This window comes from Malus domestica, chromosome 15, assembly GCF_042453785.1.
Source record: "Malus domestica chromosome 15, GDT2T_hap1".
NCBI lineage: Eukaryota > Viridiplantae > Streptophyta > Magnoliopsida > Rosales > Rosaceae > Malus > Malus domestica.
In genome coordinates this window covers 49,670,914-49,731,390 of record NC_091675.1, presented here as the reverse complement: position 1 = coordinate 49,731,390, position 60,477 = coordinate 49,670,914, and the positions used below count along the sequence as shown (strand labels likewise).

The 60,477-nt window shown below is 37.7% G+C and overlaps 5 protein-coding genes across 10 annotated transcripts; 3 read left to right on the top strand and 2 right to left on the bottom strand.

Annotated features, from left to right (window-relative positions):
• The first annotated feature begins 3,594 nt into the window (after window positions 1-3,594).
• LOC103416248 (probable beta-1,4-xylosyltransferase IRX9H) lies at window positions 3,595-6,935 on the top strand. The gene is made up of 4 exons (XM_008354504.4): window positions 3,595-4,841; window positions 5,750-5,999; window positions 6,097-6,313; window positions 6,553-6,935. Exons 1-3 carry the CDS (start codon window positions 3,940-3,942, stop codon window positions 6,268-6,270), a joined length of 1,326 nt encoding a protein of 441 aa, XP_008352726.2. The 5' UTR covers window positions 3,595-3,939; the 3' UTR covers window positions 6,271-6,313; window positions 6,553-6,935.
• Window positions 6,936-7,884: 949 nt separating this feature from the next.
• On the bottom strand, window positions 7,885-29,920 carry LOC103402034 (uncharacterized). 6 transcript variants are annotated; one of them, XM_008340786.4, is made up of 27 exons: window positions 29,400-29,920; window positions 28,632-28,791; window positions 28,074-28,166; window positions 27,252-27,354; window positions 26,889-27,060; window positions 22,376-22,550; window positions 20,751-20,879; window positions 19,917-20,483; window positions 19,187-19,822; window positions 17,957-18,025; window positions 17,081-17,194; window positions 16,759-17,004; window positions 15,524-15,571; window positions 15,200-15,346; window positions 14,499-14,651; window positions 14,327-14,389; window positions 12,568-12,678; window positions 12,328-12,411; window positions 12,184-12,231; window positions 10,798-10,872; window positions 10,398-10,493; window positions 9,529-9,609; window positions 9,382-9,453; window positions 9,226-9,270; window positions 9,037-9,120; window positions 8,837-8,940; window positions 7,885-8,430 (listed from the first exon to the last, which is right to left on the bottom strand). In XM_008340786.4, exons 1-27 carry the CDS (start codon window positions 29,603-29,605, stop codon window positions 8,313-8,315), a joined length of 3,999 nt encoding a protein of 1,332 aa, XP_008339008.2. In that variant the 5' UTR covers window positions 29,606-29,920; the 3' UTR covers window positions 7,885-8,312. The 6 variants fall into 6 exon arrangements, with proteins under 6 accessions (XP_008339008.2, XP_028949910.1, XP_008339007.1 ...); XM_029094077.2 differs by having other exon boundaries at window positions 26,889-27,054; window positions 29,400-29,780; XM_008340785.4 differs by lacking the exons at window positions 7,885-8,430; window positions 8,837-8,940; window positions 9,037-9,120; ... (17 more) ...; window positions 20,751-20,879; window positions 22,376-22,550 and adding exons at window positions 25,542-25,919; window positions 26,030-26,064 and having other exon boundaries at window positions 29,400-29,755.
• A 9,102-nt stretch (window positions 29,921-39,022) lies between these two features.
• On the top strand, window positions 39,023-40,750 carry LOC103402032 (ubiquitin-fold modifier-conjugating enzyme 1). The gene is made up of 3 exons (XM_029094705.2): window positions 39,023-39,492; window positions 39,595-39,656; window positions 40,404-40,750. Exons 1-3 carry the CDS (start codon window positions 39,160-39,162, stop codon window positions 40,531-40,533), a joined length of 525 nt encoding a protein of 174 aa, XP_028950538.1. The 5' UTR covers window positions 39,023-39,159; the 3' UTR covers window positions 40,534-40,750.
• A 5,649-nt stretch (window positions 40,751-46,399) lies between these two features.
• LOC103402080 (NAC domain-containing protein 41-like) lies at window positions 46,400-47,425 on the top strand. The gene has a single exon (XM_008340827.2). The coding sequence runs from the start codon at window positions 46,400-46,402 to the stop codon at window positions 47,423-47,425; it is 1,026 nt and encodes a 341-aa protein (XP_008339049.2).
• Window positions 47,426-56,334: 8,909 nt separating this feature from the next.
• On the bottom strand, window positions 56,335-57,771 carry LOC103402033 (protein PAL OF QUIRKY-like). Its single transcript, XM_008340782.4, has one exon. It carries the CDS (start codon window positions 57,769-57,771, stop codon window positions 56,335-56,337), a length of 1,437 nt encoding a protein of 478 aa, XP_008339004.3.
• Between the last annotated feature and the right edge of the window lie 2,706 nt (window positions 57,772-60,477).

Genomic DNA, 60,477 nt, shown 5'->3' with positions numbered 1-60,477 from the left:
TATTAGTGACATATTTAGTTTGTAAATTTAGTCTACTTAGCATTACTCTTTCCTAAAACTTCTTTTACATTTCCTAATACTCCCCTTAATTTCCCCGAGGGTTAGGTTAAGCCTATTTAAGCCTCATGATTGCTATTGTAATGATCAATTCAAAATTAGTCCATTATCCTTTTGGGTTTTCTCTCAACTCAATTGGACTCCAAAAAAACTTAGTTCTTTGAGGCCATACGTTTGTAACCTTACGCTCATGTTGCGTCAATATTTATGTTGTCAAATTACAAATCTAGATTAATTTTTTTTAAACAAGAATCAACTTAATTAATGATGGTGATCCACAAACATAAATATCTCTTATTACCGAAAAATGGGTGTATATTAGTATCTATACATATAAAAGGAAATGGCAAAAATGGTGAAACATTCATAATTCCAAAATTGCTCTCTCCCATTAAATTTTCAAATAAAAAAAAACAAAACCAACGTGGTTTGTAACAAACTTTATAATTTTTTGAGATATATTATTATTTTATTTTTTCTGTTTTTTGGTTTTTCAAATAAAAAATAAAAAGAGCTAATTGCCACATGCGTACACATGTGGCAAGAGGCTAGTCATTATTTACCAACAGGATCATTTTCGAATTCGTGAATCGTGTTCGTTCACCATACACATTGCAGTCAATTTTTCTCAGGTACTATTTATTTTTAATTTTTAATAAATAAATTTAAAATAAATTTTAACCGCACGATGTACTATAAACGGATCCTCGAGATCCTCACAAAGAGGATCCGGCGAGAATCATGATTCATTATTTAAATCAAAACGTCCAACAGATGAATCAATGCGAGTAAATCACACTATCAAGACCAAACCTTTTATTAAATTATACTAGCATTTGTCTACACACTTTGTATGTATGAACACATTTGTTTAGAAAATGAGAAGGATAGAGGGAGAGAGAGTGTGGGGGGGGAGAGTGGGAGGTTTTTTTTTTTTTTTTTTGGTTTTTTTTGTAATTTTAAATATTAGAGATATTTTAACATCACATGTTGGTGAGACTTTAATAAAAAACAGTAAAATTTGAACCTGTGAAATTACATTATTGCCAATCATTTTTTTGTGTAATAGAAGACTAAGTTGTCTTTTCACCCTCTTTTGGTTGACAAAGAGGGTTTTATTAATTAATAGAGATATGTAACAAAAGGAAATTCTTTCCACTAAATAGAATCTAATTTCCCTTCTTCAAGGAAAGAAAATCAAACTTGTAGATTTCCCCTTAACAAACAAAATTCGGTTAGGAGTATTAAATAGCACTGTTCTAAAAATCTCCGTCTAGCGCCGCTTAGGCCCCGCCTAAGCGTTAAGCGGCTGGCCACAGTCCCGATTAATGCTTAGGTGTTTGAAAATTAAGAAATTAGGCCTAGACCTGCTGAGGCACCTGCCTAGCCTGCCCAGACCCGCCTAGGTCGCAACTCACTTAGACAAAAAATAAATAACTTTCATTTGACATTTTATTTTATTTTCAATAGATTGTAAAAGACTTGTTGTAGACTTAAATGAACACACATTATATGCTTGTTCCCTATATTTCCAATATGTTCCAATACTTCATAATATATATGTCATTCTATTTTGTAGTTTATGATGAAATTGTTTATATTTTGAGTATAAACTGACACTTATTTACATGAAATATAATAGATTTACATAATCCGCCTAGGCCCCGCCTAGCTGCCTAGGCGCTAAGCTCCAACCCGCCGTCCGACTAGCGTCTAGCGTCTTTTAGAAACTTGTTAAATAGTCTTTATACCAAATATTCTGCAAATGAGATTAATTAATTATGAAAAAAGATCCTCATCAGATCCTTTTCTTGGCGATCCTAGGGATCTCGTGATCGTGACCGTTCATCGTATATCGTGCAATAAAAAATCATTTCAAAATTTAAAATTAAATATAAATAGTACCTAACAAAAATTGATCACACGATGTACGATGAACGATCACAATCGTGAGATTTCTAGGATCCTTTTCCATTAATTACAATGAATATGTTACTGTGACAACATTTTGATATAATTATTTAGAGTGATGCTTTTAATATTTTTTTCAAAAAGTATATTATATATATATATATATATATATATATATTTGGGATTAAATTGAAATACTAGTGTACCACCAATTGCTATGGGTAAATACCATCAAACGACAACAATTCAGGAAAGAGAAATTTTATTTGGACCTAGCTATCCTATCTCTACATCTAACTATAAAAAAAATTTCTACTAAAGTTTAAAGTTTGCCCTTAAATAAATAAGAAGTAAGCTTGCCAGAAACCCTTGTTGCATGAAACCCTTAGCGGCTCTCATTTATAATTTCAACGGAGAAAACTTCTTACCAATTCATTGGACATGAAACAAATTCCTACAATATGGGAAAAAAGCTTCCATGTCAGTGTCTATTTAGAAGAGATAGCAACAAGGGTTTCTAGCAATCTTACTTGTTAGTTTTAATAATTTATGCAAGTAGCCAACTCCCAGATGATGGTTCAAACAAGCAAACATATCAGCTGAAAACCGACGCTGAAATTATAAATGAGGGCTGATAAGGGTTTCTAGCAAGCTAACTCGTTGATGAACTAGAGAGAATATTTTGCTGTTATTTAGGTGGATTTTGCTAGAAATAATGGAGGAATGTACTGGTGTGCCAGTTTTGGAGTTATGGGGTGTAGAGATAAAAGGGATTGGATCTGCTCCGGAGCCTAGGGATCAATTCATTTGAGCCGTTGATTGGTGTGTAAAATAAATCAGAGCCGTTAGTTTTGTGTGGTGGACCAGGAAAATTAGTTAATGGGGATCGTTGGATTGAATTTGTGCAGCCTAGATGAATTGATTTCTAGGCTCTGAACAATAAGGTCCGGAGCAGATCCAATTCCGAGATAAAAAACACCAATGTTTAGTTTATTTTCTTTTCTTATTCTTATGTATATAAGGGTAAACTTGGAAATTACAAATGAGGGCTGATAAGGATTTCTAGCAAGCTGACTCGTTGATGAACTCGACAGAATATTTTCCTGTTATTTGGGTGGGTTTTGCCTGAAATAATGGAGGAATGCACTGGTGTGCCAATTTTAGAATTTTAGGGTGTAGAGATAAAAGGAATTAGATCCGCTCCGGACCTTAGAGTAAATATCCATATACATATATATATATATAGGAATTGCTTAAGGGGAGGGATCCCCATTTTTTCAAAAAAATGGGGACACGCTCCCCACCGTTGGATTTGAATTAAATGAAATCATGTGGTTGAGATTCTATGGCCTATGTTTTAATCTCAACCACACAATTTCATTAAAGTCAATCTAACGGTGGGGAGCGTGTCCCCATTTTTTTTGAAAAAATAGGGATCCCTCCCCTTAAGCTCCCTGTATATATATATATATATATATATATATATATATATATATATATATATATATATGGGATTAAATTGAAATACTAGTGTACCACCAATTGTTATGGGTAAATACCATGAAACCACAACAATGGCGGCCCAACGCGTCGCTTAAACTAAAAGAAATTGGGGTCCACTGTCCAGAACCTCTCTCTCACTACTGCTGCTGCTTCAAAAGTGCTCAACCAAAACCCAGCTCCTGTTTCTGCATAAAGTGCTTCTTCTCAAGTCCAAATTATTTCAGAATCCTCACATATGCACGATTGACATTCCGGTCCTCCCCCGCCCGCACACTCTCTCTGTCCACCGCATAAGATCCGATTACCATTTCTTGACAAAAGTCCGACCCGATTTTGCTTTCCCCAATTTTTGAACTTTTTTCTTCAATTTTTCGAGTGTCGAATCGTATTCTGTGGATTTTGGGGGCGGGATTACGATTTCGATCATGTCGTGGAAACCTTGAGGATTTTTTTATCGTAGATCGATCAATGGCGTCAATCCGGAGAACTCTATCGCCGGCCTTCCAAGACCGGCAGTACTTGAACGGAGGCGGCTCTCCATTTTCAGTGCCATCGCCGTCGCAGAAGCTTCTCTCCAGCTCCAGATACTCGCCGCCTTTTCCATCGGCGATTCTCGCCTTCTCCGTCTCCGTCCGGAGCTTCGTCGCGGGAGTTCTCTTTCACCGACCTAATCGCAAAGGTCAGCAATGGCGTCGAGGATTCTACAGGTGCTTGCTCTTCTTCTTCTTAGGGTTTTTACTCGGCCTATTGCCGTTCGGCCACGTTGACGACGACGAGATTCGAGGTCGGAGCTTCAATTTCGACATCAAGCCGCCGCACGTCAATGTCCAGCTCGACACCGACAACGCGGATCGCGCAGTGAAACGGATGAATGTGCAGTTCAACACCGACAACGCGGATCGCGCAGAGAAACGGAGGAATGTCCAGTTCGACACCGACAACGCGGATCGCACAGTGAAACGGAGGGAAGATCTCGTCGACGTGAGGCTCGGCGTCGTGGAGAGGAGGGTGGATTTGGTGCCGAGGAAGCTGCTGATTATTGTGACGCCGACGTACAACCGTGCACTGCAGGCCTACTTCTTAAACAGGTTGGGGCAGCTGCTGGGGCTTGTACCTCGGCCACTGCTTTGGATTATGGTGGAGACCAACGCTGCGTCGATGGAGACAGCGGAGATTTTGAGGAAGAGCGGCGTGATGTATAGGCATTTGGTGTGCGGCAACAATTCGACTACGGCCAAGGACCGGGGTGTTTATCAGAGAAACACTGCTTTGGAGCACATTGAGCGGCATAGGCTTGATGGCATTGTTTACTTTGCAGACGACGATAATATATACTCCCTCGACTTGTTTGATCGCTTGAGAGACATTAGGTATCTAATCTATCTTCGAAATTGGGCTTCATTTCAGTCACATTTTCTGTTGTTGGTGTTTGTTTTCGATTCATATGCTTGTTTTAGAATGATGGTTTTCTCGAGATTTCTGTTCTGAATGTGTCTCCTATTTCAATTTTAACAATTAGAGCTACTTGGTTCTGCTTGCATTTTAGATGCCATGTCTTCCTTGTTGATCCTCGGATTCAATTGTGCCCAAATATTTTCATACATTCAAAATCATAGCTTGGCAACTCTTTCACTTCACTAAACTGCATTTGGTTGGAATTCTCATTTGTTGATAGATTTACATAATCAAATGGCTTAGAATATTGTTCCCAGTTTAAATTTGGTTATTCTCGTCTTCAAGCGAAGATGTACGATTTGCCAGTATTACTCACTCTAGGTAGTGGAACATATACAGCTCACCAGTTTCAAGTACATTTGTCTGTTTGTTTGTCATCTGGTCGATCATAATGGCCACTTCTTTCATCCAAATTTCGGTCCCTTTTACTAAATTAAGTCGTTCAGCTGGAAAGATGTGAATGTAGTTTCATTTATCACACTAGTTTAATAGGCTCGTAGAGAAACCCCAGAAATTTCTGTCTTCGGACTATTCTGTCTAAGAGAGTGAATACCAATTACTTGATTACTTTTGTTTTGTCTATTTATGAAAGGGTCAAATATAGGTTTTCATGACCGCCATTTTGTTATTCTCCAAGTCTAAAAGTTGGCTTCTCTATGTGCTGTTGTGCCGTTGTGCTGTTGTGCTGTTGTGCTGTTGTGCTGTTATTGACTTGATGTGTCTGCAGAGTTTGATAATTGTGTACTTCTGTCATTATGGATTCCATGCTACCCTGCCTGCCCTTTGTTCTTTGTAGCTAATTTGTGTTTTATTTGTTTTGAAGCCGATTTGGAACTTGGCCTGTTGCTATGTTAGCTCAAAGCAAAAACAAGGCGATATTGGAAGGTCCAGTATGCAATCGGAGCCAAGTAGTCGGATGGCACACAAATGAGAAAAGCAAAAGACTTCGTAGGTTTCATGTTGATATGTCAGGGTTTGCATTTAATAGCACAGTATTATGGGATCCAAAGAGATGGCACCGCCCCACTTCTGCTCCAATTCGACAATTAGATACAGTGAAGGAGGGTTTCCAAGTACAGTCCATATCATCCGAAATTTTCCTGTACCTGTGATTGGCAATGTTTTATTGTATCTTCAAGCACTGACATTTCTCTCCCCCTTCATCTTCAGGAGACCACTTTTATAGAACAAGTTGTGGAAGATGAGAGTCAAATGGAAGGTACCCCAGCCGGCTGTTCAAAAGTAATGAACTGGCATCTTCATTTGGAAGCTCATAGTCTTGTTTATCCCAAAGGCTGGCAACTTGCGAACAACCTTGATGTTGTTCTCCCCATTGAACGATAGAACTCACTAGCCGTGCAGTTTTGATGCTTATAGCTTGAGAAAGGTATGAAATTATTCTCTGCATACAAGCACCATGAACTCTTGTATTTGAACTTTGTATGTTGAATAGATTGACCATTCCCTAGAGTTCTAAATCAAACTCAAATTAACTATAACTGTAACAAATTAAACCGTTTTGACCCTCTTTTTGGCAGTGGGCGTGTGGTTATATTTTACGACATAAAAACCTTTTACCCCAGTAGAGAAAACGATCTAACATATATATCCTTTGTTTTATGACAGTTCTTGACTTTCATGTTGGTGCTTCACCGCTCGCTGAACGGATCGTTGCTTGATTGTGGTACAATCGAAGCACCAACAAGCCTGAAAAAACTCAGCTGGTGATGGCAAACAAACCGAAGGTTCGTGGTTGTCGAATTGTGTTGTTCTCTGCCTGATATTCTTTTTACAGAAACGAAATTTTTGTTTGTTGTACATCTCCCGGGGTTTGGTGTCGTTTGATTGTTCTTTTAAATTGCTTAATGCTCGAACGGTTAGCACAGCTCACGCCGAAATAGGTGGGAGTTAGTTAGGTTTGTTACGGATCCCATGCTCCGTGATGTAGACCTCCTTGTATTGTACCCAAATTCCAATCAAGTAAAGCAAAATGGCGACTTATCCTGAAAGACACTGACATATTCAAATTCAACAACCGCTGCAGGCCATGTGCAATCTCCACACAAACAAATAGAAAGCACGTGCTCCTGATTTCTTTTTGGCTCTCTCTGATGCACGAACTTACAAGTAAAAAAGGTCGTATCCAGTGCACATGGCTCCCGTTTTACGCAGGGTCGTACCCAGTGCACAAGGCACGAACTTACAAGTAATCCCAAAATTTTCATTGCGAGTTGCATAATCCAAAACATGCAGCAAACGTGTTGTATGGTTGGGTGTTACTCACGTTGACCCATATCAACGTGCTAAGACGGATGATTCTGATAATTTTACTCAAGAAAGCCCTGGCTAGCTCTCTCTTCTTTGAGGCCTTGTCTGATACTGAGAAGTGCTTTTAAATAGCTGAAAACGTTTTTAGAGAAAATATTTTTGAATTCCAAAAATACTTGTAGTGCTTTCAAGTGGGGTTTTATGATTAACTTAAATTTTTACTAAAAATTGGTGACAAAAACATTTTTTAAACTACGTCTTCATCCATTGAAAAACACTTCTCAAAAGAGCTTTGGGTCTCTTAGATACTCGTATCTGCCTTCCAACATTTATTATTTTGCAAAAATACTAATTTGTTGTGAAGAGTGATGTGTTTTAATGAACCTCTTTCCTTTTTCATTTTTTATGTAATAATTAAAACTCGTGTTTTCGAGTAATATTTATGTGGCATGTAGATATAATGCTTGACATAGTAGATGTGCAAACTAGGTATACTTTGAGTGTCAGTACATGATAAGGTTGACAAACAGACAGCAACGACCAAGTTGTAGGTGCAAACATGTTTAATGTTAATGTTAGATCAAAACTAGGGTCGTTTTGTCTGATGATTTTCAGTCTTTCATCAAAACATGTTTAATGTTAGATAAAAAATGGAAGAAATAATTATAACTCTAGAGAAAGAAAGGAACGAAAACTCAAAAGAATATGAACTAACTAAAGCAAAAATACAACCATAATTTACAGGAGCCTATAATTTAATGACTCAAAATTTAAACCTGCCTGAGGATTAGGTTAAATGAACCAAAATTCAGAAGGATCAAATACAGACACATATTTCAAACTCCATTTTATGGCACAGAAATTCTTGTTTTTTCCGGTTCTTTCTTGCCTGAAATATTTCCCAAGAACTGATATTTCCATATGCAGCCGGACTGATTTTATCTTTAGGTTCCACCAATCGGCGATCAAATACCCCTAAGCAATCAGCCGCCATATACGTGGTCACTCTATATCTTCCTTCCCAACATTTGTGGATTTGTGGCTCTCAAATTATCAGATGTCCCAATTTGTACTGTACATAGCTGGTCACTTCTCAGTGTCCGAACGTTTTCTAATTATCACGTTGGAGTTGCTCCATGTACCGATGAGCTTGTGTCTGCAGGGTGAAAGGATGATGGCAAATGTGGTTGCTGTGAATGCATTTCATTTGCTAGACCAAGGACGGCAAGTGTTGGTCTGCCAAAACACATGTAGTGAGTTTAAATAGAAGATAAAAACTGCTATATATGTCGATTGTGGTAAAAACTGGAACAATATAGTCATGTTCAACAGAAAACGTAGAATGAAGGACACTCAACCACCTACAAAGTTATCGGAGAAATAAGACAATTGTGATGTCGTGTAAATTGCTGAATCATTTAAAGCAATTGTACTACATAGTCAAACAGAGATCACATTGCTTGTAGTCAAAGAATTTTACTTCCAAAAGTTTATAACACAAACGTGTTAGAGAAGGAGGTCGAGTGTGATTAAAAAAATCCGTAGACTGTTCTTTGAACTTCTATCTATAATTAGCCGCAAACATTGTAAATTAACCTCCATGAGATAAAGTTGATGGTCAACGAGATGCACAATAGTATACCTAGGGAGTGAAGCTTTTACACTAGGCTGGCTAGCATAGGTGGCAAGGGGACCTCTGAGGTTCGCATATTTGTTCAGAGCGCCTTCAAGTTGCGGGGGTGGTAACTGCAAGGAAATGAAATAGGAAGCAAGCTGTAAACTAAAATCACCAGTTGAAAGCAAGTGGGAAGTTCTCTATATAAATAGACAATGATGTGATACCTGTAACAATACAGGGAAAGAATGCGGCTGTGTCTGTGACGCACATTTCAAGAATCCAAACCACAGTTTTGGCATTCTCCACACCTGCAGTCAATACATAAGACCCCTAGCCATGTTAATAACCAATACTGACACGTCGACCTGAAAGAGTGCACAGCACCAAATAGCAGACGAAGAGGACACACGTACCTGTTTGCTGACAAGTTTGGAAAGTATTTCCATTACAAAATCAACCTGGATAGAACAAAAGCATGAAACCATATATGACATGAATAAGGAAACCGGGACACCGTTCGAAAAGAAAAGGGTAATAAGTGGAAAAGGAAAAGGAACGAGAGCAGCTACCAGTGAAGGAAAAGCATCTATTGCCTGAATAACTGTTCTCATAAAGAGAAGAGGAAGAGGAGTCTGGTCAACCTGAAAACAAAACCGTTGCTTGAAACAACTAAATACTATGTACTGGACAAAGATTTATGGAAAATACATACATACCATCTGATTCAGGGCCTTTGCCAAGACCTGCTGTGTAAAAACTGTGCGTTGCTCAAAACAGGCTGAGCAAGCATCCGTTATCTGCAAACAAGAGAAGCAGACAAAACTGTTAATAATGATACAAGGCACATGTTACAGAGAGAGCAACCATACGACCACCATACAAAGTGCACCATGTAAAGTGCATAAAGAAATTTAGGGGAGCCTTCATTGAGTTGTACAAATACACTAAGATCCATGCCACAATAGCAAGACCATTTATTATTGATGAGGGATGCACCTTGACAAGACAAAAAATCAAACCCAACAGGTGGATGCACCTTGCCAGGACAAATTGATTAGGGATGGGCCTTGGCAAAAGCAAGTCAAAATTAGTTGAACTTCAGTCAGAATTAGTTGCACCTTGACAAGTCAAAATTAGTTGCACCTTGCCAGGACAAACTGATCATCCCAATATGTTTCAGGGTTTAATCAGTCCGAGTTGTATTTCTTAGATAAGCATGTCCTCCTTGTATAAAGCAAAGATGATTAATAAGTAGAGTACAACACCAACGTAACTTTGGGCAGACCTATTTTGCATGCAGGAAACTTCAAAATGTTGAGATGGTTCTGGATTGCCCTATCTAATGCTAAATGTCCAAATTCCACTCAACACCCTTATTTGTCCACATTGATCAATACTTACAACGTCAAATTACTATAACCATTATATTATCTAAATTTTGGGCACATAACCACTTGTAAAATATTGGATAGAAGATAGGACGGGATGGCAATGCAGTGTGAGCATAATAAGCGGCAGTTCATAAATCAATACCATCTACTTGATAAGGCTTTGTATAAAAGAAATATATTCACTAAGTACATGCCTTCTTAAGTGGGAGTCCATCTTTCTCAGGGACAATACCATGGATGGAAACCAACACTTCTGCGGGTGTTAAAGCTGGGCCTGTATGAGCTGAGCCCTGCAATCGAAAGGATATAATCTTAGCAAATTATTGACTCAGGTTTTGTCAAACTTTGTGTCGTATATTTCTCCAATATGAAGTGTTTTTCTTTAAGACAATGGCAAACATATCGGTATTTTCGTTCATGGAACTTGTTGTCTAGGAGGTAAAAGAAAGGTTGAAAAAAAATGGAAATCGCAATATTTTTCTAGACTGATAAACGTTATTATTATTGACACGCATAGAGAGAGAGAGAGAGAGAGAGAGAGAGAGAGAGAGAGTAGCATTATTGTGAAAATCAGACAATGAAAAACGTATGTACCTGCAGTATGTGAGCAAGTGCTGTCTGGAACTTTTCCAATGGAAGAGCGACAAGCCGAGGGAATATAGGTAAAACCTGGGGCCATGAAATGGTTACATGGAAATAGAGAAAATCCATGTGAAACTAAAATCATAATAATTTCTACTTCGCATTAACAAAAATTAACACAAAATATGTGATACTGTTTCATGGGTATTACTTAATAAACCATGCAAACAAAATAACATATCTTTTCTCATGAACAAAAACACAATTGGAGTTCGTTTATTTTTGTTACTTGTTACAAGCAAGGACATGGTATAGTATAGTTTGTTATTAACACAACTAGGCCCGTAAGTGAAGCTCAAAAACTACCAAAAGTGACTCATTAAGTGCTCCACTCAAGTTGAAAAGTTTATAGATAAGCTAATTATGCTTCTAAGCTGCTCAACTGAACTTCTGCCCGGAGATATAAAACTTACATAGATATGGCCCACATCCTAAAAAAAGAAAGGGGAAGGGCCTTTGTTCAGCTATTGAAGCGTGCTCTCCCCAGAAGATTTTGCACAATTTAAGGCCTAAAAATTATGTTGATTTGACATTAGTCTCACTTGATTATAAACTCAATTTGACATTTGTGTCACTTGAGAATCGGTTGAGCTAGTGAGCAGCTTCCATCTTATATATTTAAATCCTAGGTACTTCATGATTGCCTACTGGTTTTGGGATGAACACTCCCAACTAGTACAGGAGAAGTCATCCATTCATGTGCAAGGCCAGATTCACTATTCGGTACTCCAAATCATCAACCTGAGTGATCCATTTTTTGGCCTCAGGGGGCCTACACTGGAGGGGTTATGTTGATGATATAAGTTTCACAGTGGGTATTCTTAACCTTGCTGCTGAACAATAAAATCCCACCTGGTGCCAATTTAACATGGTTTCATAAAGGGAGATCCTTAGTTCAAATTCCTGAGATTGCAATTCATTTTTACATTGAATCACACGGATTCGAATTTTCCAATGGTTGGGCCAAACTAGGCCTAGCAAGATTCTATAGACATGAATACAGAAAAAAATGGAAAGCTCTAGTGTGCACCCATTGTGTTTGCAACTAATACATCAATAAGACGTTATATTTAATTGTTAGATGAGATCAATGTCCACTGTGAATCATGTTTAAACATGTTAGCGAGCGTAATTTTGTAATTTAACTAAGTTAAAAGGTTATCCATCATGCTTTGGTTTCAATAACACAAGCATGCTATACTAAAAACACAAGCATGCTAGACTACAAAACAATTATTGCCGCCGTTATAACAGCTTAGATTTTAGGAACTAGTTTTAAACCAATATAACTTGACAAAATGGTACTAGAGAATGAGACGCAGAACCTATGAAACAAACCTCATTTTTAGAAAGTGCAGACAGCATTGGAATAAGAATTGTGACATCCTGCAGCCAATACTTATCCAACTCAGTTTTGAACATGGAAATAGCAAGAGATTTAAGTACAATTCAAAAGAAGAAGCTTTAGTTAATAGAAAAAACCTTTAATTTTGTTTCATACAAATGTTTAACAGTGGCTATCAGATCAGCTGAAGGCAATGTCTCTTGAGTCAATATTTGCAGCACCTTGTCATTTAGAAAATAAGTTAATAAACAAAATGATAAGTATCACCTATGTCCAAAAAATCTATGAATAAAGCAAAAGAAAATAACAAAATACAAAATACAAACAGTATTCAAGATTAGAAACACTAAAAATAAAACAGGAAATATGACACCCACCAGCATCAAAAGATTTTCACTTCCTTGAGGTGGATCAGAGATAATTTTTAGCAATTCAGAATAAGATGACCCTAGGGCCCTTATAAGGACTGGAATATGGCGATGAAATGCCTGCAGCATTCAGAAAGCACACATAAGAATTAGATGTAGAGCATTAGCAATTAATTTGACGAGGATAAGTAGCATATAAGATTGTTTCTCACATGAGCCTAATTTACTGGTAACAAGATATAATTTCTTTACAATATGCAGCACGTGGAAATCCAATAGCAAACTTAGAGGACCACAAAAGTTTCCAATTCCTCTGTACAACTAATATCCACCATCAAATGCAAATAAGTTTCACAGTGTAGGCCCCCTGCTTCTGTTAATCAGCATAAGAATCAACTAAATCTGATGCTATGAAATATGCAAGAAATAGTGGTGTCCTTGTTTGAGCTTAGGGTGACATTATTGGGCCAGAATTCTATCAATTTAAGCTTTTGAATTTTTAATTCAGTCATGCAATCATAATGATGCACCACATGTAGAGTCGATTTCCCTAACAGCCCAACTCAAACGATCATGACTACAGCACAATTGAAATATGCTGACCCAAATCAGCACAAAGATACTATCAATTCCCGGTCCTTAAAATGAATGGCTTTCCCACTTATCTCAGCATGGCAGACACTCTTACTACATGATAACCTATTAGGAAGAATACGAGCAGTAGCTCAAATTTTGTGATTTTCTTTGGCGCAAGAGGTGTACCAAGTGCACTGACTTAGATGTTAGATGATTTGTTTGGAATCTAACTGCTGTCTTAAAACATGTAGTAAGACAGCAGATAGATATAAGAAGATAAGGTGCAGTAGCTCAAATATGGCATTTGATAACAAACAAAGGTAACTAATTATTGTGGGTGAGCCAGTCAAAACAAATCTGAGCTTAGAGGCTTTGTGAAAGATGATGATAATGAAGGTGGTGGTAAGTTGGAGTCCTATGAGTCCTATGTTGGACATCCAAGAAGCAATTACCAAGAGAAGGGGTAAGGTCAATTTCGGTTGCCCTGAGCATTTGTTTCAGTTAAGTGGCTTGGAGCTGGTGTTAGCGACGGTGGCAATAAAGTGAAGAAAGTTGAGGTTCCACCATAAAACCAATTGCCAATATGGGGCGTAGCCTAATTACTTATAAGCACATGCAAGGTCCCTCCTTTACCCAATGTGGGATTCACTCTCAACACGCCCCCTCACGTGTGGCGAATTTTCAAGCCTAACACGTGTGCAACACAAATTGGATAACGTGAAGGACGTGTGGCCGTTGGGGTTCACAAGGACAACCTGCTCTTATACCATGAAGAAAATTGAGGTTCCACCATTAAACCAATTGTCAATATGGAAGTATCCCAATAACCTGGTCCCTCTTGTCCCCAACGTGGGATTCACTCTCAACATACAGGTCGTCAGGAACTGGTGAGTGTTGAGAATGAGGTAAGAGCGTGAGGGAATTGAGGTGGGGACCCATCATGTAATAATTAATTTGACTGGTACCTTTCTTTCTCATGTTTTTCCGAATGTTTACTTTTAATAGTTTAATTTTGGCTGGGTGAACTAAGCACAACAGTGTAACCCGAACTCAGATTTTGTAGATCTATAACAAAGTATATGCATTAAGTAGCTGCCAACTATGGAAAGTAATACACTAAACATATTAGCTCATCTAACATGCTACCAATTACTACAAATATTTATATAAACAGAACCAACGAGAGTCTCACCTGCTTTACAGCTTTTGGGGCATGTCCATAAGTATTAAATACAAGTTCAATAAGACTAGGTTTCTGCAAGTATTAAAATAGAAATGAAAAGAACCCACATTAGTGTCGCAAGGAAAAAAACAATTATGACAAGTTGCTAGTCTATACCAGTCATGAGAAATCATAGACAAACCTTTGTACATAAAGCAAAAAACAAAGAAATGAGTCGTTGAACTTCAGGAAATGACATGGCTGATACTGGTTGATCCTTTCTGGTGGAATCATTTTCAGTATTTCCAGACTCCAAAGTTTCAAAATCACCAATCGATGTTTCTTGGCTTCCAACCTGAAAAGGATTGGGGGTGAGAGATGTTAGCGACGTTCAAGGCAGATACTACTTTAATTGTGCGTGGTATGCTAAACATAGAAGCTATCCCCCACAAATAACTGAAGAAGCTAATATCACCGAGTACAAAATGGCAACTTAAATGAGAGACATTTAGTATGGGAATCCCCAGGAACTATGAAGATAATAAGAGCAACCATCAAATAAAATCAGGACATGACCATGCTATCCAATGATTCATAAAGATATCACTGCCTTTAGAAACCAAAGCCATAAAACATGAGAGAAGGCAACTCAGAAATTTTGGCTTATTAGGTATCAAAATCATTTAAGCTTAAAATACCAAAGGAATTTCAAATGTAAAATTTCAGTCTAGCCAATTGATATGCTGTTACTGCTATATTGCTTGTGGCATTTACCAAAGAATGGTTACCGAGTAGATAAAAAGAAAGAGACTGTGTTCACCATACAAGATCTCTCACAGCTGGTTGCAACATGCAGTTGCATGGACAAGAAAGGAAATAGAGAAGCAAATGAAAGAAGCTTACCATTCCTTCAACTCTTTGTCCCGTGGACTCGGATTGTGAATGCTCTATACCCGAAGGAGATTGTTCAACAGCTGACATCAACATATTTGTCGCAAATTTCTCAATCATTTCTGATAAGTAACTCAACTTATAGAGTTTGTTTGCCACCTGTTGGACAGAAACAAAAAAAAAAATGACTTGATGCATTATCAGAAAATAGAAAACTGACTACATATATTGCTTTTCAAGTCAGGCGAAAATTAAGTGAAAAAAGGGACCCAGCCAATTTCTTGAAACCAGGCCATTAGAAGACTTCAGATATCATTTGAAAAGTAAATCCCATACCAGCCGGATAGATTTAGCTCGGATCTCATCTTGTGGATGAACAGAACACTGCAGAAAATATATATTTGAGTTATGCACTCTTTCATAAAAAAATTATAAAAAAAACACAGATTTGAGTTATGTATTAAATAGCTCAAGAAGCAGACTACATGAGTAGAAACAGTTTTCATATAAAAGACAAGCACATCAAAATAAGACTAAACCCAGACTACCCGTTACTGTGAAAAATTTCATATATGTAATACATCAACATGAGAAAACATCACAAAATTACAACACTCCAAAGAACCTTGTTGTGGAACGTTTCTTTTTCTTCTAGCTATGAAGAAACAAAAAATTTTGGATGCAAGTATCTTATTCCTTTTGCATATCTTTTAGTACTTAAAGAATACACAAACGAAAACTGACCATGTACCCATACTAACTCCATGCTAATGACTAGTACAGAAATCAATCATAACTTCCTAGTCTTTGGTTGCCAGCAGGCTAGATGGAACCTTTAAGTAGAATACAGTTGCTGGTTTTATGATGCAGCAGGCTAGCATATAAGAACGCCAGCTATGAAGTTTCACTTGAATGTATGTGTGTGTACTTGTGCATGTGTGTGTCTGAGAGAGAGAGAGAGAGAACTCATTCTTGATAATATAATAAAATAAGGGAATTGTTATTAGCACTCCAAAAATTTCATTTTACACTCCAAACTTTCTATAATTAATTAGAAAGAAAAATACACTTGTGAGGAGTGTAGAATGAGATTTTTGGAGTGCTAATAACAATTCCCTAAAATAATCACTATTACACAATTACACCTAACTTTGTAGAGGACCATAGGTCATTTTTAAAACTTCCCTGATACTGGATTCTAAATTGCTAAACCTCCGACACTGTCATCTCTACAGACAATCTAGCCATACATCCTCATACATAATGATATTATTCCCTTTGAATGCAAGAAATTCTTGGTCTGGTTCATAAAATTTCTTTCATACCCCATACATCCATATATGAACAAAGGTAAAACATTATAGATTCACTAGCCATTTCACAAAACATCAGTAAACAGTAATTCTTTATTCCCCTGATCACCTGGATTAAAATAAAAGTTCTTTTTGGGACATTTTCCCCACCTCTATACTGTTTTTTTAAGAGAGAAGCACACCCAACAAACAAACAATACCTACAGATAAATCGAAAAATTTAATAAATTGGATTATTCAAAGTTCAATCCAAGTTACCTTCAAAGTGATATCTAAAAAGCTTTGTCGATAATGTGGCCTCCCCAAAATTAAACTCCAAACAGCCCCAAGGCCCTGAGTGACGCGCTCAACGTCACGAACATCTTTCCCATGTTGATCAATAACATCAGAATAGCATAAATCATCAAGTAGTTTCAAGGTGGAGTCGGGCAAAATTGGAACTTCGCCAAGAAGTCTACTAAACGACTTGTCTGAGGCAGGAAAGGATTCCAGCAAAGACTTAGCCTGCAATTAAAAGACATAATATATCCACTTCTCACACAAATTAAAACAAAGTGGAAACAGAAAAATAGGTGCCTACCACTTTCAAGAGGAACTTTTCGTATACGGCAGTAGCAAATGTACGGTTTTCAACTGAATCAGACATTGTCAAAGCATGCAGATGGTACAAGACATGCAGTACTAGCTCATGGCCCTGATATCAATTCTTACAAATCAGAATACTATTAATAAATAAAAAACAAACCTATCTGTTCATTGTTAAATGTAATTTTTTATTTATTTTGAAAAATGATAAAAAATAAACCAGTAATATCAGTGGAAAAATAGCCACCACGACATAACAGCAAGAATTAATCTGCTTTAACCAAAGTGAATGGCTGGTAATATTTGAGAAGATCAGTCAACCAACTAGAAACATGTTTTCTGAGGACATAACATCAAAATTCAAAGCTATGCCACCACACTACCTTCCTCAGGGACATGTTTCCTGGATATGCATGCATATTCAAATAGAAATCTTTTGCATATCATATCGAGTAATTAAAAGTTTTCTTGCGATGCTCACCAAGGGATAAAAAGTTCGCAATTGCAATCATGACATACAGAGGGTTGAAAATGGTTTTCTGTTGAACAACATTATTCACACATGCCTGGTTCAAAAGTAAAATCCTTTTAAAATATTCATGTACACTCAAGACATTATGGGATGGCTTAACAATGGAAATAATTTGCAAAACCAACTCTTAGTTTCTCAAATCACCTAACCAAGGTTAAGCACACTCTTTCCAATCTGTTACTAGTTACAAAATTCTAAAACAAAAGTTTAAAAAAAATTTTGAAATACGATGTATCTAGCCCCATCAACCATGTAGTACTTAAGGAAAAAAGTTCAAGAACGTTACTGGATTAAAGTTTAAACATACAAGAGGAGGTGCAACATTCAAGTAATAGTTACCTTTTTCTGTTGGTAATCCACAATGATATGCTTATGCAGCATTACAACAATTTCATCATCTGCATCAATCTGTGACATCAAAATATTTACAGCTTATTTAGCATATGCTATAAATGACAAGCAGATGATAAAAATTATAAAAATGAAATATTAAAAAAAAAAAAGATTACTGTAAAAGATTCTGCTGTGAAAATTCAATAATTAGAGAGCAGATTTTGGCATAAAAGCTATGGGATTTAATTATATCTTCATTCGGGATCTCTTGAATCCTACCAAGTTCAATTGATTATTTGATTCTCTATTTGGATGGCATGGTAAATTTGTTCTTTATAAACAGAACAAGTTCAGCAAGCAGCTCCTTGAACATTTGTGGTCTTCATAGTTAGATAAAAACAATAGAGAATCTGAAGAAGATGAAGATCCATTCATTTAGTCAAAGACGCTAGTTCTTAGTATTTTGTTCGAGTGGGCAAAGAAGACATGCTATGCATCTTAGTATGCTACTTAGAATATTAAACCTCTATTTAACTTGTCTATATGTTTTGTGTACGTGTGTGAACCTTCTTGTCATGATTAAATAAGTTACTTGTTTATTACCGAGAATCAATACCATGTTTCTTCGTTATATACTTTGTTATATAATGCATTACATTTATAAATCATGCTGCACTAGAGGTTCATAAAAGACACCCGCCAAATTTTATTCAAGAAGGGTAAACCAGTGCCAAAGAATCATAGAGGTAAGGATTAAAAGAATTAAAGATGCATAGGTTTAACATTATTTCAAATTACCTCCTTATTCTATTTCATTAATCACACAGTAAAAAAGAGTATGCCGTATGAGTTCATACAACAGATACACAATAGCCTATATATCAGCAATACATGCCAAATTTACCAATATATCTCCAGCAGAAAATTTTCAGACCTAATTCGACAATGCACATTAAAAAGGATGTTCCAAATTAGGAAGATGCATAGTTTAAGGCCAAAACTAAAGCAACCACTTGTGTGGGTGTTTATTTAGTTATTGACTGATGATTTGAAGTTCAAACATCCAGATTCTTCACGAAAGTTTTTAAGCCACTCATTTCAAGACACAAAAGTAAGGCAGTAATGTTAAGATTTCATCACTCAACAATTATATTCAACTATTTAATTCGATCTGCTCAGAGAAAAAGAAATGCCAATTTGAATTGGAGTTCAAACAATCATAAGATTCATCACTACCTGAGCAACCAACCGAGCAAGTAAGGCCAGGCGCATCTGACTGTAATCTGTGCCATGCAAATACTTGTATGACTCAATAATTCGCTCAATTGCTAATTTTCTCACATTTCTTTCCTGTTCTTGGGTAAGCTCAACATATATGGGAACCTGAGGCAAATCCTCATAAGTATCTTCCGATGCAGATGTGTTTGAAAGAACCGGAGAATGTTGATCAGATTCTAGAAAAGATGAGGTATCAAGGTCCTCAACCTGATCTTTCACTTCACTATCTGACAGCTTCACTGCAACAAGGTCCTCATCAACTGTTTGCACAGAAGAATCTGTGAGATCTGAAGATAAATTGACCTCCGGATCAGCATCAATTTCAACAGGTCTATGCAGAACCTCCCCCTTAGGAGTTAGTGGGCCAGTTCCAGTAACCAATTGACTATCCAAAATCCTTTCATCGATTTCCATTTTGATCATGGGAGTCGCTAAAGGAGTCTCGACAGTCGTCACATTGGGCAGCGGATCAAGCTTATTTAAAGAATTTGAGCCATCAAAGTCAGAATGCATAGTAGTACTATCTTCCGCAGTGGGTGTGGATGCCAGTCCAGAAGACACTGCTACATACCGTGGATCCAGGCGACGGGGATCCTGAAATTGCAACCAAGAATTAAATGAATGCATTTAAACATCCTAAAATTATAATAAATATCACATGAAGACATTAAGATTTATTGAAGTTTACCCTCCGTGGATCTCTCTTGGAATCAGTGGGAAGACTATTCACATTGGACATATCAGAAACTGATAAACTGGTTACAGTTGCAGCAAAAAAAGGCATTTGAACAGTGGGAACTGGAGACTGCACAGAAGATGTTGGAGATCCTATCTGCTGGGGAACCGGCAAGTTCCCAAGCCTTGTCAAGGGTGGGGGCATCTTAGGCAAATGCCTCATGTTAGTTATGACGATGTCAGCCAATAGATCAGGATGGATATTTGAAATAAGAATTTCAAGGGATTGAGCACCTCTTTCTCCTTCAGCAATCAAAGCACCAATCACAGCAATCATTTGCTCCACAGGAGTCGATTCACCATCTAACATAGGAAGGTCAGAGGATACTCCGTTGACAGAAGTGGCGTCCCACCCAGAAGAATTCACTTGAAATGGCAAAGTCGAATAGGAGTCAGGACCATAACGAATTCTCTTGGACGGCATTTCATGATTATTGGATGACTCTTCAACATCCAGAGGTGGAGGTCTCTTCTTTAACACGTCCACTGGGACAGGCAACTGGCTAGGTTGTTGATCATCCTGGTGATAGGAATTTCAAAGTGTGAGGCAATTAAAAGGTCGTACCCAGTGCACAAGGCTCCCGCTTTACGCAGGGTCTGGGAGAGGTGAATGTCGGCTAGCCTTACCCCCATTTATGGAGAGGCTGCTCCCAAGTCTCGAACCCGAGACCTACCGCTCATGGGCGAAGGCACTTGCCATCACACCAAGTGTGAGGCAATTAAAAAAAAAAAAAGCTTCAGCTATTGGATTCTATATATCAGAAGAAAAAAATTGAATTTATTTTACCTTGGCCAACCGAGCATCACGTGAAGCACGCTCAGCATTTCTTAACATTTTTTCAACTTGACGGATTACTTGATCAGCCGCATCCCCAGCATTCATAGCTCGTAGAGCTCTCAGCAGTCTATCTCTTGACTGAAATGTAACAGGGATGAACTTATCATGCACCATACCAGATGGTAAACACAAATATTTTAGAACTTGCATTATGATTTAATGCTTAACAGGCCTCATGCTTTCCGCAATTTAGAAAAAAAAAACAAATGCCCATAAGAGCCTACTGTCATTTTCTAGAGTTCGGCTGTTTTCCCCGTTATGAGGAATCTACCCTGGAGGATTGTGCGCCAAAATCCAGAGTTCTATAAATGAAACACACCAAGGTTTTAACTAATAACGTGAATAACAGAAGTCTATATTTTGAATGAAGAATGTCCACATTTCCTAACTGAATGTGACCACATCTCCATGCCCATTTCTCATTATATGCCAAAATTATTTTTTTAAGATGAAAACAAGATGATCCACTTCCAAAGTATAAATTAAAAATAAAAAAAAACCAAAATAGAGGGAAGCTTTTTATCGCATATCAAGATATGATTCTGGCTCTATTGTGACATAATGACAAAAGATTTTAAGACGAATCTAATATAGGCCCTAAAAGAAACAAAATAGAAATTCTCATTTTTAAGTTCATTTTGAAATTCTAGTTAGAAGAAAAATCTGTGAATAAAAGTGGAGAAAATATGTGCAAGAAAAGAAGAAGGGAGATACTATAATTTCTCTCCTTTTTGCTTGGATGGATGTAAAAGAACCACTACGTTTGGATGAGGGAAATAAACTTGGAATTTGGATAAAAGTCAGAATTTATAAATTGACATGCATCAATTCCCTTGTTTGGATTTATAACATAGAAATTTAGAATTTCCGCGTAGAAAAAAAACTTGGAATTTGGGGCCTCCAATTTCCAAGTTTAAATTCCATGTAAATAGGCGTCATTTCCCAATTTCTATGACTGGGAGTTTAAAATTAATAAATTCCGTTTTCAATTCCATTGTTCTTTTAAGTTAACCAAACAACAAAATTCACAAATTCTAGAAAATAAAATCCCTTCATTTCAATTTCCGTCATTTTAAAATTCCTTAGTAATCTTAAATTTCTTCATCCAAACATAGTGTAAGGGAATGTATTTGGAGCATCTAAATAAACTCCCTAATCTTATTTCTCTCCAAAACTCTCAACTTTGTGAGAGCAGAAGAGAATGAAAATGGGCTATGAGAATACACTAGACTCAAACAATTATTTTCTCCTATATTTACTTCTCTCTAAGCTTGGTCGTGTTTATCTCCGCCTCTCTCCACCAAAACAAACTGTAAAGGCCATATCAATCAACAGAAACAAACTCATTTGCTGCATGTGCATATGCTACATGATACGAAAGTGGAAAAGCTAAAAGCATTAGGTACTCCATTACTTGTAAGACCGCAATAACTTATCTGATTAAATCAGAAAATCCATAATAACAACAAATAAGAAATTCCACCGTAAAAAATGCAATCTTAAGGGATGCAATAACAGTGATGACTTGATAATAACCACAACAAACCAAAAACTTAAAAAATATAAAATGTTACCTCTACCAAGGCCGGGTTAGTACACCTAAGGAATCCCAAGAATGCAGTTCTTAAAGAATACTGGATACTGGCCACATGGCGTCCTTTCACTATCTCAAAGTTTGGATCAAAATCTAACAGCGCAGAAAGAATGGTATTATAGTGAATTGGCCTCTTCCGTGCTATGGCTGCAAGACTGAACCAAAAGAAACAAGTCAGAGGAAAAATACTTAATAATAAGTACTAAGAGAAAGAAGAAAGGTAATTAACTCCTTAAGAAGACCAACATGAAAAAATTTAGCAAACGCAGAACACTAGGGGAATACAAAGAGTTGTATTCAAACTAAAACAGTAAGAGATGACGACTTCATTGACAAAATAAGTTCAAGCTCTTTCAGATGAAATTAAGTTTTCGGAACACGGCATCTACATAAACCCTAAGCACACAAGGCAAACACAAGGAACAAAACATGCAGAAAGCCGAAATAAAACTGATCAACTATATTCTTTAACACACTAGCTCCATATGATCAAAGAAACTTAAAATTTAATTATGAGTGCACAGGGACTAAGAAAAACTCCAATAAATTTGACAAGACTCAAGTTTCATAGGTTTCATTTTGGGAAAGATAACTTCTCAGGAGTACAAACACTAAACTGCTAAGCAAGCCCATTGATACAGAGAGCAAGAACATTAACATGACTGTCAACATGGTACTACAATATGAGGTGCCCACCTAGGAAACCTCAAAAGAAATTGCGCCAAACATAGATAAATATGTTAAAGGAGGATTCTCCATATTACACGAGAATCTCCTTGACCCAAAGTCCTCAAGATCCCCATTTCCAGTAAATCCTAGGATCTATGTCAGCCCAGATACACAGTTAGAACCCTCTACACCCTTCAGATGTCAACAGACATTATGTTTTGTAGATCTTGTAAGGACCAGTCCTCTATCACATCCCTCTCTCATTCTATTTAACCATGCCTTGATTAACAAATTTCCTTCTTTGATCCCTATAAACCTACAAATATAAATGGCCTTGTTCAACCATGCTTTTGCTCCTAAAATGTCTCAAGGTCACAAATATCGTCTATTTTAATATTTTTAAACATAAAACTTAGTTCCCTGCATTATTTAGACTAATATAATTATTCAAGCACAGAAAAATCCAAATCTCATAGCATGAGGATCGTGTCTGCCAAGAGAAAAACACGCCAACTAACAAACTCGAACCTAAATGTCAAAATCATAGCAGAAGAGGAGTATTTGTATATGCTTTCCAGAGTCAATAAGAACTATGGAGAAGCAAATAAGGGAAAAGATCCAATCAAATAACTTGTCAAAACCAAGATAATTGATCAACATATGCCGCTTAGTTGCTTGATAAAACAGTACGACTCAACCTTCCTCAGCCTTTCTACAGTACAACAGGAGTTGTGTTACAAGGACACAAGCAAATCAAAGGGGATAACAGATAGTCATCATGCAATCATATGGTTATTACTAAAGTTGACAGCCACAACTGCATATCACAGCCACTAAGTCCTAATCCAAACTTCGAACGTATAAAAGTCATACAGAAATAGGTTGACATGGACAAGCAGCAAGACAACCAAGGGCAAGCAGACACAGCTCCCACCAACTGGAGCCTCTCTGCACATTTCTATTTTCTAACCTAAGAGAATTCAGTGGCCAAAAAATGGACCAAGTCACATAAGAAATGAAAAACCAATTTCTAAGGATCCTGATGAATTATCTATACCAACAACCACTGTCATCACACTTCAGCCACAAGCACCTTGATCACAAAAGCCTCAGCTTAACTCAGGAGACAAATCTGACATAAAGAATAAATGCTATAGCACGCTAGTACTACCATCCAGTTCCCAAAATAACAGTCAAAACACTGGCTGAGAAGGGTGCAGATAAAAAATTCATCATACAAAAAACTGATAATAACATTTGCAAGTATTTTGATTTTTGCAGTCTGACAATATTCACAAGATGTGATTTCAATAAACCTACTCACTGAAAGCATGGTAGGATAACCAACATATCACTAGATAAAACAAGTACACATGTGCAATTCTATTTGGTTTTGTGTTGTTACTTGTAAAAAGGTGCAGATAAAATACTCGCTATAGATGACTACCAACATGGGCACTGTTTCCAACATGTACACAACTTTCAACAATTAAGCAGAGTGTTTCAAGTTGTCATACATCAAAAAATACCAACATATTAGCACCTTACTTCCTAGACAAAATCACTACACAAATCACATCTAAACATAATTTTGCCAATAACCCACCTTCCCTGTGCAATCCTGTCATAAATATTTTCTTGGTTTTTTGCCAAAGTTTTTCTATTTTAATGCTTCAAGAGATTCAACAATACAGCAGAAACTCAACTATATAGCAGAAACTTCAACTACGTAGCCAGAAAACAAACACAGAACATAATTCCTATCTATATAGATGTAAATTATAGGAATAGCTTCATGAAAATGAATGGAAACAACCCAACTGCTGAGACAAAAGCTTTATTGGCAAAGACATGAAATAGAAAATGATGCATGATGGAAAACTTGTTCTACATCGAACACTTTTTCTTTTTAAATTCAACTGAAATTCCTATAAAATACAAAAATTCAACATGTTTCCACTGAAACTTTAGCCATTTTATTGATTGTAACTGACAAAGAATTTTTGAGAGTCGACAACGCAATCAACTACTCTACTTCAAACTGCATCTCTAAATTGCTCAATTACATAATCCTCAGAACAATGATTTGGACTCACAAGCATTAAGTGAATAATTTCTACTGTTAAGCCTCTTTCAGTCTTCACCAAATAATCGCTTGATAAATTAGCAATAGAAAAGTTAATAGAATCATTCAAGGTTTCAAGACCAATTTGATGGTCTGAAAGGTCATTCAATCTTAAGGAACCAGGTCTGCATCACCTAAATTTCCAGAAACATTTGATATTATAACACATTTTATTTGCAATTGCAATATAAAACAGTTCAAGACTCAGTGGAGTTATACTGTTGTGAACTTACTGTTGATCACATAAAAACTCTAAATAAATCTGTTATAACTCCATGCAAATATTCCAGTGTTACAAAGAACTCAGAATGTGCGATGGAGAATAAACAAGAAATATACTGAATAGCAATCCTGGATTAAGAAGAAATTTTGATTATTAATTTGTAGTATGTGTATCAGCTGTTATAAAATAATCAATACATTTTCAAATAGCTCACACAATATTAGCTGTATGCGCATACAGCATATAAACTAAACAATGGTAAAGGAAATGGTCTCTCTTAACAGTTTACAACCATAAACTGCGTTGCTTGACCACCATGTTTCCCTCAGCACATATGATGACCATTTTATCCATCAGTTATCCAATCTTATCACCGGCCAATGGTGCTCCACAGTACCCAAAAAAATTGCAGTTTAACATGTATAGCCCTGTAACTCCCATTATCCGAACCACCAATGCAGCAGTACCCAATGCCATTACCTCCTCATAAAAGAGCTGGTCAGCATGCTGCAATAATATCACAAACAAGCCATTGAACTTGTACTAAAGCTGTTCCCATGCTTCAGTGATCCCTCCATATATTTCAAGATGGTTAAACAGATGATAAAAGTGTTTACCGTCTATACGTTAAATATTTAAGGCCTCCGTTAGTCTGAAGATATTAAACGGAATCAGTAATGGTGAAGAGACATGATAAAATCACCTTAAATTACAACCAAATATATTAATACAGAAACTTCCAGTGGTTAATCACTTTTTCATGGAAAGATGAAGGATTAAACTAGAATAAATTTGGATTCTATCAGCTATAAGTTCTGGACAAAATAGAGATGGAGGGGAGGGAGTAAAGCTACAATCAAGAACCAAAGTGTGCATGAGTATATGCATTTCTGTTCCTTTTTATCATGTTAAAGCAATACATGCTTGATGACATTCAGTGACCAGCAACCATAGGCATCCAAAAATATTGTAAATTTAAGTTCTATTCAGCTTTGTATGGATAACACCAATGCACATGTAGAGAGCGTGTTATCCAGAATAAAGATTTTATAAGTTTTTCAATCTCAATTAGAAATAAAAATCCATAATAAAAATAACACAAACCCACGGCTATCTTGTGTTCCTGCGCTAGGTAATACATAAAAGTCCAACAAATATAAATTGCCACTTAGGATGAAGGTTTAGGTACCCCGAATGTTAATCAATTCCTACCTTGCTGATCAAGAACATGAGATATACAACAGGTGAATGCAGAAAGCAGTCCGGGTCACACTCAACAAATCTTTAGATGCCACATGTTTAATCCTATTTTTTCATATGACGTGTCATTTTACTTAATTCCTATATGTTTTTCCACATCCATGACAAGAAAAGGAAAAGATCTTTCTAACCACAAAATTATGTAATTACACAAAATACATAGCAATAAACAAAATGATTAAAAAAAAATCTTACTACCAGCAAGTGAGCACTCACCTATTGACAACGGCAATTGTCACCGAACCAGGGAGACTACTAGATGACCTCGACAAATTTAATAGAATGTCAAGAGTCCTATTTGCTTCTGACATTAGCATGTATGGGTCAAGAATAGGGTGTCCACCAACAAGCCACGAAATGTTAAAATCCCTTCTACTTGATGCTGTATCTAAAACCAAATTAACACCCAAATCAAACTTAAAAATTAGTGAAAGCTCATTATTCATAAGATTCTGGAAAAGAAATTAGGCAAAAAGGCATAAGACAGTTCTTTCTTTCTGGCGACAGTGTAAGACTATTCTGTGTTCAATTTATTTTTGAGAAATAAAGCAAACGACCTTTAATACTGAAAAGCAGTACCTTCTATGACAGGTTTTCCAGAATCATTGCCTTCAGATGTGAAAAGCAAAATATATGTTTCCAAAAATTTCAAAGCAAGCAACTTTGTCCCCACAGATCCAGGCTACAATATCAAATCAAAACAAATTTCAGGGCGGACAAATTTTCGAAAAAAAAAATTGATCATAAAATGCACCAAGGCAAGACAAGCATCATATAAGCACATATGCATTATGGTTGTGTTCAATATCTTTGTATGTTTTCTTTTTTGAGAGACGTTCTGCTTCTTATCAAATGAAATAAAAAATTACAACACATAAGCATCATCAAGTTGTATCCTATCCAAGATATGCAGTAGACTACTTCTCACTATACAGTTACATCACAATGCCATAGAAATGCATTCTAGCATCAGCAGTAAATTTAATACTTATTTTTGGATTCAACTTAAAATTTAAAATTTAAAAAGGTATATGCAAGTTTTTCAATTTTAAAAAGGTATATGCATTTTAATGAAGTATGGATACTGTTGCCATGTATCCAAGGAGTAGGCATGTTTGATGATGAATATCCTGACAATCAAATTCTTGAAATGTCCTTGATGCATATATATATATAGACACACTTAGAAAAACGAAAGGGGATATAAAGCATTTTATTGCCAACAGATACATTACAAATGTTAGAACAGGAAAAAAAATACAGACACACTTAGGAAGTTTAAGGATGGTCGGAGAGAAGCAAAGTTACCACCTACCTTAATAATAATACAATGTCAACAATGGCATCCGTGATCCTAGAAAAGGATAAAATACAGACAAACATAAGGAAGTTACCACCTACCTCTACTGCAATAGCGAAAATGGCATCCTTAAACTTGGACATCCACGACCAAAGTTCTTCAAGCCATATCTCAACTTTACCACGCCGGTGAAACTAATTAAAACCCATCGTATTCATGCAAATTAGACAATATGATTCAGAAAAGGGAAGAGAGAAATGAGAGTTAAACTGTACATTAGATAGTGTTTGAACATATATCATACACTTGCTTGAAGTCATGGATTACTTTTTACCAGCAAGCATGTCCTTTTACTTCTTAAGAATACATAAAATCTGGACACATGTTCTTTATATGTTTTCTGGTAAAATTGAATTTATTTATTTGGAGACAAAAGCCCTGCTAATTAAAATATCTATACCTTGTCCGGTACTAACTTGAACCTTTGAGAGTCCTGAGCACTTATTTCATTATCTAGAAGAAAGAAGCCTTCGCTCTTATTGTGTTTATGGAAAGCAAAACAGTATTCTTCTAGAATAAGTAGAAAGGGATATGTTTATATGCATTTATACTTTTGTGCATGTGAATGAGATGTGTGTACAGACACAGACAGAAGATACCTGCAACGTCATCTCCTCCAAGACGGTGACAAAGAAATTTGTTCCACTAACTATAGATTGCCTTGCAATAATAGAGTCACTGTCTTTTAAAAATGCCAATAAGACAGACATTAGTACAGAAGATTCCTCCATTGCTTTCATTCCAACCTCCTCAATGACCCTGCCAGCCAAAAGAACAACAGAACATGATTAAGTTCAACCCCAAAAAATAAAACCTGAAATGCGCAGTGAGTATTCCCATGTCTACACATTCCTACAAAAAAAGCATCAATAGATAGCTAAAACATTTAAAAGATGAAAACATACAGTCCACAAAATAATCATGGTACAATGGAGGTCACAGTTCTCTTCTAATCTAAGTTTATATGAATTGCAAAGATGAATAGCTAAATATAAATCCTTTCACTGAGTGAAAATACTCATCAATCCCAAGAAAGAAAGATGCTACCAAATTTTGGTATAATTGGGTATATTAACAGAATCAAGATCCAAACTGTAATTTCACAAAACTCGCAGAGCCAAAGTTTCCTGACCCAATGTTGTATATAAAAAAGGTCACCTACGAAACCAACTCAACAGGACCAGGACCTGATGGGGAAACACAATGCAGGCCGGAAATATCACGAACACAATTAAAAAGTTTGAATTCCCTATAATTCAAAAGAACAAATAAACCTACAAAGTTCAAAAGCAACTATAACATGCTTTTCTTTCGCAATCAACGTATAGCACTTGCGAATTGTAGAATTGAGGGTTTGGGGAACTCACTCGATGAGAGACAAGCGGACGAGGCTTTCGGGGGAGGACTGGAGCTCGACCAAGTAGGGGAAGACGTCGGCAGCCACAGAGGGCTCGAGGGACAGCAAAAGATCCTTGGCCTGCTTCAAAGACGAAAGCTTGACGGCCAAATCGCCGTGGTTGTTGACGGTGGCGAGGAGAGAGAGAGCCTGGTCGTTGGAAGCTGCTCCGGCCATTGAAAGCGGCTGTGAGCGGTTGGAGTGGAAGAGGGTGGGAAAATCGAATTGGGGGTGTTAGGGTTTTGAAAAGGGGGAGAGGGGGTTTTGATGGAGCAGCATGGGATGAAATTGAAGGCCGTGAAGGTGGCGGTTTTTTTTATTGGAGGAAATTAGAGGGAGAGGGGATTTTGGATGGGTTGGATTCGGTTGATGTGGATTTTGGGTGGGTTGGATTCGGTTGATGGTGATTTTGGTAACGGGATTTTGAGAGTTGTGGTATTCCTGTGAGCAAGGTACGGTTTTGGGATTGCTAGTTTATTACGAGGTTTGCTCATTCTCTCACATTTTTAGAGTGTATGTAATATCGTTTGTGTATAAAAATGTATAGTTTTGAGATTTTATGTGTTCTTAAAAAAATTGTTTCTAAAGTAGTTGAGTATTTGATAAATTATATTTTAAAAATGTTGTGATATGAAAGGCATGTCTAGTAACGTAAAAATGATAAAATTGTATATAATGACAAAAATGGACATGGTAGTGGGATGTGATGACAATAGCGGTTGCGGGGCAGTGATGTTGGTGGTGGGGCACTGGGTCAATGATGGCGGTGATGGTAGCAGTAATGGTAGGGGTATGGTGATGCTGCCAATAATGAAGCGTAGCGGTTGAGGTGCAAAGGTAACAATAGTAGTAGGGTGGTAAAGGTAATAATGGTGGTAGGGTGGCCTCAGCAACGCTAGTGGTAGTGATGGTTGTGGTTGTGGTGGTAATTTCACAGTTGTGATTGTGGTGATGAAGTGGTGGTGGCAACGACGGCAACGACGGCAACGATGGTGGTGGCAGACTGGCAATGGCAACAACAATGGTGGTGCTAATGGTGATGGCGGTGTAAGGTTAATATTTGTAGTGGTAGGTGTGGCAGTCACTTTGTTTTCCATGGATAAAAGGCGTAAAAAGATAAATAATGTCCTTTTCAAAAACAAATAAGGGTATTAAAGAAATTAAAAATATGTATTAAAGGCTTAACTCAGCTTTTTATGAAAGCAGTTTTTAAAAGCAACATACATGTTGGCTCTAAAAGTTATTGTGTGAAGATCATTATTTTTAAAATAAGTAAGATATTTTTTTTATAGATATGTTTTTTACCTATAACTTTTTTAGTGCTTAATTGCTTTTGGTGAAAGTAAAAAAAAACAATACCAAACGAAGTCTAAAAATACAAAATTTTCTAGGGGTGGGTTCGGTTTCATTCAGTTTGGTTTTTGGCCAAAATCGGAAACCAAACCGAAGTTACTGTTCAGTTCAGTTTTTTTGAGTCCGATTCGGTTTTTTACAGTAAAATTCAAGCATTTTGATTTATTGATTTATCTTCCAAGAGCACGGTGAAAGCTATACATCTTATAGAACTAAAATCAAAAGATAAATGCTGACAGATGGAGATCTCCACATAAATGAATAGAACCTCACATCTTCTTCACCAAGTAAATTGTACATAATCACAACTGGAGTTTTCATTGATGGATCACCAAGTGGAAGACCAAGAATAGCCCTCAAATGTTGTTCATACTGTGAAGTGTAGCAAGACTCTGTTGTGTGATGTCTGCTATTGTGAGGTCTAGGAGTTACTTCATTTAGCAAAATCTGACAAGAAGTAAATACAAGCATAACTTAGTTGAACGCAGCAGACTTTTATAAGAAAAATCAAATGCGTCAATTAATCGATCATGAATAAATAAGGGTAAATTACATAGTAGCCCCTCGGGTTTGAGATCTATTACAACCTCATACAACGTCTTTAAAACATTTCACTTTCATACATCATGTACCATTTTATTTCAAAATAATACCTCCGTTAGATTTGACAAGGCTGCCACATTTGTGCTTATGTAGCTGCCACGTGGTAAAAAAAATATTTTTTATACATTAAAAATATTATAATATTAACCCAATTAAAAAAAAAACAAACATAAAAACCCAAACCCAGATCCCCTTTCTTCCCCCTCTCCTCTCTGCAACTCCCATTTACAAAATCCCTTCCCACTATCCCTCACCCACCCCCTAGTGACCTCCCCCAAGCGACCCACATCCCTATCCCTAACCTAGAACCCAAAAATCTGTAAGAAGAAGAAGAAGAAGAGGGAGGAAAAAAAAAGCCCCAGTTCGTCCCCCCCAAAACCTACAAGAAGAAGAAGAAGAAGAAGAGGGAGAAAAAAAAAGCCCCATTTCACGAGAAGGTCTCCGGAAGGTCCCCGAGGGGGGGAAGGGAGATGGGTCAGGTGTCACGGCAGAGCGGGGGGAAATGAGGTGGGTCGCTGCTTCTTCTTCTTCTTCTTTTTGTTTTTTGTTGGTGGGGGACGAATTGGGTTTGGGGTTTTCTTTTTTTTCTTCTTCCTCCCTCTTCTTCTTCTTCTTCTTCTTTTTGTTGTTGCAGGTATATGGGTCGCTTGGGGGGGGGGGTGAGGTCGATGAGGGGATGGATGAGGGATAGTGGGAAGGGATTTTGTAAATGGGAGTTTCATAGAGGAGAGGGGGGAAGAAAGGGGATCAGGGTTCGGGTTTTTCTGTTTTTTTTTTTTAATTGGGTTTATATTATAATATTTTTAATGTATAAAAAAAATTACCACATGGCAGCCACATCAGCACAAATGTAGCTGCCACGTTAGCATTTAACAAATTAATGGACGGAAAATCTAACAGATGTATTATTTTGAAATAAAAATAAAATGGTACATGATGTATGAAAGTGAAATGTTTTAAAGACGTTGTATGGGGTTGTAATAGACCTCAAACCTGATGGGCTACTGTGTAATTTACCCAATAAATAACCATAACGCAAAGTTGTTAAAAGAGGTAGAATTGTTACCTGATCATCCTTTGTCAAGAACAACTCAATTGCAAAGGCACTAGCACTTTCTAATAAACAAACAGCTCTGGTTGCAATACCAATGGCCAGATAATTAAATAAATAAAATATATAAAAAATATATTAATTTAATTAATTCGTTTCAGTTTCTAGACCACTGAAACCGAAACTGAATCAAAAGAATTCGGTTTGGTTCGGTTCGATTTTTTCGTTCAGTTCAATTTTTTCGATCTCGGTTCGGTGTTCGATTTTCGGTTTTTTGAACCCACCCCTAAAATTTGCTCAACAAAAGTGCAAATAAAATAATACTTTATTGGGAAATTGGTCATTCTAGAAACATTACAAATGTATTTGTTAAAATAAAAGGATTCACATGATACGTTGTGAATGACATAATTGATATAGGTGCAACAAGTGAATTGTCTAAGCAGCCTAAAGGATATAATATTTAGATAGTGTAAATAGTGTTGGTATAGTATTAAAATAAGGCATAATCGGATAAATGGTCCCCGTGGTCATAAGGTATTCGGATGATAACCCCTGTGGTAAAAAAATTCGGATTCAAACCCCTGTGGTCTAAGTCTGTTAGGATTTATGCCCTTCGGTTAAATAATGCTGACGTGGCTGCCACATATATGCCACGTGGCTGCCAAATGTCTGCCACGTGGCAAAAATAATATTTTTTTAATTTTTAAAAAAAAAAAACCTGAATTTTTACAAAAAAAAAAAAAAAAAAAAAACCCAGAAACTCCCCCCCCGCCCTCCGCCCGTTCCCCCACCCCGCCGGACTTCTTCTCCTTCTTCTTCTTCTTCTTCTTCCCGCCGGAGACGAGCTCCCCCCCCCCCGACGGAGCCCTCTCCCCGCGCGACCCTCCTCCCTCTCCTTCTTCCTTCTTCTTCTTCTTCCCGCCGGTCTCCCCGCGCGACTCCTCCCTCTCCCTCTTCCTTATTATTCTTCTTCTTCTTCTTCTTCTTCTTCCCGCCGGAGACCAGCTCCCCCCTCGCCAAAGCCCTTTCCTCGCGCCCTCCTCCCTCTCCCTCTTCCTTCTTCTTCTTCTTGCAGATCTGGGTTTTTTTTTTTTTGTAACAATTCAGGTTTTTTTTAAAAAAAATTAAAAATTATTTTTTTTGCCACGTGGCAGACATTTGGCAGCCACGTCAGCATTATTTAACATAATGGCATAAATCTTAACAGACTTAGACCACAAGGGCTTAAATTCTAACATACTTAGACCACAGGGGTTTAAATCCGAATTTTTTTACCACAGGAGCTATCATCCGAATACCTTATGACCACGGGGACCATTTATCCAATTAGGCCTTAAAATAATGACAATATCATTGATATGATATAAATACGTAATAAATATAGAAGTGTGATAATATACATAGTATTGAAATAGCATCAATATCATAGGTACAATATCCATTGTAATAAATATTGTAGTGTGATTATGTGCATATGATATTCGTAATTTTTCCTATGATAATAGTATGGAAATAATGTCAATACCATTGATGCAATATCCAGATGCAGATTTCGTATATGGCTGATTTGACAAAATAACACCTACGAAAAAGAAAAAAAAAACATTGTACACCTTGAAAGAAAAAAGAAAAAAGGATGGGGTCCACTAAATAGCCTCTAATACCTAAATCAGAAAAGTAGTGGAGATAAAAGAGAACTTGAAGGAATTCTAAGTAGTAAGTGGCGAACACAGTTTTCTCTATTTGACTTGCCTATTTATAAGGAAAAACACTAGCAGGCAATTAGAATGGAGGCAACAGAGCATACTAGGCAGTCCTTGATGATGTAGGCTAGTCTCCAAAACCTTCTAGCTAGCAATTTTCAAGGTCCATGTTGGTAAGAGTGTGAATGCGATGGACACCCAAAGAGAGACTTTAGAGAGTCGGTGCCCTGTTATCATTCGACCGGTATAGGGATGGGCGGTCCGAATAGCCTATGACTAGCACCATATGCGGCTCAAAATGCCTATGGTCCGTTAGTGGCATAAAAGCCTAATTACTGTAAGATAAACTCCCTTTAGGTAATTTTGCGGTCTACTCATGACGTCAAGCATAAAACCGTCATATTGAGCATGTTGTCCACATGTTCTTCTCCTATTGAGTGTGACTAATTTATGTCTTCACAAATGCTCCACATCTTGTGTTTAAGTAGAAAACAAAAGGAGATGTACTTCTTTTTTTAATAGGACTTCCTAAATGCGTAGGATTTTCTTCCAAGACAAGGTAGGTTTTCAAGTCTTAGAAGGAAAATGTTTACTTTTCTTTTCCCACAAGGACTTAATATAAATAGAAGATTACCCTTGGTTGAATTCTCGCAAATTCCTTGCTTAGTAAATTTAGGATTTGAGTAGAGAATTCACAAAGAAAAATTATAAGTATGATATTTTCACTGCTTCCTCCATCCTTATCTTCACACATAATGGGGCAATAGAGCGGCACCCCTGGTAACTTTGAGTTAGCTACACATAAGATGTTGTCGTTAGGCTACCCAAGAGTTGTAAGTCTGTGATGCAATTGGGCTAAAACATTGTTTGGCCCAAAAGGGCTTGGCCTAATGCTACCCCAAGCATGCAAGGGGTACATCCATTTCATGTCAAAACTGATCCTTATTATGTTCTTCTTACTTATTTTATTATTCATTTGTACATATACATCAAGTCCTTTAGATTTCGAGAGTCTTTATGTTTTAGAACTGGGTCAGGATTCAAAAGAAATAGGCAAAGTGTTTCGAGGGGTCCGACTGGCGTGGTGAGCAAAGTGGGCGTGACTCGGAGAAGGTTGCAATGCAGAATGTGACGCAGGTTGAGGACATGGCTTATTTATCTGCAAAATTTCTTGTGTCTCACCATTCTTGCTAATTCAATAAGCCAATTCGTCTCCAACTTTGCTATCAATAAAAGTGGCAACAAATTAAATTAAAAACTTGTGACTATATTCTTAAGACTTATTCGTTACTTTGACAGGTGTTTACGACAGAGTCAAAGTGCAATGCCATCTTCAAAAAAGGTTGCAAGCTGCATCGAGGTTCCAAAGTACAAGAATGATTGAAACGTTATCCAAAGTAGGAAAATTTGTTCTAAGGCTGCTGCGGCTACATACGAAAAAATAGGTTTTAAGGCTAACATGTGAGGCAATGATGTGGCATTCCTTTCGAAAGTTGGCGTGAGGCTAGTAGATGACCATCTAATTCATTTCATCTCTTTTGACTTCAAGCTTCCAATTGCTCGGTTAATCAAGGATGTGTTTTGTCCAGTGGGATATACGTATGCTCAACGAACATTATGAGCATATGACCACATTCTTCTTATGAACAGACTAAATGAGCAGCTTTACTATCATGGCATGTCTAGGCAGAATGTCGACATGTTGTCTGCAAAGGGCGTAGGCGCAGTTACTGGTTTGCTAAAGTGAGCTCGGAACTCGAAGGATGATGTCAAGCTATTAAGAGCAATGATTTCATTGGAGGATCTTCATGGATGTGGATAGTTATTGGGTTTTGTGCGCACGAAGTCTGATGGTTGCCATTTTTCTGTGCAAACAGGGAAGGTCTACTGCTACGACATCCCAAAGATTACCGAGAATTGGGAAAACAATGAACCGTCAAGTCTGCAGGTTCATGTTGAGTCTGCACTTGTTAATCTTTGTGCTCTGCATCCTAAGTTATGCACCTTGTGTTGGTATATTGTTGTTGATTGTTGATCGTCTTTTCTTTGTTTCGTTATGAGATGAATGAGGATGCAATGTTGGACTTTTTATTGGTTTGCGACTTAGCCTTGTGAAGTGTAAGGCTGGAGAAGAGTCAAGCAAGCAGTCTTGGTGGTGACGAACAATGAAAGATGACAATCATGCACAAGTTATTGAATCTTCACGTCAACAAGTTGCGATCCCTATGGTAAACACGATTTTGGTAATGAGGATGACTTGGATAATAACAGAGAGGTCTATATTTGTGTCTTCAAAGTCTTCCACATCTTGGGGAAGGGTTGAGGAAACAGTTGCCAGTGTTAGCATTAAACGAGTGAGAAGAAGGTCGCCGCTACTCCATGCATTAAGCAGGAAAGAGGGTTTTGTGCCAGTTACTATATCTTTACGTCGCGATGAAAAAGCTGTATCAACTATCAATATGTTTCTATAGGGAGAGATGAATTTTCCCTTGTTGTTGTTATTCACATTTGCAACCCTTGGCTCCCAAAAAGAGAGTTATCATTCATAAAAAAAGGCATTGTATTTGCATGATCTCCCAAGTGATGATCCATCGTCTGCTGGTGTTGCGAAAGTTGGACTTCGCCAAGCCAAAATCTTCGATTAGTTTGCGCCTTATGAAGCTTAAGGTTGTTGCTCTAAAGAAAGCTGAAGAGAAAGTCATGGTGGGCAATTACAAAGTAAAAAAATGGGAATTACACTACAAAAATTTCATAACCTACAAAAAGTGATATGGGTGAAGCTGGAATGCGATGGATACCTTTCGAGTTCGGCGGTATCAACTTGGACTCCACTTTGGTTGAGATGAAGGAGACTGTATTAGCCTGGAGTGAGCTGTGGGAGGTTTGTCGTCTGGAAAGGTCGATAATGGTGGCGCCTATGTGGGTGGCGTTTATGGGCCTTGAGAGCTTATTGGAAGGGAAGAGAACTTTGCCTTGGTTACTATTCTTCATGCCAGCTTGTTATGTCTTCTCAAAAGAAGTTGTTGGCTGTTTAGTTGACTCTTGATGCTTGTAAAGGAGATTCTGAAGTCGTTAAGTTGACCCAACAAAGATTTCTTCCATTTAAATGATTGAGGTGAAAAGTTTGAAAAATATGTTACATTCCCATCCTCTAACCCCACAAAATGGGGCAATTATTGGATTGGGTATTCATTTAATTAAATGTTTGGTCATTTTGAAACCACTTGGTTTTTTTTTTTAATTATTCTTCATTTTGTTAAAGTTTTTTTTATGGGAACTTTAGTGAAAAGCTCATGGTACTGTTCACTTTAACGAAAAACCATATTTTTACACTAAAAAGTCAATCATGATACTATTCACTTTACCGTTTATTTTATCTTTATCGTTATAACTCAAAATTTTCAAGTTTTTTTTATTAGTTTTTTTTTTTTCGTTTTTGGTCTCTTCACTTGGAAGTGAGATGTTTGAGGTTCAAATCTCTTAGATGGCGAATTCGATACCAAATTAGATTACCCATTATGTAACTTAGTTGAACTCTTCATCTTCTTAATTTAAAAATTGTTGGAAAATTTTAGTATTTAGGTTTATTTTAGTATTTGGGTTTTGCTTGTTAGTTTAGGATTTGGGCCTATCTCATCTGAGTTAGGATTTCTTAGATTTGGTTCTCTATAAATAGAGCTTGTAATTTAGTTTGAGAATAAGTCATTCACAATGTAGCATCTTAAGGTTTTGTAGCCGTTTCGGCATTCTCTTTTGTTTAATAATATTCTTATTTTGTAGTCTTGTTCATTGCGTACTCTGATATTCAACTTGGTTTCAGAGCAAGTTTGATCCTTCGAGATTTAATCTGCTTCTGTTTGTTGGTATCAGTTTGTTTGTTTTTGGATTTCGATATTAGTTGTTGGTAGTCTAAACCGCATCTGGAGCATCTGCCCCGTTGAACCACCATCTGCATCTGCATGCACCCGCTGCTGCAATTTATTCGTTTTCGCCATCACACCACATCCACAATCATCTACACTCACTCCTGGATCCATCTCCGTCTCATTGACCTTCTACACCATTCCTACGATTAGTATTCGTTCCCAACAAAGCCCATATCCAAGAACCACTTGGATCCAGTTCGTCTCCCCTTAAAGTCCTATAAACCTGCATCTGTTTCTGTTCCGCACCACACACCCACTGTTTGCAACTTGAACCCGTATTTGCACCTGTGATAGTTTTGCGTGAATTGAAGAAAAGAAAGAGAAAGATGGAAAATGACAAAAGACAGTTTGGTTTGGTCCACACGGGCAACGAGAAGAAATTATTGGTTTTTGGTTTTTCTTTGGGCCCACGTTTGATATTAGGCATGTGTTTGGAGCATGTAATTGTTGACCGTAATGATTGCTAGAGTGCTTGGACTGGTGATCACTCGAGTGACGTTGCGAAAGTTAGATTTTTTGTTTTTTGTTCAAGTTTGTTTGGAAGTTGGAGTTTGCATTGACATCAACATCGGCATTGGCACTGGAATTTGGAGGATTGCATCCATATCTGCTTGTTGGCAAACTCATGTCGTGTACCGCCATGAGTTTGACGGGGGGTGTTGGAAAATATTAGAATTTAGGTTTATTTTAGTATTTGAGTTTTGCTTGTTACTTTAGGATTTGGGCCTAACCCATCTGATTTAGGGTTTCTTAGGTTTGGTTCTCTGTAAATAGAGCTTGTAATTTAATTTGAGAATAAGTCATTCACAATGTAGCATCTTAAGGTTTTGTAGCCGTTTCGGCATTTTCTTTTATTTAATAATATTCTTATTTTGTAGTTTTGTTCATTGCGTATATTCAACAAAAATATTGATGTAGTAAAAAAAAAAAATTAAGTTCATTTTTTTTTGGAGAACAAATAATTAAGTTCATTGGTGAATAACTGAAGCCCTTTTCCTGGAATAATAAGGCCACAATTTTTTTATCGGGGACAGAAACGGAGCGAGTCGAATTAAATTGGGGGTTAGTGTTTTGCTCTGTGGAAGATCAAAAATGGAGGGTTGGGACCCGAACACCAAGTCGACGCTGACCCAGATCCCACTCTTGACGACGAAGGCCGGTCCCAGAGATGGGGCGGCGTGGACGCAGCGGCTGAAGGAGGAGTACAAGGCGCTGATCGCATACACCCAGATGAACAAGTCCAACGACAACGATTGGTTCCGAATCTCCGCCGCCAATCCCGAGGGTACGCGGTGGACTGGCAAGTGCTGGTACGTCTACAACCTCCTCAAGTACGAGTTCGATCTCCAGTTCGATATCCCCATCACCTACCCCGCCACCGCACCGGAACTCGAGCTCCCTCAACTAGACGGCAAGACCCAAAAGGTCGGCCTTATTTTGATTTTACGATTTTCCCTCTTCCCCCATTTTTGTTTTCTGATTGTAATTTAAGTCCATTAATTTCTGGGTAATTTTGGATTGGTTCAGATGTATAGAGGGGGGAAGATCTGCTTGACGGTGCATTTCAAACCGCTTTGGGCCAAGAACTGGTGATTTTTCTATCTTGCTGCCTTTAATTTGTTGTATGTGTTGAATTATTGTGAATTTTTTATCTGTTTGGTCACTGAGAAATTATAAGAAATGAAAGGAAAGCTTTTTTTCTTTTTTTTGGGGAAATTTGTAATATTTGGGTTTACTTGGGATTTCGAAATCAGCTGTGAACTCGGCTCTTAATTCGCTTTAGAAGATATGACATAACAGAACAATAAAAACTCAAATGTTGTTGCAACGGATAAGGAAAACTCGAAATTTGTTTGGCTTTTTGATTATTTGCTTCGAGCAGAAAATTAGGATGCATGGTTTGTATATTTCAATATGTTAGTCTTCTGTTTCTGAAACCAATTTATGTATTTAGATTAAGTATCTTTGCCTCTGCGAGAGGAATTTCTTTTCGCATAACATGACTTACCTTGCATTTTCTTTGTGGAAGAATTATGTTTGTATTCTTTTCTGTGGATGGAAAATAATTTGTGTAAAACTTGCGCAACGCATTTTCTTTTTCCTTAAATTTGAATTGTAGTGAGAAACATCCGTCTGTGGAACTTTTGCTTTTCATGGCATTCACATGGTAATTGATTACCATGAAAGTGTTAGTCTTCCTTTAATCTCCAACAAGGAACTTACTCTAATCTCTTCTGGAAAGCATTAATGCAAACAAACAGCGTGCTCATTTGTTTAATTAAACATGTTTGGAGTTATTGGCTAGTAGTACTTATGATCTTTCTCATGTTATGCAGTCCAAGATTTGGTATAGCACATGCACTTTGTTTGGGTCTTGCACCATGGCTTGCAGCAGAGATTCCTGTTCTTGTGGATTCTGGTATGGTTAAGCACAAAGATGATGCTGCATCATCAACTGAATCTTAGTTCAATGTACTAGTGGCGCTGTAAGAGTAACACCTCGATGACAGAAAATAAAGGTTGAGCCATAAGTGGCAACTTACTGGAACCGAGGATCATAATTTATCCGCAGAGAAATACATTTTTGAGATCAAACACTCTTGAAACTATTTTCTTTTTTAGTTTTGAAATGCATACATGTACATTGTAAGATATGAGTTGATACTATGTTCTTGTTTTCAAATTGCATGTGTTCTAGGGTTGAAGTAGGTAACTTTTGATGCTTTTTCGGTTATACTCAACTCTATCTTCCAGTCTGAATATTTCTGGAAAAACAAGAGTAAATTGTAGCAATGGTCCCTCAATTTTAATCAAATTGAAGCAATGGTCTCTCAACTAAAAATCCATTACCATTGGTCCCTCAACTTATCAAAATGTGTAGATATAGTTATTTTCATCAATTTCGTCAAAATTTTGTCAAAATAAGTTATGTTAGAATAATCATTTATATAATTAGAGTTTCTCAACTCATCAAAGTGTGTAATTATGATCATTTTTGTCAACTATGTCAAAATTTTTGTCAAAACAAGTTATATTGGAAGGACCATTGCTACAATTGGATTAAAGTTAAGGGATCATTTCTCCAGTTGAATTAAAGTTGAGGGATCAATGGTAATGAATTTTTAGTTGAGGGATCATAGTTACACGTTTTGATGAGTTGAGGGATCAATGGTAATGGATTTTTAGTTGAGGGATCATTGCTCCAATTGAGTTAAAGTGAAGGGACCACAGTTTACTCAAAACAAAAAGACAAGAACCTTGAAACCGCGATATACGCTATTACCATCAACTCCACAAGTGCGATGACAATAAAAAGTACTAAAACGATTCGCTTATGCACACCAAAGAGAGAGACAAAAGATTTGATCCGTTGGGTTCAAAAGTATGATAAGGAAAACAATGATCGTGGTACGACATCTATACGCATATAACAGATATGAAGTCAAACCTTTGAGTATGAGTCCAAATGCTCAATGCGTAGGTTCTCCCTCCTCCGTTCCATTCTGTGGAAAACAATGATCACGAGAGTACGGATATGCATTCCTCCAGTTTCGATGCAACGAAGAACTAGTGCATCATTAGATGTTTGAGTCCACTGCACTATATATGCATTCTTTACCTGATATCAGCATCGTTAAGATGATCAGCCTCCTTCTTAAAGTCCTCTCCATGAAACAAACAAGATTACATATATGATTCTTCAAATCTAATAGTAATCATAAGAATAAGAATTACAGTACTAATTAATGATAATTAAAGGGAATTAAATCTTACAACAAAATTTATTCAACCTTCACTCCAAGTAACTTTGGCACGGTTGCTGCCTTGTCCTTCCTTTCCATGTTCAGAACTCTCAGTAGAAGAATGGCCTGCAGCAATTGTTCGCAAAACGTACTAACCCCATCCCATCATTTTAAAAAAAGCGAAAGATGCATTATCCAATTTAACAAGGCTTTTGTTCTCCAATTATCGTACCTATTCCCAACGCATAGGAAGCTACAAATGTCAAAATGCCAACAGACGGGAAGCGCAAGAACAATGATGTAAGTTATAACATATCAAGCTAGTACTTTCCTAAAATTAAATCTTTTCATGACCACACAGAAAGTTGAAAACCCAGAAATACGTTATATATGACTACACAAACAGCGATAACTGGATGCACAGAATTGATGATCAGAAAGAGGGAAACAACGAGTGAACGATAAAATGTGCATTTCCTTTGATTCCCTTGAAGAGCTAACACAACAGTTTTACAATTCTTATTATCCAACCTTTCAACATTTACATCGTATAAAGAATACAGGTCAATCAACTAGATATATTGATTAAGAAACCCAAAGAATCTGCATAAAAGAGTGCGCTAACAGTAGTCACCAGTCATTGAACGATCGTCCTCAGTCCTCCGGCAATCCATCAAAGAAATCATCCCCCAACATTCCGTCAACCAAATTAATCCAAAGATGATTATTACCGGCCAAGTCGTACATCAACTGGTCAAGGTCGGGAATTGGACCCAGCTCCTTGTAAGGATCCCCCTCCTCCTTTTCAGGAACCACCTTCTTCGATCTGTGCTTCTTTTGACGTCCTTGCTCTCGTGGGGCTGCTCCTTGTTTCCTCTTTTGCCCGCGGCGGCCGGCAGTTGGTGTTTTGGGGACGGTGATGCGCATAGGCTTTAGAGCAGGGGCATTGGGAGAACAGAGAGTAAGGACAACTGAACTGAAACTGTAAGTACCGGAACCCTGCTTCATGATCACACTTAAAGACTTAAAGTGGGTCATTTTTGTTAATGACTAATCAGTGTGTACGATTCAAATCAAGAAACCCAACAAACAAACGGAGAAAATTGAATGTAATAAGAAAGATTGCAAATTTATAAACCACAAACCCTAGAAATCACAAAATTCAGAAACCCTAGAAATCGCCACTGCGTTTGGGGTCGTCCCCTTCCTGCACAACACGTAGCGATTAAAATTGCCAATTAACCAGAGCGATACAGAAAATACCTTCGAACGATTGAAAACTGGGCATCTTCAAGCAATTGGAGAGAGAGAGAGAGAGAGAGAGAGAGAGAGAGAGAGAGATCCGAAATGCAAATAGCGATCAGATTTCAGATGAGAGTGAGAGATTCGAATTGCAAACACCGATCAGATTTCAGATGAGAAAAGTGGCCGTCTGTTCCTTTCGCTGCCCTTTAATTGATGTATTGATCGTTGAGAGAGTCGGATCACTTTTTTTCGACCGTTGGGACTTTTAGAGAGAGAGGGAGATGGGATTTTGAAATGCAAAGCGGGCGCTGACGGGAGAAATAACGCGCTCGAAGGCGGTCCCTTAATTGAATAAGGACAAGCAACAATCTACCCAAACGGTTCAAATCCAGGGTCGGTTAGTAATTACATGATGTAAGTTTTTCTTGTTTCATTTACATTTTCTTATCGATATTACCTTTAAATTGAAAAATAATTAAATTCAATCGCTCAGATTCAACATTTTATAAATTAAACACTAGATAAAAGTTGTACGTGTGCGTTTGAATACATGATAATGTAATAATACTTTCATTATCTTTTGATTGACAAACAAAGTTTTATTCATATATAGTTTAAATTAATTGGATTTTAATTTTTTAGTAAAGAGGTCTAAATTTTGATCAAACTACTTTACCTTTATTTATTTATTTTTCTTAATTTCCAATTAAATATTTTATATGCATTTTAAAAAATTAAGAGTTTTTTTTTAATAATATAGTTTAACTTCGCATTTGATGAGAATCTAAGAGTTTAATTTTTTTCGGAAACATGACCTACATCCATTTCATGGAAAATAATCTCCTTCTCCTTTTTTATCATCTTAAAACAAATATGAGTCATTATGTCAATAATTAATTGGGATTTGAGTTTTTGCGTCTCCTTCATATGATTCAAAACTAGTGAAGTTCTATGAAATGTATTTTGTGCTTTTATCCCTATAGGTAAAGCTTCCTATTAAGAATTGATGTAATATATAAATTGTATAAAGTTTTAACATAAATTTCTTTTAGGGTTACACATAACGTGTTGTTAGCTTTTTACATACCAAATTATATGATAATACAACATACGAGTAGCTTGGTACGTATCTAAACTAAAATTACATAATGTACCAAAATACTAATTTGTACACACATTTTGATTACATAACATACCAAAAATATAGCAAATTGGTACATTTCTTCTTACGTTACGTTTAATATATATATATATATATATATATATATATATATGTGTGTGCGCGCGCGCGCGCGCATGCATATATATGCTCACACCATGTATGTTATATCATTTGGAATAATGCAATACATTGGTACGTTTAAAATAACACATTAAAATGCTTTTTTGTTTTTTGTTATTACAGAAATTTTATTGGTTTTTTTTTTGAAATATATTGAATTAATGGGACATAAAGTAACAAAATTTTCTTTTACAAGATTTTAGGAGTGTGTTGTCTTTTTTTTTTTGCCAAAATTAATTTAAATTGTTGAAAGTGGTTTGTTCAAATCTATAAATGTCTAAGTTGTTTGGTCCAAGAAATTAAAAAAAATAAAGCATCTAGATCAAAATGCTCTATTAACAAAACATTATTTGTGCAAGTGGCCCTTTACCATAGTCATGAAAATGTGTTGAACTCTTGCATGACGGTGTGAGTTCGAACTTCGTCAGTGGCTAATCTGTAACATCCCACATCGCCCAGGGGAGCGATCCTTAAATGTGTATTCCCATCCCTACCTAGCACGAGGCCTTTTGGGAGCTCACTGGCTTCGGGTTCCATCGGAACTCCGAAGTTAAGCGAGAAGGAGGGCAGAGCACTCCCAGGATGGGTGACCCACTAGGAAGTTGCTTGTGAGTTCCCAGAAACAAAACCATGAGGGCGTGGTCGGGGCCCAAAGCGGACAATATCGTGCTACGGTGGTGGAGCGGGCCCGGGAAGTGATCCACCCCGGGCCGGGATGTGACAATTTGGTATCAGAGCCTAACCCTGGCCGTGATGTGCCGACGAGGACGTCGGGCCCCTAAGGGGGGTGGATTGTAACATCCCACATCACCCAGGGGAGCGATCCTTAAATGTGTATTCCCATCCCTACCTAGCACGAGGCCTTTTGGGAGCTCACTGGCTTCGGGTTCCATCGGAACTCCGAAGTTAAGCGAGAAGGAGGGCAGAGCACTCCCAGGATGGGTGACCCACTGGGAAGTTGCTCGTGAGTTCCCAGAAACAAAACCGTGAGGGCGTGGTAGGGGCTCAAAGCGGACAATATCGTGCTACGGTGGTAGAGCGGGCCCTGGAAGTGATCCACCCCGGGCCGGGATGTGACATAATCTAACAAAATCTATCATTTGTCAAAAAAAAAAAAAATTATTTGTCAACCAAAAAAGACATTATTTGTCAACCAAACAAGAGTAAAAAGATGATTTGGTCCTTTATTCACAATTCAATAAAAAGATTAAAAAGAAAATCATGGCCATTAAGGTATTTTGCACAATTTTTTTCTACTTTTATTTTTCTCTTCCTTCACCTACATATCACCAAAGCATCCCACAACACAACCTTCGCTGGCGCAAGGTGGGTAATGAGGCCAAGAAGCTCCAACCATTTTCTTTTGATTTTGTTCTGGTTTGATGCATATATATGACCTTCTTACATGCTGAGTGTATATATATATGCAGAATAATCATTCAAATATTCTCTTTAAATTTGCATTAATTCAGATGAATTGCATTGGCATTTTCTTGGAAAAGGGGTACTGTATTCTTCGGTAGATAAATGAATTTGTTAATTTCATAAATTCTTCGGTAGCAAAAACTGATAATTATTACCATTTCAGCAGACTGCAGTGCACTAGCATTCCTGAGAGAGAGAGAGAGAGAGAGAGAGAGAGAGAGAGAGAGAGTGAGTTTGTGTAATACCCCGCATGATTTTATTATCCGAATCGGTTTCCGACTTCCAGTGGCGGGAGGGAGGCGGCGCTTGCGAACAACAACGCGGGAGAAATATAGATATACTTTTCCTATCCAGTGTAGGATATATCAAATTCTTTTGAATCCCTAACAACGTGACTATTTTGCACACCCAACGGCTACTTATGTGAAACGCGCCCAGCCGTTGGATGACATTAGATCCAACGGCAGAGGCTTGGGAAGAAAAAGTATATAATCACCTACTCCTGTAAGGAAAGATCTCATACGATTTTGCACCAAAACAAAGAAGGTCCTTGTCCTCATCAAACCCTAATTTCTTCCACTTTAATTCGAGAAACCCTAACTCGATCATGAGCAGAAAACCTAACGACGTCTTAACAATGGAGGAGGAGGGTTATGGTGGTATTGTGCCGATGGGTTTCTATGAAAATCCGCTACTGGGTTCTAATGGTATGCCGCTGGGTTTTCGGTTTCATCCGACCGATCAGGATTTGATCAGTTTCTTCCTTTATCACAGAGTCCTCCACAGAGAGTCGTTAATGGCGTACTGCAACAATTTTAAGCTTATCTATGAGTTCGACCTCTTCGGCAAGACTTCACCGTGGGTGGTTTGGGAGAACTTTAGCGGACCGTGCCTTGACGGTCAAGATTTGTACTTCTTCTGCCAACTCAAGAATAGAAGCGAGGCGCGTATCAAACGTGAAATTGATGCCGGAGGAACGTGGAGTGAATCCAATTCAAAGCTGGTTAAGGATTTGCAGAATGAAAAACCTATTGGGAAAAAGAGGAATTTGCGGTATGAGAAGGAAGGGTGTGAGCACGACGGTGACTGGCTCTTGGAAGAGTACAGTATTCTTCCTAGTGTAGTTGGTGGCGCTGATGACTCCGATCACGAAATTGGAAAGGTGGTTCTCTGCCGACTTAAAAAGAATTCCAGGAGTGGAAACAAGAAGAATTGTTCGAATTCAACCCAACATGTGAACGAGGAGTGGGCAAAAAAGAGAGCAAGAAAAGAAGTCAAGGAGAAGCCGGTGAAAAAGAGAGCAAGAAAAGAAGTCAAGGAGAAGCCGGTGAAAAAGAGAGCAAGAAAAGAAGCGAACGAGAAGCCGGCGAAAACAAAGGCAAGAAACGACGTGGGATCACAAAATACTACTAGTATGATCGCCCATACAATCGATGAAAACAATTATAAGATGATTAGTGATGCTACTAACGATGATCAGCAGTGCATAAGTAACATGGACTGTAGTACGATGCCCGCAAATTTTTCTGACCATGATTATGTGCCGATAAGCTTGGTCAGCGAAGGTGGTGAGCCGCTTTTGAAAGATGAAGACTTTCTTTTTGAGAACAGCGAAGAAATGTTTTTTGACCTCGACGATTTGTTTGCACCATTAGATTTGTGAATCTGCATGGTCGCAAGAGGAGCTGCCCTCGAATTGACGAAACTCAAGTGCCTTTGCCGTTGGATGGGATGAACTGTTGGAACAACGTTTGTGGTTGGGCAATTGTGTTCAATGATCAGTAGAGGAGACGTATAGGTGACTACGGCTGTCTAATTTTGACGGTGTGCAGAAGCGCAGTTTTGATCACGACAGATTGTAATTTCTTTCTTATTTATATATAAGATGTTTCTTTGATTTCTTCTTGTTATTGAGTTAATTCCTGAGCAAATTCGTTTTACTGATAAAATGTATAGACTGACAAGTTGGTTTTTAACATGAATTGAAAGTATGAAAAAGCACAGAAACTCGTTGGCAGTACAATGAAAGAATCCGTGGTGGTAAATATTCCGTCGGAGCCAAGAAAAGATCGATCACTCCAATATAGAACCAGTTCAGATCCAAATGACAAATAAGAGCTTGCATAATTATGAAGAGCAAAATGAAATCATTGTATTCCCTACAGTATTCAAAGACGTCCTAGTAACAGGACCACCACGTCGCTTGAGACAATCCATGTCGTTGCACTAAGAGGCACATCTGTTCCTGCAGCATTCAAAGACATCCGAAACTTCTACCATGTTGTAAACGAAAAATTGCTAATGCTCTTATCTGAAGTTTCAAATTTACCTTCCGTGGACTTTCTTAAATCAACTTATCCAAATCCGAACACCGTCTGATTGTTAATCTAACAATGCAGAACAATCCCGTCATCGTCATGACCTACATTGTAGTTGAGTCCATCCGATCCAAAGCAATCCCAATTTAAGACTATTTACACAACGTTTAAGGTTGTATTTCCTTTAATTATGATTTAAAAAAAATATATATATTTCGTGAATAGTGATGTCTAGGCAACTCTTAAATAGGTGGAGATACTGGAGGATCCATATAGGGACCCAGGGGGTTTTAGGACCCTTCAGAAGCCCGAAGAAACACTTGTGAGCAACTTTCGGGACCCTCCAACAATTTGGGCAGGTGCAGTGGAGAGGCTTGTTGCCTCCATGGATGTGCAAGCAGCAGTGCTTATAACAAAGAAGAAGATGAGATTTTTAATTTTTGTTTTAAAAGACCTAGCCAAAAATACAATGTTTTAGAGCCAAGTCATTATAAAAAATTTAAAAACTAAAATATCTCTGTTTTCTCTATAGAGCCGAGAACTTCAATCTTTTCCAGTATCCCCAAATTATCCCAGCCCCAATCGTCATAACCTTCCAACTTTAAACCCAAGTTACCCTATTCCCCACCACCATTTGCCGTTCTACCACCTTTAGCTGCCTAATTTTATTTCTTCCAAATGCATATAAGTTTTTTAACCCTAGACTCTAGTCCCAACTCCCAATTAATAATATATATATATATATATATATGTTTACATTAACAAATTAAGTAAACTGTTGATTTGCCAATTTGCCCCTACCGTTAGTTTTTCAAATTGAGTAAATAGTTAACATGTCCGCCATCTAGTAACAAATTGAGTAAACTGTTGATTGGAAAATTAAGGACTCAAACTAATTTTTTTAGCCAATTTGCCCCTACCGTTAGTTTTTCAAACATTTTATCCATATTTCTGTTAAGTGAGAACATGTGCACAACATGTGAGGGTAGTTAAGTTATTTCACTCTTAAAAATGATTAAAAAATTGAAAATAAATTAAAAAAAAAAAAAAAAACTTTCCCTCTATTTTTTTCCTCTAATTCCTATCCTCAATTTTATTTTTCACTCATTCATATGTATGAGAAATGACATACGGTGTTATTGTCTTTAAAAGTATCTAAGTTAGTCTTTTTCTTGACGCATGTATTGCCATTTTTATTTTCTTTAACAAATTAATAATTTGACAAATGCTTTTAAATGTGCAAGAATGCAGTTGAAATATCCATCATTTGATTTTAAGTTGAGTTGTGCACTTTCTTCTCTTTTCTAGTAATTAATTTATTAGTTGAAAACATTGTACTTTGAGGAGGCAAGCAAAGCTTTGTGGAACTGCGTGGGTAGGGTATGCTTTTTTTTTTTTTTTGTGATTTGGTTGGATACTATTGTTAGAAAATTGGAGGAATAGTTAGGATTAGTGTAGTTAGCCGATCTTTGGAGTTTTGATGCTAGTCATTCGAGTAGTTTTTTTCTTTGACTTCTTGTAGTTTTTATTAGATGACGAACATGTTAACTGCTAGAAACTATTTTTATAACTCTTCTAACTCTTCTACTAGTAAAGTCTTAATGTCTCTAAAATAAAGCACAACATGTAACATGCTTATATTAATGCACTGCTTTGAAGACAATAACACCATGAGCATTTGTCAAATTATTAATTTGTTAGAGAAAATAAAAATGGCAGTACATGCTTCAAGAAAAAGACTAACTTAGATACTTTTGAAGACAATAACATTATATGTCATTTCTCATGCATAAGAATGAGTGAAAAATAAAATTGAGAATAGGAATTAGAGGGAAAAAATAGAGGGAAAGTTTTTTTTTCTTAAATTTTTTTTCAGTTTTTTAATCATTTTTAAGAGTGAAATGACTTAAATACCCTCACATGTTGTGCACATGGTCTCACTGAACATAAATATGGATGGAATGTTTGAAAAACTAACGGTAGGGGGCAAATTGGGTAAAAAAATTAGTTTGAGTCCTTAATTTTCCAATCGAAAAGTTCAGGGGGTAAATCGAAAGCTAGGTGAAAGTTTAGGGGGCAAATCGACAGTTTACTCTAACAAATTACATCTTTGTAGAGTCACTAATTGCGTTATATTGCTGAGGAGAATTCATTAGTTTTATTACCATTAAGATTAATCTTGATTTATTCAATGAACCAAATTCAATAGAAAATAGTGATATGGAACAAAATTAATCTAATTTCTTTTTTTAAACTTTTACGTTGGGACCCCCTGATCTTGAAATCCTGGATCCACCACTGGTTGAAGATGTATTAAGAGGGTTAGTATTCATGCCATGAATAGTGTGTGACTAGTCCCTCACCCCCTTGCCAGGGGAAACACTCTCACCTGGATGGCCCTTCAAATGTTTATGGCCCTGCCTCAGTTAGGAAGGCTAAGAAATCATATCCATAATCTTTTGGAATTCTAATCCTTTTATTCAAAATAAGGAAGAACATGAGACAAAGGACATCATAAGTCCCATCTTGAAAGAAAGCTTGAAAATAAGTAAACGTAAGTGGATGTAGTAGAATTTTCCACAATTATTATGAATACATTGAGATGATTGAGATATTATTGGTGAAGTCTGCATTGCTGGATCATTCTCTAGTATCTACCCGACTGTAGGTACCGCCGAGACTCTGCCCTTTTGATCACTGAAAACATACACACGGTTGCAACAAAAATTGTCCAATCTAATCAATCCAGGCTTTAAGATGAGAACTGTAACTGATGGGTTGCTCTTCTCGATTATGGCTGCAGCCTCCGACGCAGGCTTTCCAACTAGTTCCGGCCAAACATATTTGAATTCTGAAAATAGTAAAAATTATCGACCTTCAAATTTGTAGGTGCGTATTTGATATATAAAATAAAAAAATAAAAAAATATAGAAGTAGTGGAGAAAGAGAAATAAGAAACCTTGACCACAACATGCAGCATTTGTACAGTCTTCGCTGACGCAAGGTGGGTAATGAGGCCAAGAAGCTCCAACCATTTTCTTTTGATTTTGTTGTTGTGTGATGGATATGATCTTCATACATGGTGTGTGTATGTCTATATATATATATATGCACAATAATTATTCAAATTAATATTCTCTTTAAATCTGCATTAATTCAGATGAATTGCATTGGTATTTTCTTAGGAAAGGGGTTCTGTATTCTTTGGTAGCTAAATGAATTTGTTAATTTCTTACATTGAATTTGTTTATTTCATACATCGTATTTGTTTATTTGGTGAGCCTTTTTTCGCTGGAAGTGATATTCCCAAGTAGTTCGAGCATGTCGATCTTGCAGGGTGGCAAAGTCCGTATTCAAGTGCCTCTGGAGATTGGTTGGTTGTAATTTAAACGCCTTGGCTGTGTGCTTCCTTATGTCGCATTCCCCTTCGATTCTGTCAATGTCAAAGACTCCTATACTGTTGGGAACTTCAACATTCAGTTTAGAGCACCTCCTCAACCCAGCTTCTAAACTGCAAGTGGGGAAATGGTTTGAGTTGACTCCCACGTCTGCAGTTCCGGGTTCAAAGCCTGTCACCATTCGCATTGCTCTCACTTCAACTACTCCAATTCCATTGCCATATGCACTGCCCATGGTTCAGACGGTCCGTTCTCAAAGTCTTGCTTTTTTCACTCCCTGGAAGGATACAAATATGAATGACTCATGGAGCTTCGATGTTTATGATCCATAATCAGGATCCTGAAATTGTGCATGACAGGGAGCCAATGGTAGCAGAAACAAGAACGAAACATCTCCCCGGAAAGGATGTAATTGGCATTACTCCCTCAGGTGCAACCCATGTGCTAGCTGAGTTTGTTGGAACTGGATGGTCCTTGATGAACAACGACTGGTTCTTTCAGCTCCGGGATAAGTTTGATGAAGAAGACCCCAGCTTCGAACTCATTGGTAACCGAAGGGTGAGTATCTGCGTTATCTTTGATAGTAAAATGAATTTAGTGAACCGTTATTGAAATTCATATACATTAATCACTAACTCATGAATGTTGGTGGTGCAGGTACTTTCACTTCCAGGCAAAAAACTAGAGTATGAAACTAAGAACTGCTCTAAGCAGAAAAATGAACAGAACTTTATGACAGCTATCGAATTCTCTGCAGAACATCCCTATGGGAAAGCGGTAGCTATGCTCGATTCTAAGGTTGTTTGATGAACAGATCAAGGAAGGGTGGCTGTTACTGCCTGGGATCACCTTGGCTTTTATACTTGCTGATAAGTTGACAAAGGAGGGGTATGGCGGTTTCGATACCAATGTAGAGAGGCAAAAGGAATCGATGGAGAATGATTTGAAGGAAGATCTAGTTCAGTTCAATGAGAAAGGAAAATAGCCAACCAATTCAGTGCCTCGGAGAAATTGGGTCATGGTGTGCTACTGGAGGAGGTGGATGGAAAAGCCAATGGACGGCAGCTATGGTAGTGAAGACCTCCTCCTACACTTGCGTCAGTCTTTAGCAAAAATAATGTTTGTATTTTCACTCTTGAATCTAGTTTCTGTAATGCATATGTATCAGAAAATGACAAGCTTTCAATAAACGATTTCTTCTCCAAGACTTTTATTCTTTGTGTTCTGTTTCTTGTACTCCAAGCTTCCACCATTTTCACATAACTTCCGTCGAATCGGAACCATTAGCCCCCTACCGGAAGGCACATTGTTAATTCCAGTTTCTTGCTCTCAATGTCAGGTTGCAGTCGGGCTTTTTCAACTTTGATGATCAAGACTGCGCTTCCTGTAACCGAACCGAATGCATTTCCTCAGTTTAAAACTTCCTTTTCTAGCATCGGAGTATTGGAATTAAAACGTTGTGACTCAAGTGGTTATAGGTATTTACTCGTGCATGTGAAGTCCTAGATTTGATTCCTCCCACCTTCAGTGTCTATCGTCTCTTTGTTTATGTCCCTTAATTCTTCTTTGATTATTTGATCCTAATGCTAAGAAAACAAAGTGTAATAATTTGTGGACACCAATTTTCTCATCCCACACATCCCTCTTATTTAGCGATTCAATTCAACAAATCAAAAGAAACTCATGCTTATGGGGCGCGTCGAATTGCTGGAAGGCCTTGGTGGAGTCTCCAATTTTGTAATATGAACATAGAAAACCAAAACTTTTCCAAATTCACTTCAATAATCTTGTACCCATGCTGCCCCAACTCCAAACTCGATGTTTGTTAACTAAGCAGCGCATTCCCAAACTCTTTTTATTTATTTATTTTTTTTATTTTTATCAAACAAACTCCTTTTTCGGACCAAAACTGAGACTGACGTAGTAAAATTGCTTACTCAGTGCTTGCACTAAGGAATGATTCGCGATTCAGATTCTTCCTCTCCAGAGCCCTGATCAGTTTTGACTGAAAAGTTTTACCGGAAGAGGTCACTCTGCTTGCCGAGGGGGAAACACTCTTGTTTTAATACTTAGAAATCACTAGCCAAAACAAAAGGGAGAATATAGGTAAAAAAAAATTAAAATAAAAACCAAAACCAAATTCTCCATCATTTCATTTCCCTTTTTTTTTCTTTTTTTTTTTTTAGAACCATTTCATTTCCCTTTCTTATATTCTTCCGTCCCATCTTTGTTGACCAACTTTTGGATGCAGATACGCACTACTAACTTACATGACAATGTACACTACCACATAATGTCCCATCAAATGTTAATTTTTTGTTGAAAAAATTATATTATTTATATTAAGGAGATGGGCTAGCCATAATAATATGGTTTAAATTCTTCTTTAGCGAGAATCGAACCAAAAGCCTCTCACTTACTAATGAAGAGAAATACTACTACATCGTAGTACTAAGTAGCTCGTCAAATGTTAATTTTAGCTTAAGTCAAAATATTTACAGTTATTTTTTCCTAAACTTAACAACCCAAGCCTTTTTGGTACTTAATATTACGGTCTAATAATATTCCATCACTTGTAAGTGAAAGGTCTTATATTAGATTCTCGCTAAATGCAAAGTTGAACCACCTTATTACTAATCCATTATGAGGGTAAGCCCAACTCTTCCCTTTTATTGTAGATAATACATTTTATTAAAAACAATAATAATAAAACAATCAAACGACCTTTTATTATATCATTTTTACCAAATTTTGGGCTGCTATAAACAAACGAAAGCTCCACATATCTCTGCCCTTGTCTTCAATGTCAATAAAATAAGAACATGTAAAGAAAAAAATATACACATATTTTTATTTTATTGGAACGATACAATACCAATATACTCGTATTATATAAATCAGTCCATCTCATATTAAAGAATCTAGTTCCACATCTAAAATGATAATAATGATGACGAATATAATAATAGTCCACTTGGATAACAAAACAATGGCAGACAGAATCAAAAGTGCAAAAACCAGGCTGGAAAAGAACAACCCAACAACAATTATTTAAAAGAAAAACTAATGAAAGAAATTTGAAAACTTTGAATTTTAATCAAAATGATAAAAATGTATTGTAATTAAATAATACCATGAGTGACTTTTTAGAATAAAAATGTTATTTTCGTTAAAAATGAACAATACCAAAAGTGTTTTGTTAAAACTTTTTACAATAACGTGTAAGTTGCAGCTCCTTTTGGTTGCAATTTGCAACGGAAAGGCCAAAAATAAAGTAGTTACATCCACCACAATGGCAACAACTTGGCTGGTCACGTGAGTGCTATACACGTGCTTGCAAGAATATGCCCGCCACAGCCACCGCGCGACATAAATCATAATCGAGCTACAAATATTAAACTAAACAACAATGCTATTGTCCTTAATCCTTGTATTTTGTCACCATTCTTAATAACCAAATCAACAACTTGTTTCACTCGAAAAGCTAAATCACACAATTCATGTGTTTTTAAGCCTTTACTACACCACTTCCAATTCAAAGACCAACATTAAAAAAAAACAAACACCAATAATTAACTGCATATAAAATATGATGCAGACAGATTCCACCAAACCCACGCCGCACTCTTATCCAACTTCCCATGATCCACACATTATTGTAGTTAATCCATGAAGTCAGCATTCAAATGAAGGATCGAGATCCACTCTGAATCTGTGTCCGGAACAGGCGGATCAAGAATTTCGGACAACTCCATTTCAACCATACGCGCCTTGTTAGCCCATTCCACTGACCCACTTCACAAAAATCTAAAAACTTCATAAACTCTGTATCTCTTTCTCTCTTGAACAGTTCGGATCTCCTCCTCCACGTGCTCCGGACACGGAGATTGGATCTCAATCCTCAACTCAAGACCAACAAACCGAAAACAGACGAAATAAATACACTAAAAAAATTCCTCGGATACACATGATAACCAGGCTGGATAAGAAGAATCAACAATTACTTCATTTGTATTAAGTTAATACATCATAGCACACATTACTGCATTCTATTACAATATAAAGTAGACTAGACCTTACATTAAGTTAATATAAACAAACTATCAAGCGATATCTCGTTTGAGGTCAAAAAATATTTTTGATGCAGATCCCGCCACATGGTCTACACATATATGCATCATAACCCGAACTACGACAACTCACTTTAACATCTAAAATATTTCCACCATATTTATCCTTGTTCTTGTCACCATTCTTTGTACCCAAAGTAGCAGCGTGGTACTCAAAAAGCTGAATAACAACATTCATGTGTTTGTATTGTTCTACTACCAATTTAAGAGCAATATAGAAAAGAGAGCAAACACAGAAGTTACACCAAAACTGCAGATTAATTATGAACAGATGCCATACGTTCTGAATGACAGTTATATCGATATACTAATCAACTTTTCAGGTAACGAAAGCTGCTAACATATCAGGAGAAAACGCTGCTACAATCTTTATCGAGGCTCTTGTCACGTTTCTGGGTAACTACAGCAGCTACATTTCACGCAAAAGGCTCAATCACAATATCTGTATCAAGTATTTTCAGTGTTTCACTACTACTTTCGATTCAGGAACAACTAAAATCCAAAGAAACCCAATACTTTGCACTAAAACAATTCCTCATATACACAAGAAACAATGTTAATTGTCATACCATCAGAACAATAATAAAGGTTTCCAATTTCAAAACCAGAGACGCATCCACCACAAACCCATACAATTAAATTCTTATTTCTTCTTATTTAAACTGTAGAACCATTAGAAAACAAAAGAACAAACACATTATATATGAATTTTATTATTTATATTTGTCACATAGCAGACGCTTGGGGTGCCATGGAAACAACAACCTTATCATCTTGAATTTGATTCAATACACCAGCAGCAGCTTGTCTCCCATCTACGGGCACCGGAGCAACCGTCTGATATGAAGAAACGACACCTCCTGCTGCAGTGTAGTATACCTGCCTCCCGACGGCGTCATACCCAACCTGTGCAAACCCTTCACTATAAGCTGCAGCCTGCTGTGCCTGCTGAATTTGTTGTGCCTGCTGAGCTTGTTGTGCTTGCTGTGCTGCCACGGCAGTATTGTACACTTGAGCGTCCCGGTACACCTCTGGTGCCATCCTCTGCGGTACTCCATAGTATGCCTGACCAACTGGACCAGTCGCCGGTCTAGGGGCGGGAGCCTGGTATACACCGGTCGGAGTAGAAATGAGATAAACGGGCTGCTCCGGTCCAGATGGGGCAGTCGTCACCGGATAACCCCCAGTGTTCATGTGCCTCTCTGGCATATACGCAGTTGGAAATGGCACAGGTGGTGGCATTCCCACCGGAGACGACCCTTGCGCCGGTTGAATGTTCTCTGGCAGTTTCTGTGTGTAATAATCGCCGGTGTAACCCATAGGGTTTCCCATTTCGTCGCTTTTCCGGTGATAGATGGTGGTCGGCTCGTGACCAGCAACGATTTGCATCCTCTGCAACTCCTGGATCTGCCTCTGAATCTCCGCCTGAGACATCACCGGTTCTCCGGTGTGGCGATCCCCAGATCCAACCAGAGTGCTTTTCACAAGCAAATCGGGAACCGTCGGCGGAGTGACCGAGTTGGGAAATTTCGCAACCGGCACAGCCGTGTAACCCTTATCGAATCCGAACAGGAAATCGGGGTTTGTCGGCGAGGCCGTGACCGGAGCCGTCGGAGAGGATCCATCGGGAGACCCGATCTGAACCGAATTCAAAGCGTCGACGAACCACTGGCGCTCGGACTTGGTCTCGCTGGAGCCGAAGCTAGCGGAAGTGTTGCTGTCAAGAGGGAAGAGAAAGAGTCGGAGCCTGGCGGGCTTAGCTGAAGCGCGGTAGAGCCGGTCGTACTCGACCATCATGTGGTCGAGGTCCTCGTCGTTGGTGACGGAGATGAGAGCGTCGAGATCTTCGCCGGGGAGCTGGTACTTGAAACAAACGGCATCGTTAGAGGTGTCGCAAAGGGAGGAGAGCTTGGAGATGAAAGCGGAGAGCTTGATATTGCGATCGACTGTGAGGATTTTGGTGTCACCGCCGACGTAGGCGAGCTGGTGGTCGTGGGGGCGGGGCTGGATTTTGCCGCCGTAGCTGCACATGAACTTGACTTTGTAGGTGGAGGTGGCGGAGGGGGCTTGGTCGTCCCATGAAGGGGTGTCGCAGTCGATTTCACGGGAGCGAGGGGAGGAGTCGCGGGAGTCCGGGTAGGAGTGGTTGGAGTAGTTCTCCATCGGAAAGTGAGAAAGGAGGGAGAACACGGAGGAGCGAGGAAATCAAATTAGGGTTGGGGATTAAGGAGCCATTGGAAATGGAAAGGGTTAGGGTTTTTGGTGGGGGATTTTGGATTCGGTGGGAAGTAATGAGAAAAAAATGGAAAGAATTTTCTTTTCGGGCGTGATTTGGTTGGTTTACGTAGAGGTGAGAATTTGTCTTTTAATTTTCACAATACAATTCTTGATTTTTTTATTTTTTTATTTTTTTATTTTTTTTGGAAACACAAGATTAGGACACTGATTCTTTTTTTTTTAATTTGGAAAATTTGCGAGATCCATTTTGGAGGTGTGTACAAATAAACTCGTAAACATATTGAGTTCGAATTCGTATTCGAGGGAAATCGAACTTAACATTTTTTTATTTTTAGGTATAAATAATATCGTTTGTTACAAAAAAAAAAAAGGAAACAAATTAGTCTTAAATCGTATTCAAATTCATTTATGATTGAATTATTCGGATCACTTATTTGATTATCCATATCCAATAAACATTATGTTACTCGAATTGTATGGATTTCAAGACTACAAATAGCGCTCGGCAAATTACATGAGCTCTCTATTTTCTCAGTCGTTCGACCCCCTTGCATAAGGTTCTTACCCCTTTATATAGGCTGTTAGTGGACTTCCAAGCCTTGGGTTTCCCCAATCTGGCATTTAATATGCCACCTATGTAGAGTAGAGTACTAACACATTTTCACCTATTCAAAGGATATTCAGCAATGAAATGACATATGCTCAGTCGAGTTGGCACCCATTTTCATAGTGATGCAGCCAAGCAACTTGCTCAGTTTTAGTTATCAAACCCTGCCTTTTCGAGCAACACACAACCACTTTTGCGTCCCATCATAGGCCTCTGCTTCTGATTGCGAGTTGCCCACGGGCCTGATTGACGTCTGAGTAGACTGGCTCCTGAAACATTGCACTATAAAGTTATCAGGTTTGCCACGTGCCTCTGCCGGTCGGAAAGCACTTTACATAATCTAGTTGGGTTGAGCTAGTCAATGGTCGATTCTTAGCGCACGAAAGTATTATCTTCTAAAGGTGTGTTTGTTGCACCGGATTATCTCGGACTGGACTAGTTTCAGGCATGGAATTAAATATCGATAATATCGGCGATATTTCGCCGATATTATCGTTTTTCTGAGGTTCCGATATTTTCTGAGGTATCCGTCTCATTATCGTCAAAATATCGCGATATTATCGATAATATCGATAATATCGCGATATTTTCGATATTATCGAAAAAATCGTCGTTGATCCGTCGTCGGAAAGGCAGCCGAGGCTGCGTCGTCCCCCCAGCTGCCCAGATCTCTCTGCAATCCATGCTCAAACCCAAGATCTGCGCCTCAACGACGCCGATCTGGCTGATCTCAGTGACGATGGTGACGAAGCCGAAGGAGGAAGAGGAAGAGGGGAGGCGGCGGAGGGAGAATGAGTAGGAGGAAACGAAGAGGGATCTGGCTGATCTTGGGTTGAAGCAGATGCGGAACAGAGACGGAGGCGAGCGCGGCGCCGGCGGGGCAGGCTCCGGGGGGAGGAGGAGAATGGGTGCCGATGTTCGCTTCTCGCTGGCATCGTGGTGGTGAGGGTGTGGGACGAAGCCGTCGTCGAAGCGGGTGGGGTGTATTCCTGAAGCATGTGTGAATCTCGGACTCTCGGACTCTCGGTGCAGACTGCAGAGAGAAAGGACGGAGAGAGATGAGAGTTTTGAGAGTCTCTGTGCGTGTGGTGGTGCTGTTGCGCCGTCGTCGGGGTGGCTCTGGTACCTCGGTGTGTGGGTGTGGGTTCGATCGGCGAGAGAGAGATGTGAGTTAGCTGAGACTTGAGAGAGAGAAATGAGAGTTGGTACGGGGAGAAGAGAGAGATAGGTGAGTGCTTGCCACGTGGCAAGCACTGATAGGAGGACAGGTTTAGAAAATCTGAAAAGGAGATTTTGATTGGATGAAGATATGGGACTAAAATGCAAAATTTAATAAACCTTTTGGGGGAAAAAATGCGAATTTACAAAATCTTTTGGGTGTGTTTAAACTTCTTTCATTAATTACTACATATTTTCTATATTCACAATGTTTGTCAGCTCGCTATATAATCAACTTGATAATGTTAAATCCATCATGCAATGCATTTCCTTCCAATTTTTTGTGATAAACTAATAGATAATTGACTAAATAAACATCTTGCAAAGTTTCAATTAAAATTTCCAAGTTTTTCTTACAATTTCCGTGGTTTCCATGTAATTTTTATCGATATCGATATTTTACCGATATTTCCATCGATATTTCCATGTTTTCGGACTACCGATATTTCCGATATTACCGATATTTTCTTCCTTGGTTTCAGGGACTAAGTTAGACTGGCTTAGACTACACTAAGCTGGACTGACTTAGTGAAGCGTTTAATGCAGTGTCGGACCATCAACTAGAATAATAACAAAAAAAAAATCTATTTTTTTCTTTTTCTAGAACTCTCTGTCACTCTCCTAATGCTTTCTCTCTCTTTCTCTTGTCTTCCTGTTGAACTCCCTCTCTATCTATCTCTCTAACTTTCTTCCTCATTAATAAAGTCCATTCATTTTCATTCATTCTCATAAAAAATCCTCTGTATTTTTCCACAATCTTCCCTTTGTAGTGGAAACTTCAGGATCTCTCCAAATGATTCAAAATC

Coding starts and splice junctions, on each gene's coding strand:
- LOC103402034 (XM_008340786.4), bottom strand. CDS start 29,605: ATGGCCGGAGCAGCTTCCAACGACCAGGCTCTCTCTCTCCTCGCCACC. Junction 20,484..20,750: donor GTGATGCTCGGTTGGCCAAG/GTAAAATAAATT, acceptor TCCTATCACCAG/GATGATCAACAACCTAGCCA. Junction 12,679..14,326: donor CCCCAAAAGCTGTAAAGCAG/GTGAGACTCTCG, acceptor TGAATGCTGCAG/GCATTTCATCGCCATATTCC.
- LOC103402032 (XM_029094705.2), top strand. CDS start 39,160: ATGGAGGGTTGGGACCCGAACACCAAGTCGACGCTGACCCAGATCCCA. Junction 39,493..39,594: donor TAGACGGCAAGACCCAAAAG/GTCGGCCTTATT, acceptor GGATTGGTTCAG/ATGTATAGAGGGGGGAAGAT. Junction 39,657..40,403: donor CCGCTTTGGGCCAAGAACTG/GTGATTTTTCTA, acceptor CATGTTATGCAG/TCCAAGATTTGGTATAGCAC.
- LOC103402033 (XM_008340782.4), bottom strand. CDS start 57,771: ATGGAGAACTACTCCAACCACTCCTACCCGGACTCCCGCGACTCCTCC.
- LOC103402080 (XM_008340827.2), top strand. CDS start 46,400: ATGGAGGAGGAGGGTTATGGTGGTATTGTGCCGATGGGTTTCTATGAA.
- LOC103416248 (XM_008354504.4), top strand. CDS start 3,940: ATGGCGTCAATCCGGAGAACTCTATCGCCGGCCTTCCAAGACCGGCAG. Junction 4,842..5,749: donor GATCGCTTGAGAGACATTAG/GTATCTAATCTA, acceptor TTTGTTTTGAAG/CCGATTTGGAACTTGGCCTG. Junction 6,000..6,096: donor CAGTGAAGGAGGGTTTCCAA/GTACAGTCCATA, acceptor CTTCATCTTCAG/GAGACCACTTTTATAGAACA.